This window comes from Myotis myotis, unplaced genomic scaffold (genome assembly GCF_014108235.1).
Source record: "Myotis myotis isolate mMyoMyo1 unplaced genomic scaffold, mMyoMyo1.p scaffold_m19_p_4, whole genome shotgun sequence".
NCBI classification, from domain to species: domain Eukaryota; kingdom Metazoa; phylum Chordata; class Mammalia; order Chiroptera; family Vespertilionidae; genus Myotis; species Myotis myotis.
Window position 1 is genome coordinate 100,606,356 of NW_023416346.1, and position 72,089 is coordinate 100,678,444.

Here is a 72,089-nt window from a genome sequence, read left to right on the forward strand (position 1 = left end):
GTGGGGGTCCCCACTGGGGTGCCTGGCCAGTCTGGGTGAGGGGTTGAGGGCTGTTTTCAGGCTGGCAGGTAACTGAAGCTCCCAACTGCTCCTTTTTTTCTTTTTTTTTTTATTCTGGGCCAGCTTTAGCTCTGGCTCCAGCTCTGAGGCCTCTGCTGCTGAAAGCAGGTATCTAGTTTGTTTGCGTTCTATAATCGAAACAATGTATAACTCCAGCTCTGAGATCCCAGCTGGCTGAAAGAAGGTTTCTGGGGTTTTGTTTAGCTTCTATATCTGTTACAATGTTTCAAACTGCAGGCTCAGAGGACGGCAAGGCAGGCGGGAAACATTGGAGTCCTCCATCATTGAAGCAAGCAAGCCTCATGTTAGTTTCAAGCTGCCTGGCTGCCTGGCTGCCGGCTGCCATCTTGGCTGGCAGTTAATTTGCATATCTCGCTGATTAGCCAATGGGAAGGGTAGCGGTCGTATGCTAATTACCATGTTTCTCTTTTATTAGATAGGATAGCAGATTGGCAGAAGGCCATTGTGGAAGAAAACACTCTACAACTAAAATCAATGCCATTAAAAAGGAGGTTGCCATTAAAAAGTGAAATAATCCAGACAGAGAAAGATATTTACAACTGCTTCATGTTGAATATTAGGAGAATGGGCACTCAATTATAAGATTTTTCATTTTTTTTTTTTTTTTATTTTGAGGGAGAGAGAGGATGGGCAAGAGAGAGAAAATCATCAATGTGAGACTAAAACATCAGTTGACTGCCTCCTGCATGCCCCATACCTGGGATGAAGCCCCCAACTTGGGCATGTGCCCTGATTGGGAATGGAACTGACAACCTTTCAGTGTATGGGACAATACCAAAGCAATTGAGCCTTATGGGCCAGGGCTAAGATTTTTTTCAATTTAAAGCAAGCATTTGGACAACAAAAATAGCATGGAAGCAACATCCTTTAAACAAAATGGAAAATTATTTAACAGATAGTCAAATGTTACCCACTAAACTATCTGGACAAAAGTTTGCTAGCCAAACCCATTAGCCATTCTAAAAGTACTGAGCTCTGAACCGCTGGAGAATTTTAATACAAGATGCTTATGACAATACCTAGAGCTACTGTGAAATTTTCTTTTATTTTTTTTTCTTTGTTGTTGCTGTTGTGAGGCTGTTGTCAGTTTTTTATTTGACATTTTAAGGGAAGAGAGGTCACTGTCCCGGAATAGTCAGGTATTGCATGTTTGTTTGTTTGTTAACATTTCTATTTATATTTTATTTTTTAAATCTTTATTGTGGAGAGTATTATAGATGTTCCCTTTTTCCCCCATTGTTCCCCTCCACTTGGTTCCCATGCTGCCCCAGTCCTTTACCACCTTATTGTCTGTGTCTATGGGCAATGCATATATGCATATAAATTCTTTGGTTAATCTCTTCCTACGCCCTACCCCATGACCCATTCCCTCCGAGATTCTACAGTCTGTTATATATTTCCATACCACTGGTTTCCCCCCCAAAAAAAATATTTATTTATTTTTTAAAATTTTTATTGTTGAAAGTATTACGTATGTCCCCTTTGTTCCCCCACTGACTCCTTCTAGCTTGCTCCCACCTCCAGCTCCAGGCCTTCACCACCCTATTGTTTGTGTCCAGGGGTTATGCATATATGCATACAAGTTCTTTGGTTGATCTCTTCCCACCCACCCACTCTTCCCTGCCTTCCCTCTGAGATTTAACAGTCTGTTCCATGTTTCTATGTCTCTGGATCTATTTTATTCATAAGTTTATTTTATTCATTAGATTCCACATATGAGTGAGATCATGTGATATTTGTCTTTCTCTAACTAGCTTATTTCCCTTAGGATAATAATCTCCAGGTCCCTCCCAGCAGAGAAACTGAATAGATACTTCTTCAAAGAGGACATACAAATGGTCAAGAGACACACAAAAATGCTCAACATCATTGATCATCAGAGTGATGCAAATTAAAACAACAATGAGGTATCACCTCACACCTGTCAGAATGGTTACCATTAATAAATCAACAAAAAACAATTGTTGATGAGGATGTGGGGAAAAAAGGAACCCTAGTATACTACTGGTGGGAATGCAGACTGTTGCAGCCACTATGGAAAACAGTGTGGAGTTTCCTCAAAATATTAAAAATGGAACTATTATTTGATCTAGTGATTCCAATTCTAGGAATATATCCTAAGGAGCACAAAACACCAACCAGAAAGTATATATGCACCCCTATGTTCATAGCAACGTTATTTACAATATCTAAGATCTGGAAACAGTCCAAGTGCCCATCAGTGGATCAGTGGATAAAAAATATGTAGTACATTTACACAACAGAATACTATGCAGGTGCAAAATATTTCTTGATAATATTATTTTTAAAAAGCACTAGACAGCAAAGTTTTAAATTCCACCATGTGGACAGTTAACATCTATCAAATAATTCTAGAGAATACCTACTCAAGCCCAGCCAGCATGGCTCCAGTGGTTGAGCATGGACCTAAGAACCAGGAGGTTGAGGTTAGATTCCCTAGGGCGCATGTCCAGTTGCAGGCTTGATCCACAGTAGGGGGTGTGTGCAGGAGGCAGATGATTGATGATTCTCTCTCATCATTGAAGTAAACCATTTTGAGCAAGTAAGATTATAATCTATACAAGAGTGTTGGGGAAATGACTAGCTCTACATTACTAATATGAAGATACTAGAGGCCCATTGCAGGAATATTCCTGCAAGAATAGCACTTCCTTGGGCCTATTCTTGCAAGAATAGGGCTTCCTGAGGCCAGAATGAAGCAGAGAAGGGAGTGAAGCCCTCCGAGGCAGGCTTCGCTCCCTTCTCCACTGCCTCACTCCCTCCCATCTCCACTGCCTCGCTCCCTCCTGTCTTTGCTGCCTGGATCCCTCCAGTCTCCGCTGCCTTGGCTCTGTTCCCTTCTCCTCCACTTCGCTCCCTTCTGCAGCGCTTGGCTTCCTTCTACACTGTCTTCAGTCTTCGTCTTCGTTGTGCCTATGTATGCAAATTAACCTCCATATTTGTTTGGTTAATTTGCATATCAATATGATTGGCTGGTGGACATAGCAGATGGATGGTCAATTTGCATGTTTCTCTTTTATTAGTGTAGATGGTGTTCCTTGATTATACTATCTAATAGTATAATGATTTGAAAACTGAGTTTCACTGTCCTGAGTTATATTGGTTTAGCCAGTTTATAATGTAAAACTACATTGAATTATCTTAAGGCTAACAACATATACTTGGTTAGTGGCACTGAATGGTTTAGTGATTTAGGATATTAATGGTCATTAAAAATAACACTCAGATAAAATTCTTTGAAAATTCATGAAAAATAAAATACTATACATCCTTTAGAAAAACTAAAAGATGAAATTTTGTTTGTGAAAGGTAGAGTGATTGAGGAACATATTTAACTTAGAAACATATGTGGCAATTCTTAAATTATATTTGGCCAAAATAAAAATAATGGTCCTAAGACTCACCAGTAAATTAAGAGAAACTGACACAAGAGAAACATAGGGTTGATTTAAAACAAAATTACATTTGGTTCACTAGCTATTAGCTCTCAAACAAAGCTGATAAAATAATTCTATGGCTATTTCATGTCATCATCATAAAATGCACTAAGAAAGAGCAATAACAACAAATCAATAAAGTCTGACCAAGACAAAGAATTTTACCATTAAGCAAACCCTCTAACATAGTGAAACATTCAGCTGTTGCTATTATGCTTACTATTTAAACTTTATATAGTACTTTCAAATTTACAAAGCCTTTCACAAACATTATCTCTGTAGTCATCACAACCACCTATTTGAGCTTGGTTTCCCATAGACTAAGTAGCACAAGTTCACAGCATTGGAGCCAGAACATGAAATCTGATCCTCAGATTTCAAGTTCCTCTCTGTTGTTCCATAATTGTCTCTCAATTGACACATTTTCACAAACAAATAATTAAGAATGTAGCATTGGTGAATGGAGACACAAATTTCCAGGCATCAGCATGGTAACTAGATAGGGTTGACCAATCCTGGTTATAGATCATGTGACAACTAATTATATATATATATATATATATATATATATATATATATATATATATATACCCAGTGACAACCTATGTCATTTATAGACACTATTTCAAGTTTTCAAAATATTTTGGGATATTTCTGGTCCTAAAGCAAATCATAGTAAGAATACTGAACAATTGATTTCATGTTATGAAGAATTTACACCAGATTAACAACAAATTAAGATCACCTCTTAGAAGATGACATCTTCTCAGGTGCTTGTATTTGGGTCCAGGTAAAGGTAAAGTCTTCCATTTTTATCATTAATAATTCAAGACCACCAGGGGCACCAACAACAATTCTGCCTTTTATAAATTTGTGACGCTGGACAGTGACTTAACATATGTAAGATTTAATTCTCTCAACTGTGAAATGGGGATTGTAGTGGGAAAGAATGGTTGTAACTTATATTATAATACATTCCATGTAATATGTCATTTTTATTAAACTAATTCTTAATTGGTTAATTCATTAATTTTGTAAATTTAATGCCTAGTTTGTGGATCAGAGAGAAATTCCCTCTTGAGCATAAACAAGTGGTATGAGGGGCAGAACTAATGTACTTACTCTCCTTCTGAACACAATGGGAATGAGTATAGTTGATCTTAAAATATGAAGTATCAGACCCTTATACAAGGGTCCCTGCTATGTATATCAATTATATCACAATGAAACCATTAAAAGTAAATTACTTAGGAAAAAAAGAAACTATGCAGAAATTATTAGGAAGCCAGCAGGATGGAGAATCAACAAGTACCAAATAGTTCTTTTGATTTAATGTTTTCCAAAATCAGCAACACATATTGTCTGCTCTCATAAAATGTTGGGACCCAAATTTTGAATTAAATTAACTTCACTTCCTACTTATCTAAAGTTTTTTCCCCCTATGACATGAATCTTTCCAATTACCTCCATATGCACATGTGAAAAATCTCCACAAGGCAATAAATTCTTATTTCCAATATGCATGACAGTATCATAATGTACTAAAAAAAAACAACAAAATTCCATACTCCTCAATATTATAAAGTTATTTGTACTCTCCAAAACCTAAAACCCCTTTTTAAAATATTTTTTTTAATTTTTCAATTACAGTTGACATACATTATTAATATATTAGTTTCAGATGTAAAACATAGTTATTAGACATTTATATAACATGACACTTGTGGAAATTTGTTCATACATCTTTATAACAAAACTAATTCTGTGATGGAAAGCATTAGAGAATTAAAGCTCTGGCAATCTGTTATAATAAGCTTCAGTAGGAAGAGTGGAATGGCAATAACTGTATAGGCCCTACTCACTCCAGAGAATAATATCTTACTCAACTGGAACTACTAAAAACAGTAAATGTTCAGCAAAATTTAATTTGCCAAATTAGACACTGGTCAAGAAAATGCCTCTAGGATTTTATCAGTTTGAAATGACTGAAAGAACATATTCTCTTCAACAGTCGAGTATTGCTTAGAAGTTTGGTATAGTAACTGCTCTGAGATGATTCACAATTAAACCTACATGAAGTAACCTATGCAGAATAATATACTTCCCAGAGTTTTTATTCTGCACATCTTATCTAATAAAAGAGAAACATGCAAATTGACTGCACCTCCGCTACATTCACCAGCCATGCCCACCAGCCAATCAGAGAGACTATATTTAAATTAACCCAACCAAGATGGCGGCTGGCAGCCACTGAGCTGGAGCAAGCAGGAGTCTTGGTTGCCCTGGTGATGAAGGAAGCCAAGCTTCCCACCTGCCCTGGCCAGCTGTGGCCTCTGCGCAAGGCAACAAAGTTTCAATTGTAGAAGATAAATAAATCCCAGATACCTGCTTCCAGCCAGCCTCGACTGAGAGCTTGGGTGGCTGGGGGCCGTGGCCTGCCTGCAAACAGCCATCAGCCCCTCACCCAAGCTGGCCAGGCACCCCAGCGGGGACCCCCATCCTGAAGGGGCTGTGGCCAGCCTGTAAACAGCCATCAGCCCCTCACCCTGGTTGAGCACACCCTCATGGGGTGAGGGTGCCTGCTGGGAAGCTTGGACAGCCTGAAAACAGCCATCAACCCCTCGCCCAGGCTGGCCAGGCACCCAAGGGGGGATCCTCACACAGAAGGGGCTGTGGCCAGACTGCAAACAGCCATCAGCCCCTCACCCAGGCTGGCCAGGCAACTCAGCAGGGACCCCTAACCTGAAAAGGCTGTAGCAAGCCTGAAAAGAGCCATCAGCCCCTCACCCAGGCTGGCCAGTCACCCCAGTAGGGCCCCACTCCCTGAAAGGGGTGTGGCCAGCCTGAAAATGGCCCTCAGCCCCTCAACCATGCTGGCCAGGCACCCCAGCGGGAACCCCACCCTGATCCGGGACACCTTTCAGGGCAAACCAGCCAGCCCCAACCCGTGCACCAGGCCTCTACCCTATATAATAAAAGGGTAATATGCAAATTGACCCTAACAGCAGAACGAGTGGGAATGACTGGTCACTATGACACACACTGACCACCAGGGGGGCAGACGCTCAATCCAGGAGCTGCCCTCTCGTGGTCAGTGCGCTCCCACAGGGGGAGCTTTGCTCAGCCACAAGCCAGGCTGATGGCTGCCAGCACAGTGGTGGCGGTGGGAGCCTCTCCCGCCTCCTCAGCAGTGCTAAGGATGTCTGACTGCAGCTTAGGCCTGCTCCCTGCTGGCAAGTGGACATCCCCCGAGGGCTCCTGGGCTGCCAGAGGGATGTCTGACTGTCAGCTTAGGCCCGATCCCCCAGGGAGCTGGCCTAAGCCAGCAGGTGGACATCCCCCGAGGGGTCCCAGACTGTGAGAGGGCACAGGCCGGGCTGAGGGACCCGCCCAAGTGCACAAATTTTTGTGGACTGGGCCTCTAGTATTACATAAATGTCAAGGAACAAAAAGTATGTAGATAAAGAGAACACAATTTAATCATGTGGGTGAGTACATCCATGAATTATACCCAGGCTCACTAACAATTTTTTAAAATATCTGATTGATGTGGCAGCTTAAAAACCAATTGTATCCTTATAGCTTTGAATTGCAAAACTCAATTTTGCAATGATATAACAGATTGCTTTGGCATGGGAGAAACAGAGTGATCAATGGTTATGTCAGCAGCCGCTTTGTCATACAGACCTAAAAGAATTGGCTATAATCAGTCTAAAGCAAGGAAAAGACAATGCTGCCAATATCATCATTGAGTGCTTAGTTTCTTTGGTGCTGAAATAATCTGGCAAAAACAAAAGGAAGAAGCTTCAGGACTTAAAATGGCTAGAAATGGATGATGTGTGTATTAAATATGATAGTAAATTGGTGCATAAAATGAGTACAGGAGATATTTATAGAATGAGCATTATTTATATTCTAAATACCATACAGAAGTGAATTGGAATTGTCATGGTAACTCAAAGGGAAATTCTAGAGCTCGTGGCTGGATAGTGGAGGGAGGAAGGGCAGAATTTACCAAGTGTATTTGTAATATATATAGGAAAGAATATCTGCATTGCCATCTATACATTCAATAAGTCCTTTGAATCAAGACTACTTGATATGAACCATTTCTGAAGGTCTTTGAAGAAGCTAATAATACAAGTCCATAATCATACAGGAACGAGAAATTTAGAACTTATTTTTATTCCTCTTTCTTTCCAAGAGGCAACTTTGTCACATTGCTCTGAATTTATAAGGAGCTTTTCTTCTAAGAATCTTAAGTCATGTCAGATGTTGATCATGTCACATTTCTTTCATCACTATAAAATAGCTGGAGGAAGGTGGGGAAAGGGGTAGGGAGGTTGGGTCTGATTATTTCTATAAACATAGCAAGCTTGTATAATTTGTAACAATTCATCCAGGTAATCATAGGAAGTTGGTAATAAGACATAGCCCAGAGTTCAACTCTGACTCCCAAGACAAGAAGAAAGAATCAGAGAGCATGCTCCCTTATGAGCATGTTTTGGTAAAGAGCAGTCACATTTCATTCACAGTATACTCATTTTTTTTTATAAAATACTTTTCTCAGATAAAGTGAAATTCTGAATATCTAATAAGAAAAAAATAAATATCTGAATATGAAATTATGAAGTACTGTGTTTTTTTTTAGTCTGCCAGATTAACTCTAACCTTATTTGATTATAAAAATTGGAAAGGTTTATGTGAGCTCTGAACTCCAAGGCCTAAAACTTAACTCTAAGTTCCAAGATAGAAAAAAAAATCCCAATCTGATTTCATCTGCTTAGAAACATTTGATTGCCTACCACAAGCAGGCATCATTAGAGAAGTTAAAAAAACACCACTCATGCCTGCTGGCCTTTAGGTAGCACATATTCTTAAATAGTAGCAATGAGACATGCATACATACAAAAAAAATGGGTAGATTAAATTGGGTCATGAGAAAGGAGGCAGTTTGGAAGCATTTACTGCCGTAACCCATGTTACAAAAACCAATTAAATCCTGAATTAGTGTAATGGCAGTAGAATTGGAAAGGGAGAGGCAGATATGGAAGATGTTTCTGAAATAATAGACTTGGAAACCAATTTTATGTGATAGAAGAGAGAAGGCAAAGAATGATTCCCAAGTTCCTAGTTTGAGTGATTAGGAGAATAATCGTAACATTGATAGATATAACAGCAAATCAATAGGACAGGTAAGTGGTATTTCACCCACAATATACTTATTTTCAGAATCATAGGGAAAACAGAGGCATTTGATTTCAGACATGATGAATTTCTAGCAAAAGTCCTCTGATCTTATTTTTATCACCCTCCAAACCAGTGCTCTCTTAATTTTACGCACCCAATCAATAAATTTAAGATGTGTGTCCCCAAAATTTGTAGATCAATTATATTAATGTATCAATCTATTTATATACATACAGGGTGTCCAAAAAAATGTATACACACTTTGAATAATTATAAAGGCAGTGTTTATTAAAATGCATTTCATTTTCAAAATGTAATAGATGTAATAAATGTAATAAAAAGCTTTTCCATTAAAAATATAATAAAACATTTTGTATTATAAATTTAAATGTTAAAATGTTAAAGTGTGTATACATTTTTGGGATACCCTATATATTATAAAATTTACACAAAAATTAGAAAATGTAAAAGAATGAGTTAAAAATAACTATAAATAGTTATACTAGTTTTCTTCCCTCACCCCAATAGCTTGTTTGCAAAATCCATATTGGAGATCACTTATCTAAACAATTTAGCTATACTTTGTTTTTGTTTTTTAATTTGCAAAATTGAAAAAAGTAATACTGACTTGTCTCACTCAAGTCAATGATAAGGATTTTAGGCTATAGGAAAAAATCATACTTTGCATTCCTAAGGTATAAAAATAGTAAATTGCTCACTATTAATAATGTTCTCTATTTTTCAAGCTTTGCAAGCAATTCAAAAGGCAGGGAGATTCCTATTTATTTGATCAGTTTCATGTCTGTATCTTACACTAAGAAAACTTTGCAAAATAGCAAGCTAAGAATCCTTGAAAAAGACAGTCCCCAAAAATAGAACAAGAAAGTGTATCCCTAATTTAGGACAGTTTCTCCTTTTATATTTTGTGAAGGGAAAATTTTAACGTTCACACCAACTTTATTAAACACCATTCATCTGGGGAGAAAAAATTAAAAGCCCAGAAACCAGTGCTACAAAGAATTAAATGATTTGCCCAAGGTCACATAGTTAATATGTGCTAGAGCTCAGATTTGAGTCCAAGTTTTGACCTCAAGTTGCTCTCTTTTAACTAAATCACAGTTGACTTAAGTAATTTTGTTTTCTTTTGTTTTTTAAGACTGTTTCAGTTCTCCTTATCAATACAGATTCTTTAAAATTTCCACCTGGTCTCTAATCCAAATGCAGAGAAGAAACAAGACTACTTAAAATGAGTTGGGGGGAGGGGATATTAACCAAATAATTTATATGCATATATGCATAACCTATGACACAAACAATAGTGTGGTGAAAGCCTGGTGGGGGGAGTGGGGAGGAGGGAGGTCAATGGGTGGGGGAAGGAGGGACATCTGTAATACTTTCAACAATAAAGATAATTTTTTAAATTTAAAAATTTATAATAAAAAGCTCTTGCATTAAAAAAATAAAATGAATAGAAAAAGTGAAAGACTACTATTTCTTTTGTTCATCTCTTTTCCTTTTCTAACAATGATTATATTCTTTCAATTTTCCAACTTTTATTTCTGTGTATCATACTTCTGGGTCATTTTTGTGTTAAAAATGGCTGCTTCTGAAACATGACCTCTGTCAATTGGAATCTGAGTTCCACTTCTGGGCTTGGTCAGGACAGCACAAGTGCTCTGTAATTTGTTCTTGTTAGAGCCAGATAACTTGAACTGGCAAGACAGAGACCATTTCATCCTCCATAAGATAGAATAGGTTCATGGAGAAGCCAGGCCAAATTAACTTCATTTCCTTTTTTAATAGTGTTAATAGCCTGAAAGATCAGATGATCACTTTATAGCCATCATATCTGAATTGAAAAAAAACAACAACATATCACCTCCCTTTTGTCAAGAAAGACAAAATGTGGCTTGAGGTAATAAGATTTACAGTTAGGTAACCAACCATTCCACCAAAGGTATTAATGCATTTTTTTACAATAGTAGGAGAACATTATAATGCTCCTCTATTTTATTCACATTGTTTCAGGGTCTCAAATTAAAATAGAAAAGGAATGCTTTTCAAATTGGCAGATGACAAAACTGGAAGGGAGAGGACATCATTCTGATGTCAATCTGAAAGAATGGGTAAAATCTAACCACGTGAAATGTAAGAAGTAATTAATACAAAATATCTTAACTTGGTTTATAAAATTAACTCTACAAGGAGACCTGCCTTAACAATAGTATGTATGAAGTGGTCACTGGAAAATTTGTTGTTGATCATAAGCACAATACACCAGTAGTGAAAGGTGGTTAGTGAAAAACAAAATGCAAAAACAGAAAAGGCCACCACCAGAAGACAAAGTTAATGCACTTTAATGCCATTTTAAACAGTACAGTGTCCAGATGAAACTCTTACACAGATCTCTGAATGGATCGAACAATTCCAGTGTGTAAACATTTTTTTGGGGGGTATATATTTGACAAAGGACATTGACAAATTTTATGAAAACGAAGGCAGAAAATCATCCTTCAGGAAGACAGTGGAGAGCTCAAAATGGGGGAAGGGAAATGTGCACCCACTAGCAATTTTCAAAAACTTTAAGGTCTGCTAAACATTGATTTTTTTCTTATGTTGATAAGGTAAATATCTAAATCAATTAAAAGCAATCTTTGTGTTTTAAGAACTGAAACATGAGACCCATGAGACGTAATATAAATCAGATTCCTCCAGAGTGTCACTACCTGATTATGTGAATGATGTACTTTTAAAATTTACCCTTACTCATATAGATATTATTATTGTATGCTGCCATTTAGTTTTAAACAAATAGTAACATATCTCAGGAGCTAGAGGAATTCAAAATTGGGACAGCTGCAAAATCGACTTCTATAGCCAGGGAGTTGCTTGATTCTGGAGAAAAGCTGAGCTATTTCTGTGGTTGTGGGAGATAGAAAGGCTATATCACAATTATAAAGTAACAAGAAAAATAGGTAGGTAGTTTATCCTGATATGTCTGTGCTCAATAACTTGCCTAAAGGTATAGTCAGGACATTGAGTGCCCTAGAGAAATCACACCTTATTCTCCCTCTCTCAACATGGGTTACATGGAATAATAACAAGAAGTCTGAGTGAAAGTGTAGTTACTTAGAGGTCAGCCTGAGGGTGCGTGTTTAAAAGAGAAAGGAGGGGAAAAGCCACCCCTGGCTGCTATACCTTGGAGCAGCAGGTGGGGGTAGTTGTAGAGATGGAAAGGGATGCTCAAGTGTTTGCATATGCATAGTTCAGTTCTTTTAGTATCAGTTGGTAAAACACCTTCCTCACTTTCCATCTACCCACCGGGGGACCTCAAAGTTACAGCTCCAGGGAGATAAGTACCATTTGTTATATTCTAGGAACAGTTATGCTCACTCTCTTGGGGAAAGAAAATGTCCATTTTTCAGCTCACCTTAACAACCAGAATAATGCTTGGAGATAATGACTTGAAGAGAGATTGTTGCTCAATCTATGAGTCACTCAGTTTCTGAATGCCAATATTGATGTCCTATTCTAGAAATAGCTATCACACTTGGAATGGCTGGCTGTGTTCAGAAGACAGCCTGCTGGTCTTCACAAGGGGTACAATATACCCGTTTGTTTCCAGTGCTCTGCAGGAAGAAAAGTCAATGCTTTTTTGGCAAGCTTATCAGCTTGAAAAGCAGAAATGGACCTTTTTCTTACTTAAGAAAGCAGTAATGCCTGGCTGGTGTGGCTCAGTGGCTAAGTGTCAACCTATGAACCAGCAGATCACGGTTCGGTTTCCAGTCAGGGCACATGCCCAGGTAGCAGGCTCAATCCTCAGTCCTGGGCATGCAGGAGGCAGCCAATCAATGATTCTCTCTCATCATTGATGCTTACATCACTCTCCCTTCTTCTCTGAAGGAAAACTGGACCTTGCTAGGAGAGACTAGAGCTGATATATATATGTATGTATATGTATATGTATATATATATATATATATGTATATATATATATATATATATATATATATATATATATATATATATATTAAAGAAAGCAGTAACTAGCAACTATCTGTTGGGAAAGAGGGAAGAGAATATCTGCTAAATAAAACAAAGTTGAATTCTGGAAATTTCTTCAAATGTATTGAGAAAAAGGAGCCCCAGCCCCCAAGAATAATCAGTGACAATTTAGTCTCTCACTCTGGGGCTTCCATGCCTGTTCCAAGAACACGTTTGAAAAACTACTCACCACAGAGAAGTTGGCCCTTCATATGCATCCAGAGGCAGCCAGCCTGCTCCTGTGGGAGGGCACCAGAGAGGGAAGCAGGAGCCTTGGTTTTTAGTTCCTTCTCTGCCACTGACTTGTTCTGTAACCTTGAGCAAGTTTCTTTGCCTCTAACACCAGATGGATCTAACCACCTCACAGAAGTGCTAGAAGAACCCACTGAAATCACAGATGTAAAAGCACTTTGCAAAGCATTAAAGCACTGTATAAGTGTGAAGGATTATATCCAAATAAAGTTCATTCCAACCCTTTTGATATCACTCTCAAGACCTCCTCAGGTTTGGCATAGGATTCCCAACTCTCTGGTTGCTCCCTTCAAGTCATACCTGGCTTTGGAACAGTACCTTTCACCCTCCTGTCTCTTGCCAGCTTCCTCCTTAATGAGGCCAGTTGAGTGTAGTTTAATCAGCTCTAGTCTCTCCTAGCAAGGTCCAGTTTTCCTCAGGAAAAGACTCCACCCATCTATAAAACACTAACAACTCTTCAGGCACAAACTACCTATTTTGTAGGTGTGAGGCTGGGGAGAATAAAAGCTGGAACAATCTACAGCTCCAGGGGAGAAATATGTGATTTGAGTGAAACTTCCTTGAGAAACTCTCAGTGCCCAGAATTCTCCCCATCCCCCCTCCCTCTCGATTTCAAAGAAAGTCTCAGGCTAGTCATACCATAGCAATCAGAAATCTTACCGGATTGCTGCTCTCGCTCTCTGCTCCTGAGTCTGTGCTGGCCACTCTGTTGTCTTCTGTCTACCACCTGTGAAGATTCTAATTCAGTGCTGCCCATTTATACACTCCCAACATTGGCAGGACTCCAGGAATCTCTATGCCCACCAATCATAAGTCAGAACTCCCAAATTTTTGACCTTGTCTGATTTAACCCTCTCTATGTAGACATTACATCAGTGTTGTCAGCTTCATAACTGAAGGCAGGACTTGGACTCAAAATCAAGAAGCTGTTATGTTGTGCCTGCTGTCCAAACCCTGTATCTGGGTTGCCCAATTATCAGAGACAATTCTGTGTGCCAGTAAGGCAGAGCAAGTCTCACTCATAAGCAACATGAAAAGAATAGGGGAGAAGTCAAGTCCTACAGAGCAAGGGCTCAAGTGTAAAATGGATCCAAAGGGAAAAACTAAGGTCAGAGAAACAGGTGTCATATTAAAACGGATGGAATAGGGTATGGACAGAGTTTTAAAAAGGCAGTGGGTATGCTTACAGATACAGGCTTGGCACAAGAGTACATACCAAAGCAGGGTCCTAACATTCAAGCAGAATTTGATAACTCAACATCCTAAGTGGCATGGACAGAAGTAGAGTCTAAAGATAAGACACAGGGGAAATGGTACAAACTAAGCCTAAGAATAGTGCCCTAAACTCTGATACACTCAAATACATCTCCACAGTACAGAATCCATAACATGTCTGAAATTATTAGGCTGAAAGTAACAATTTTGAGGGAACACCTCAACTGGTATAGGAAAAACAATAAGCTTATATAAGGAAGTATGGTTGTATAAGGGTTCAGAATTGAAGCTCAAGCAGGATACAAGTATTATATCCTGGGTATTATAATGAGTCTAAATAAATCTTGGGGCAAATGTTCTACCTAAATAGAATATAAAGATTGCCTTTCTGGTTTGAAGATTAGAGTATCCCAACTTGTATTCTGTCCTGAATGGCTTGTAGGCAAATTATTTCTCTCTCCTTCCCTTCATGCTCTCTACTGCTTCTTACTCATTTACCTCCATGCTTATTCCAAGTTCAGGCTAGCTTGACTCAACATATAATTCAGAACATGGGTAGCATGCTAAAGGAAAAAAAAAAGTCTGCTATGGTAAGTCTTCTAACTACATGTGAATGGCCACAGGGGACAAGAATAGCAAGGAAAATTGTATTAACCCTTTGCAGGACTTTTCTGAGCAAAACTGATCTATATCAGAAATATTATGGGACTGTAACTGATGTAAACCATGCTTCTCGTTCATTAAAAACAAATACAATCATATCTGGATTTCATGGAAATGGGAACAGATAAAAAATATTTGGCAGAGTAAGGTCCAGGTGATAGCAAGATACTGTGCCAAAAGCTAAATGTGTGAAATGGTGACCAGATGTTGGAATAGACTGTGTAAAGCAAATCAGAGGAAAAGAACTAAATCTGTTCTCAAGTGGCCCCATTTAAAATAATACCAACATGAAATTTCCTTGTAGAAACTGCATTGTACCTATTTAGCAGAGAGGTTGGCATGTGGTAAGTATTCAATAAGTGTTTGTGATTGAATTAATCATAAATTACACCCCCAAACAGCCAGGCAAAACTTTCCAAGCTCTCTAATTACAGCTGTTACAAAGATTTAAAGTTGTAATAAATTACTTCACATATTGAATCAGCTACTTTGAGAATTTTACAAAGCTGAAGTCTTATTTTTGCCCTCTCATGATTTAAAGGCTTCAGTTACGTACAATTAAACTATCTAAGATCCACTGATATCAGAGGGCAAAAGAGGAAAAAGGAAGGCAATCAACAAAAGTAGGTAGGAATCCAATCTTCTTAGCCTGGAAAAGAACTATCCCTCACCTTGTTAATGTGACTTTAAAAACTTCTTGTTCTTGTAGAAACAGATGGCATATATATATATCCAATGATTCCTAGTCAACAATTACTTCTCTAAACTCTCTTGATTCAATTCAATTTAACTCCTTTTCCAGTCAATAATAGCTTAATTCATTATTGCACCATGCCACATGAAGTAAAAGAAGATGGTAGACAAATATTCAGGCTGAAGTTAAGAAATATGCTGGTTCTGAAGGAAAGCAGAGCCCACGGGGTTTAGAAGTCTGCCAAGAGGATCAAAGATGTGCAAGGTCAATTAGTTTTTTATTATTTACCATTACTTTCAATTACAGTTGACATTCATTATTATTTAATATTAGAGGCCCGGTGCACAAAATTTGTGCACGGGAAGAGGGGGTCCCCTCAGCCCAGCCTGCACCCTTTCCAATCCGGGACGCCTTGGGGGGTGTCGGACTGCTGGTTTAAATTGGCAGTTAGATATCCCTCTCACAATCCGGGACCGCTGGCTCCTAACTGCTCATCTGCCTGCTTGCCTGATCGCCCCTACTGGCCCCCCTACCAACATGATCACCCCTAACTGCCTCTGCCTGCTGGCTTGGTTGCCCCCAACTGCCCCCTTCTGCCAGCCTGGTTGCCCCTCACTAACCCCCCTGCTGTCCTGGTCCCCCACTCAGCCTGTTAGGTCGTCTGGTTGTGATGGCCCCTGGCTCTTTATATATATAGATTAGCTTCAGGTGTATAGCATAGTGGTTAGACATTTATATAACTTACTAAGTGATTCTTCCAATAAACCTAGTACCCAGCTGGCACCATACATAGTCATAACCATATTATTGACTATATTCCCTATGCTGTATTTTACATCCCTGTGACTATTTTGTAACTACCGATTTGTACTTTTTAAGCCTTTCACCTTTTTCACCAAGCTCCCCTGCCCCCAACCCCATTTCTATCTGGCAATCATAATCTTGCTTTCTGTATCTCTGAGTCTGTTTCTATTTTGTTTGTTTGTTTTGTTTTGTTCTTTAGATTCCACTATAAGTAAAATCATATGTTATTTGTATTTCTCTGTCTGACTTATTTCACTTAGCTTAATATCCTCTAGGTCCATCCATGCTGTCACAAATGGTAAGATTTCATTTTTTATGGCCAAGTAATATTCCCTTGTATATATGTACTACATCTTCAAGTAGCTTTAATCTGAGAGTAACATCTGTTTGTTTTTGTTTGATTTCATCTATTTTCTGGATGTGGTTGTACAAGTATAGATATTAGCCAAAAGAAACCAAGAAGCCTGTAGGTGAATACTGTCCTTAACAGAAAGCCAAGGAGAAAGATGGTAGAATCATTTCTATATTTTTTTAAATATGATCTCTTTCCTAAAAATGAAGAAAGTGGTTACTCAGAAGTTTTCTCCTGCATACTAGTGCCAACATTTGTGGCCTATATCTTTGCTGAGCCAACTCTATTTGTATCCGCAAGACTGCTATATTTTCCATGCTTCATTCTTCTTCCACTGGCTATATTACTATATATCCCCTCTCTACCAAACCTTCTCCCTATATCTTGCCTTTTCCTTGGCTTGCTGAAATGTGTTGGTCTCACAAAGGTACTGCCAAACACTTTCCTTAAAGTCATTTTAAACCTGGATATTCCCGGATGACCTTGGTCCATAGTTCATTTCTAAACTCATAAATACCCAGTTGACAGTAAGGAATAGACAGAATAAAAGTCAAATCCAAATATTGGGGAAAATTTTGCATCATCTTATTTAGTATTTTTCTAGTTTGTTAATGATGTTTTTCTTTATTTGAATTGTAAACCACAAATATTTGAAAGGCTTCTCTTCTGTATTTTATGTACTATATGGTAAGAAACATCTACATTCAGAATGTTCTAAGTAATAATAACAAAAATACTATAATTCAATTGTGTTGGATAAGACTTGGAAATTCCTTGAAGACACTCTTAATTTTTAAAAAAATATATTTTAGTAATTTTTTACAGAGAGGAAGGGAGAGGGATAGAGAGTTAGAAACATTGATGAGAGAGAAACATCAATCAGCTGCCTCCTGCACACCCCCTACTGGGGATATGCCCGCAACCAAGGTACATGCCCTTGACCGGAATAGAACCTGGGACCCTTTAGTCTGCAGGCCCACACTCTATCCACTGAGCCAAACCGGGTAGAGCTTGAAGAAACTCTTGATAGAGAAACAGCTGATGTGGAGGAAATCACTGAACTAGGAGATGAGATACATATTCTAGTCCCAGATTCATCATTTAATTCCTATTAACTTTAGGGGAGTTACTCTCCTTCTCCAGGATAACAACAGTAATAATAATAATAATAATAATAATAATAATAATAATAATAATGCATGTAATTACATGTTTACCATGTTCAAAGCAATGAAAGAAGAGCATATATGCTCTATCCCATTTAATCTTCACACCCTACAAGAGAGAAACTCCTATAATTATCATTTAATAGATTAGGTAAGTGAAGATCAGAGAAGTTGACAAGATTGCCCAAAGTTGCACATGGCCAAAGAGCTCTCTGAGTTTCAAAATTGAAATTCAATCAGCTAGTAAGTATTAGAACCAGGATTCAATTCAGGTCCATCTGACTCCAGAGATCACACTTTTAACCAGCATGAAATGCTTCTCTTTTCAACATTCTATTGAACCTTAGTTTCTGCATTCATAAACATAAGGTGGTTGGAATAATTTTTAAGATCCCTTTTAGTGCAACAGGTTAGAATTATATCAAAGAAATATTTAACTCTCCAGTGGAAGCCGAATTAACAAATATGAGCCAAAACCCAGATTAAATTCTTTCCTTCACATCACATGTAAAGGGCCAGGTCATGCCAATGCTTTTCTTTGTGTTGTTGGGAAGGACGAATGTGTAGCATCAATAAGATTTTAAGTCATAGGTCAAAGGTAGATAAAAGCCTAGCATTTCCATCAGGTAACTGAAGAACTGAGAGAAATGTGTGAATTCTCTGTTTAGATCTAATATATTTGCCAAGGAAAAAATGAGCACTCTCTTCCAAGAGTGGAGAGCAGCCCTGCACAAATTGGTAACAAATAACAGTATAGCAAAAAGCCTCTGAATCTACTGAGAATTCAGTAAGGCTTGACTTTCAAGAAAGCAAAGCCTTGGTAAATTAATTTCAGAGTCTTAGATAACAAATTACTACCAGGGAGTAATATTCCAGAAGAGAAATGTATGCCTTTGGTTGACATACCAAAAAGGCATGGAGCACTAGTAAGGCCAAGAGTTATTTCGGGAGTTATTCTCCTTCTACATTCTCTTCATTTAAGATCTTGCCCCTAACGTGGCTTCAACTGTCACATCTATGTGGATGACTCCCAAATCTATATCTGCAGTCGTATCTTATCACACTAACTCCAAATCTGTATAACAGCTGCCTCCTGGACATTTTCACACCGACATTTTGACGCCACTTCAAACCATTAAATGTCAAACCAGATTCATCATCTTATGCTCCAAGACAGTTCCCAATAAAATGAGAAAAATGCTTTGACACATATAAGGACCAGTACAAATATAAAGTAGTTTTATTTTCGTAGTCAATGTTAATAACAACATTGTTTACCCAGGAACCTAGGCCTGAGACTTTGGAGACTTCTCCAAATAGACACTTACTAACTCTAGTAGATTCTTCTCTTATGAGATATGTTGTATCTGTTCTTTTCTTGCCACACACAACATCATCATCTCCAGACTGATGAATCCTAAATCTTTATATCTAATCTTATGTAAATAAATGTAAATGTGTAAAGTACCTGGCACACAGTGGTAACCAAACAGTGTTAGATGTACTTTCAACTACAAGATATATGCCACTTAGCTCTCTGGAAAATCAAACTTATGAACTGAATGAATTTCTTTCCCTGAACCATTTTCTCATGAGCTCCCAATATTAATTATTGTAACCATAGTTTATTCACTCAAGTAAAAAGCCTGGGAATGCGTTTTCTTTTGTATGTATGTATGTATGAATAAATAAATAAATAAATAAATAAATAAATAAATAAATAAATAAAGCCACTTTATAATGGAACTAGAGCTGCCATGCCAGAGGAACTGCCTTAAATGTCTTAGGCCTAAAATCTTTGTAATGTTAAAACAAGTTATAACAACCTTTAGACTGGACCTAAAGCATCATTGTACCCCCTGCACAAGAACTATTTGCAAAGATAACATGCAAGTAGAATTATGACTAGTGGACTGATGGCAACCAGCCTAAAAATTAAATATTCTTTAGAATTAGCATCACTATATTGTGTTATTTGCACCAATAGAAATGCCTTCCTTCCATTGATGTAATTGTTTTTGTTTTTTTTTTCCTTTCTCATAAATACCCACCCATTGTTTTTGCCTTCTAACAGGAGCATTATTTGGGCTTCTGTCTGGATCAGTTCTTCCAGAATAGCCACTATTGATCTCAAATACATGTTGGTTGCCTCCCATTTAAAAAAAAATGAGAGAGAGAGAGAGAGAGAGAGAGAGAGAGAGAGAGAGAGAGAGAGACAATTTGTTGTTTCGCTTATTTATGCATTTTTTGGTTGATTCTTGTATGTACACTAACTGGTAATTAAATCCAGAGCTTTGACATATCAGGACACTTTAAGCAACTGAGCACTCGGCCAGGGCTGTGGTGTTTATTTTTAGGTTAGCACTTTCAATTTTTTCACTCTCTTGATACCTGTAATTTCTCAAGTCTCTCTGGTATTTCTTTTCAATATATCTGTCCTCTATGTCATCATTGTCACCTGAGTAAAGAAAGGTCTTTTGACTCAGACATATGAAAGTCTAAATTTTGATAACTTCTTGTGGATCTTGGACAAATTATTTAACCTCCTTGAAAGTTTCTTCCTCTGTAAAATAGTGATGACTTTATCTAAATCATGGAGTTATTTTTTGGATTAAATTATATTATTATTATATGCACAGTCTCCTTATGTTTCCTTTCCCCCCCTTTTTTAATTGAATTTATTGACGTTGCATGAATTAACAAAATTATACAGGTTTCAGGTGTACAATACTATAATACACCAACTGTATATTGTATTGTGTTCACCACCCCAAGTAAAGCCTCCTTCCATTACCATTTATCCCCTGTGTACCCTCTTCTACCCACCTCCCCCTACACACACACACACACACACACACACACACACACACACACACACACACTTTCCCTCTCATAATCACAATACTGTTGCCTGTGTCCATGATTTGTTTGTGTGTTTTGTTTTCTGTTTGTTTGTTTTGCTTAATCCCATCTCCTTTTTCACCCAGCCCTATAACCCCCTCCCCTCTGACAGCTGTCAGTCTGCTCTATCTGTGAGTCTGTATATATTTTGTTTGTTAGCTTATTTCGTTCATTAGACTCCTCAAGAGTGAAATAATAGGTTATTTGTCTTTCTCTGACTTTCTTATTTCACTTAGCATAATGTTCTTCAGGTCCATCCATGCTGGCACAAAGGGTAAGAGGTCCTTCTCTTTTACAGCCACGTAGTATTGCACTGTGCAAATGTACCACAGGTTTTTTTATCAACTCGTATGGGCACTTGGACTGCTTTCAAATCTTTGCTATTGTAAGAAGCACTGCAATGAACATAGGGGAGCATATATTCTTTCAAATTAGTGCTTTGGTTATCTTTGGATATATTCCAAGAAGTGGAATTCCTGGGTCATAGTGGGGGTTTTTAAATGTTTTTTATGGATTTTAGAGAGAGAGAAAGGAAGGAAGGAAGAGGGAGAGAGAAACATCAATTGGTTACTTCCTATATGCCCCCTACTGGGAATCAAGCCCACAACCTGGACATATGCTCTGACCAGGAATCAAACAGGTGATTTCCTGGTGCATGGGAAGATGCTCATTAAACTGAGCCATGCCAGCCAGGGCCATTTTTTCGTTTTTGAGGTAACTCCATACTGCTTTCTACATTGGCTGCACCAATCTGCATTCCCACCAACAGTGCCTGAGGGTTCCCTTTTCTCCACATCTTTGCCAACATTTGCTCTTTGTTGATTTATTGGTGATATCCATTCTGAAAGGTTTAAGGTAATATCTGATTGTGGTTTTACTTTGCATTTCTCTGATGATTAGTGACATTGAGCATCTTCTCATTATCTATTGGCCATTTGTATGTCCTCTTTGGAGAAGTGTCTATTCATATTCAGGACCCTCACCCATTTTTTAATTGGGTTGTTGTTATTTGATGCTGAGTGTTATCAGTTCTTTATAAATTTGGGATATTAACTCTTATCAGATGTATTATTGGTGAATATGTTTTTCCATTCAGTGGGCTGTCTTTTCATTTTGTTGGTGGTTTCCTTTGCTATGCAAAAACATTTTGGTTTGATGTAGTCCCATTTGTTTATCCTTTTCTTTTTTTCCCTCGCTTGAGGGGATATATCAGAAAAAATATTTCTATGAGAAATGTATGAGATTTTACTGCCTATATTTTCTTCTATGGTTTTTATGGTTCTGAGACTAACATTTCAGTACTTAATCCATTTTGAATTATTCTTTTTTTTATTTTGTTTTATTGCTTAAAGTATTCAAAGAGTAGTGCATATGTCTCCTTTTTTTGCCCCTTGACCTTCGCCTGGCCTCCCCTACCTTGAGTTTATTCTTATACTAGAGACCCAATGCACGAAATTCTTGCAAGGAGCTCAGCCCTTGCAGCAGCTGTGGCGGCTTTCCTCCTCCAGCTTTGTCCAGCAGGTCATTTTGCTGTCTGGTCTAATTAGCATATTACCATTATGGTGTAAGAAAGTGGTACACTTGTATTTTTTATTGCACATATCTACCCAATTTTTCCAACACCATTTATTAAATAGACTATCTTTAACCATTGTATGTTATGTATCCTCTATCAAATATTAATTGACCATAAATGTGTGGGTTTATTTTGGGGTTCTCTATTCTGCTCTATTAATCTATATATCTGTTTTATGCCAGTACCATGCTGTTTTGATTACAATGACCTTGTAGTATGGTCTTTTATCAAGTAGTGTGATTCCTCCAACTTTGTTCTTTCCCTAGATTGCTGTGACTAATCAGTCTTTTGTGGTTCCATATAAATTTTTGGAATATTTGTTATAGTTCTGTGAAATATATCATTGATATCCTGATAGGGGTGGTATTAAATCCATAGATTACTTTGTGTACTCTAGACATTTTTATGATTTTAAGTTTTCCTATCCATGAACACAGTATATGCTTTCACTTATTTGTATCTTCAATTTTTTTCTTCATTGCCTTATAATTTTCTGAGTACAGGTCTTTTACATCCTTGGTTAAATTTATTCCTAGGTATTTATTTTTTGATGCAATTGTAAATAGGATTGTTTTCTTAGACTTTCTGATAGTTCATTACTAGTGTATAAAAATTAAACTGATTTCTGCATATTTATTTTGTATCCTGCTACTTTACTGAAGTCATTTATTGGTTCTAGTAGGTTTTTTGTAGAATCATTAGGATTCTCTGTAAACATTATCATGTCATATGAAAATAATGTCAGTTTAACTTCTTCCTCTCCAATTTGGATGCCTTTAATTTCTTCTTCTTTTCTGATATCTGTGGCTAGATCTTCTAGTACTATGTTTAATAAGAGTAGTAAAAGTAGACATTCCTGTCTTGTTTCCATTCTTAAGGGAAACACTTGTAGATTTGTCCATTGTATATGATATTGGCTGTGGGTTGGTAATATATGGCCTTCATTATATTGTGGTATGTCCCCTCTAATACCACTTTGCTGAGAGCTTTTATCATAAAAGAGAAGCCCAATGCACTAATTTGTGCACAGGTGGGTTCCCTCAGCCTGGCCAGCGAACGGGGACGATTAGGGTCAGCTGGCCAGGGGAGGGCAGGGAGAAACCACAGGAGGTTGGTTGACCGCGGGAAGTTGGCTGTGGGAGCACACTGACCACGAGGGGACAGCTCCTGCATTGAGTGTCTGCCCCCTGGTGGTCAGTGCGTGTCATAGTGACCGGTCAACCAGTTGTTCAGTCTACTGGTCATAAGGGCCACTTAGGCTTTTGTATATATGTAAATGGGTGCTGGATTTTATCAAATGCTTTTTCTGCCTCTATTGATATGATCATATGATTTTAACTTTCATTTGATTAATATGGTGTATCATGTTTATTGATTTGTGGATATTATACCAACATTGCTCCTCAGAATAAATCTCACTTGATTAAGGTATATGATCTTTTTAATATATTACTGGATATGATTTTATATTTTGTTGAAGATTTTAGCACCTATGTTCAACAGGGATAGTGGCCTATAATTTTCTTTCTTTGCTGTATCTTTATCTGGTTATGAAATTGGGTTTTCATCAGTTTATTTTGTTCATTAGATTCTACATATAAGTGAGATCATGTGATACTTGTCTTTTTCTGAATGGCTTATTTCACTTAACATAATACTCTCCAGATCCCTCAATCTTGTGTCAAAGGGTAAGAGATCCTTCTTTTTCATAACAGCAATAGTATTACACTATGTAAATGTACCACGGTTTTGTTTTTTTTTTTTTTACTCCACTCATCTACTCATGGGCACCAAACTGTTTCCAGATCATAGGTATTGTAAATTGCATTGCTATGCACAAAGGGGTGCATGTATTCTTTGTGATAGGTGTTTCAGGATAGTTAGGATATATTCCTAGAAGTGGGATCACTGGGTCAAATGGCAGTTCCATTTTTAATATTTTGAAAAAACTCCACAGTGTTTTCCCTAGTGCCTACACAAGTCTGCATTCCCACCAGCAGTATACTAGGGTTCCTTTTTCTCCATATCCTCACCAGCAATTATTGTTTGTTAATTTATTGATAGTAGCCATTCTGAGGTGTGAGGTGATACCCCATTTTCATTTTCATTTGTATCTCTCCGATTAGTGACATTGAGCATGTTTTCACATGCCTCTTGTCCATTTGTATGTCCTCATTAGAGAAGAGTCTATTTATGTCCTCTGTCCCTTTGTTAATTAGTATGTTTACCTTTCTTTTATTGAGCTGCATGAGTACTTTATATATTTTGGAAAGTAACTCCTTATCTGTTATATCATTGGCAAGTATGTTCTCCCATATAATGGGTTCCCTTTTCATTTTTTTTCATTCTTTTCCCTTTTCATTTTGATGTTGGTTTCTTTTGCTGTGTAGAAGCTTTCTATTTTGATGTAGTCCCATTTATTTTTACATTTGTCTCTCTTGCCCTAGGCATTGTATCGGTGAAAATTTTGCTGTGAGAGATATCTGAGATTTTGCTGCCTACATTTTCTTCAAGTATTTTTTTTTTTTTTTTTTTTAGTTTCATTACTTACATTTAAGATTTAGGTCTTTTATACATTTTGAGTTTATTTTTGTGTATGGTGTAAGTTGGTGTTTGGTGTTCTAGTTTCTTTTCTTTCTTTCTTTTTTTCTCTTTGCATGTCTGTGTCCACCAATCCCAACACCATTTATTGAAGGGACTGTCTTTACTACTTTGTACACTTTTGCCTCCTTGGTCAAATATTAATTGAGCATAATGGCTTGGATCAATTTCTGGGTTCCCTGCTCTGTGCCATTGATCTATATGCCTGTTCTTATGCCAGTACCAGGCTCTTTTAAGTACAGAGACTTTGTAGTATAGCTTGATATCTGGTATTGTGATCATTCCAACTTTGTTTTTCTTTCTCAAAATTGCTGCAGTTATACAGGGTCCCTTTTTGGCTATGTACATATTTTTGGAGTATTTGTTCTAGATCTGTGAAACATCTGTTGGTATTTTAATAAGGATTGCATTGAATCTATAGATTGGCTTGAATCATATGTATATTTTAATGATGTTAATTCCACCAATCCATGAATATGGTATATTATTCCACTTGTTTATATCTCATTCTATCTCTATTTCAATTTTCTGTGGTTTTGTGAGTACAGGTCTCTTACCTCCTTGGTTAAGCTTATTCCTAAGTATCTTAATTTTTTTGTTGCAATGGTAAATGAGATTGTTTTTTAATTTATCTTTTGGAAAGTTAATTATTGGTGTATAAAATGCCATCAATTTCTGGGTGTTAATTTTGTATCCTGCTACATTGCCAAATTCATTTATTAAATCTAATACTTTTTTGGTGGAGCCTTTAGGGTTTTCTATATACAATTTAACATTGTCTGTGAATAATGACAGTTTTACTTCCTCCTTTCCTATTTGGATACCTTTTATTTTTTTCTTCTAGTCTGATCATTGTTGCTAGGACATCCATTACTATGTTGAATGAAAGTGGTAAAAGCAGACATATCTTTCTTGTTCTTCTTCTCAGGGGAAATGTTTTTAGTTTTTACTCATTGAGTATGAAGTTGGCTATAGGTTTGTCATATATGGCTTTTATTATATTTAGGTATGATCCTTCTAATCCCACTCTGCTGAGAGTTTTTTCAAAAATGGGTGTTGGATTTTATCAAATGCTTTTTCTGCATCTATGGATATGATCATGGGATTTTTATTCTTCATTTTGTTTATATAGTATATCATGTTTATTGATTTGTGAATATTCTACCAGCCTTAAATCTCCAGAGAAATCCCACTTGGTCATGGTGTATCATCTTTTTAATATATTGCTGGATCTGATTTGTTAATATTTTGTTGAATATTTTAACATCTATGTTCATTGGGATATTGACCTATAATTCTCTTATTTTGTAGTGTCTTTATATGGTTTTGGAATTAGAGTAATGCTGGTCTCATTAAAAGAGCTTGAAAGTGTTTTTTCCTCTTGGGAATTTTTTTGGAATAATTTGAGAATGGTAGGTGTTAGTTCTTTGAATATTTGATAAAACTTCCCTGTGAAACAGTCCAACCCAGGGCTGTAGCTTGCTGGGAGGTTTATTTTTATTTAATTTTTTTAAAATTTTGTTTTATTGCTTAAAGTATTACAGAGAGTATTACATATGTCTCCTCTTTTCTTTTTTCCCTTGACCTTCCCCCGGCCTCCCCTATTTACTGCCTCAGTTTCATCAGTTGCATTGGAACATTCAGGTTTTCTTATACTTCCTAATTCAGTTTTGGTATATTCTAGTTTTCTAGGAATTTGTCCATGTCATCCAGGTTGTCCAGCTTTTTGGCATATAGTTGTTCATTGTATTTTCTTACAATCCTTTTTATTTAGGTGGTATCCATTGTTACCTCATCTCTTTCATTTCTGATTTTATTTATATCTGTACTTTCTTTCTTTCTTGAGGATGTTGGCTAAAGTTTCATCAATGTTGTTTATCTTTTCAAAGAACTAGGCCTTGGATTCTTTGTTGTTTTGTATTGATTTTTTTGCCTCTATATCATTTATTTCCAAGCTGATATTTATTATTTCCTTCCTTCTAGTAAAGAAGCAGCAATCCTAAATGATACACTAGATCAGATGAAACTAACTGACATCTTAAGAAAATTTCATATTTATTCTCAAGTGCATATGGAGCATTTTCAAAGATAGATAACATGTTAGGACACAAGCTAAGTCCCTACACATTCAAGAAGAATGAAATCATATCAAGCATCTTCTCAGACCATTATGTCATGAAATTAAAATTCAGCTACAATAAAAAGGCTGAAAAACAATCAAACACATGAAGGCTAAATAGCATGTTATTAAACAACTAGAGGCCTGGTGCACAAAAATTTGTGCACTCGGTGGCGGGGGGGGGGGGGGGCTCAGCTCAGCCTGTGCCCTCTCACAGTCTGGGACCCCTCGGGGGATGACCACTTGCTGGCTTAGGCCTGCTCCCCGGAGATTGGGCCTAAGATGGCAGTCAGACGTCCCTCTGGCAGCCCGGCAGCCCTTGGGGGATGTCCACTTGCCAGCGGGGAGCAGACCTAAGCTGCAGTCGGACATCCTTATCACTGCTGAGGAGGCAGGAGAGGTTCCCACCACCACAGCTGTACTGGCAGCCATTAGCTTGGCTTGTGGCTGAGCAGAGCTTCCCCTGTGAGAGTGCCCTGACCACCAGAGGGCAGCTCCTGCCTTGAGCGTCTGCCCCCTGGTAGTCAGTGTGAATCATAGTGACCAGTCATTCCTACTCCTTCTGCTGTTAGGGTCAGTTTGCATATTACACTTTTACTATATAGGATAGAGGCATGGTGCATGGGTGGGGGCCGGCTGGTGTGCCCTGAAGGGTGTCCTGGATTATGGTGGGGGTCCCGCTTGGGTGCCTGGCCAGCCTGGGTGAGGGGCTAATGGCTGTTTGCAGCTGGTCACACCCCCTTCAGGGTGGGGGTCCCCACTGGGTTGCCTGGCCAGTCTGGGTGAGGGGCTGAGGGCCATTTTCAGGCTGGTGGGCGACTGAAGCTCCCAGCCTTACCTTTTTTTTCTTTTTCTTTTTATTCTGGGATTTATTTACCTTCTATAGATATCACTGGATTTGAGAGCCGTCTCCAGCTCTGGGGCCCGGCTCCAGCTCTGAGGCCCGGCTGGCTGAAAGCAGGTATCTGGGATTTGTTTGGCTTCTATAATTGAAACATTGTTGCTTTTGGAGCTGTTACTTCAGGAGCCCAGAGCCTGGCCACTGCAGGCAGGGAACCTTGGCTTCCTCCTTCACTGGAGCAAGCAAACCTCCTGCTAGCTTCAGCTGCGTGGCTGCCAGTCGCCATCTTGGTTGGCAGTTAATTTGCATATTGCCCTGATTAGCCAATGGGAAGTGTAGCAGATATACGGTTAATTACCCTATTTGTCTATTATTAGATAGGATGAGTGGGTTACCAAAGAGAACAAAGAAGAAGAAAAAAAGGAAAAACCTCCTGAAAACATGAACATGAGCACACAAAAACCCAAAATCTCTGGGACATAGCAGTCCTTCATAGCACTACAAACCTACCTGAAAAAAAAATAATAAGAAAGAAAGAAAGAAAGAAAGAAAGAAAGAAAGAAAGAAAGAAAGAAAGAAAGAAAGAAAATAAAGAAAAACTGGTAATATGTTATCTAACACTACAACTTAAAGAATCAGAAAGAGAATAACAGGAAAATCCCAGAGTAAGTAGAAGGAAGGAAATAACAAAAATCTGGGCATGAATAAATGACATAGAGACCAAACAAACAAAAAAAAATACAAAAGATTAATAAAATCAAGAGCTGGTTCTTTGAAAGGATAAACATGATTGATGTATCTCTCTCCAAACTCACCAGAAAACAGAGAGGACCCAACTAAATAAAATCAGAAATGAAATAGATGAAGTAACAACTGTTCCATGGAAATACAAAGGATTGTAAAAAAAAAAAAATACTATAAGTGACTTTATTACAACAAATGGGACAAGCTAGACAAAATGGACATATTCCTGAAAAATACAACCTTCCAAAGTTCAATCAGGAAGAATCAGAAAACCTGAATAGACTGATAACTACAGATGAAATTGAAACAGAAAAAAAAAACACACACAAAAAAAACAAAAAACAACAACAAAAGAAACAAACAAACAAAAAAAAATAAAACGTCCAGCAAACAAAAGCCCTGGTTCAGATGGTTTCACAGGGGAGTTTTTACCAAATATTCAAAGAAGAACTAACACCTATCCTCCTCAAACTATTCCAAAAAATCCAAGAGGAAGGAACACTTCCAAGCTCTTTCTATGAGGTCAGCATTACTCTAATTCCAAAACCAGATAAAGACACTAAAAAGAAAGAGAACTACACACCAATATTCTTGATAAACATAAATGCCAAAATTTTCAACAAAATTTTAGCAAATAGGATCCAGATATATATTAAAAAGATCATACAACTTAACCAAGAGGGATTTATTCCAGGAATGGAAGGCTGGTACAATGTTCACAAATAAGTAAATGTGATACAGCAAATAAACAGATTGCAAAACAAAAATCACATTATCATATTAATAGATGCAGAAAAATCATTCGACCAAACCTAACACCCATTTTTGGTAAAACTTTCAACACAGTGAGAATAGAGAGATCATTCCTCAACATAATAAAGGCCATATATGACAAATCTATAGCCAACAGCATACTCAATGGGCAAAAACTAAAACAAATTTTCCTAAGAACAGGAACAACACAGGGATGCCTTTTTCAACACTCTTGTTCAACATAGTACTGGAAGTGCTAGCCATAGTGATCAGATAAGAAGAAGAAATAAAAGGCATCCAAATTGGAAAGAAGGAAGTAAAACTGTCATTATTCGCAGATGGCATGATACTTTACATAGAAAAGCCTAAATACCCCATCAAAAAACTACAAGATTTAATAATTGAATTCAGAAACATAGCAGGATACAAAATTAACACCCCAAAATCCATGGCATTTTTATACACCATTAATGAACTGTCAGAAAGAGAAACTAAAAAACAATAGAAAAAAAAGAAATCTCATTCACCATTGCAACAAAAAAGTTAAGATACCTAGGAATAAACTTAATGAAGGAAGTAAAGACCTGTACTCAGAAAACTACAGGACGTTGGAAAAAGAGATAGAGGAAGATATAAACAAGTGGAAGAATATACCATGTTCATGGATTGGTAGAAACAACATAAGTAAAATGTCCATACTACCCAAAACAATCTATAAATTCAACGCAATCCCCATTAAAATACCAATGGTATATTTCACAGACCTAGAACAAACTAAAAAGTTATTTGAAACCAAAAAAGACCCTGAATAACTACAACAATCTTGAGAAAGTAGAACCAAAAAAGACCCTGAATAGCTACAACAATCTTGAGAAAGTAGAACAAAGTTGGAGGAATCTCAGTACCAGATATCAAGTTATAGTACAAAGCCACTGTACTCAAAACAGGCTTGTACTGGCACAAGAACAGGCATCTGGATCAATGGAACAAAACAGAGAACCCAAAAATCAACCCAAGCCACTATGCTCAATTAATATTTTTCAAAGGAGACAATAGCTACAGTGGAGCAGAAACAGTCTCTTCAATAAGTGGGTTTGGGAAAAATTGAACAGATACATGCAAAAAATGAAACTAGATCAACAATTTATACAATACACAAGAATAAACTCAAAATGGATAAAAGACTTAAATGTAAGACATGAAACCATACAAATCCTAGAAGAAACCATAGGCAGCAAAGCATCAGACATCTCTTGTGGCAATATGTTTACCAATACAGCTCCTAAGACAATAGAAACTAAGGAATAAATAAAAAATAGGAGTACATTACAATAAAAAGATTCTGCACTGAAAAAGGAACCATCAACAAAATAGCAAGGGAGCCCACTACATGGGAAAAAATATTTGCCAATGATACATGCTATAAGGTGTTAATCTCCAAAATATATAGGGAACTCATTCAATTTAACAAAAGGAAGACAAACAATCCAAATAAAAAATGGACCTAAATAGACACTTCTCCAAAGTGGACATACAGAAAGCCAAGAGACATGAAATAATGCTCAAGGTACCACCTCACACCTGTCAGAATGCCTTTCATCAATAAATCAATAAAGGACAAGTGTTGGCGAGGTTGTGGAGAAAAGGGAACTGTAGTACACTGCTGGTGGGAATGCAGACTGGCGTAGCCATTATTGAAAACAGTATGGAGTTTCCTCAAAAAATTAAAAATCAAACTCCCATTTGAACCAGTGATCCTACTTTTAGGAATATACCCTAAGAATCCTGGACCACTCATCAGAAAGGATATATGCACCCCTATGTTCACAGCAATGCAATTTACAATAGCTAAGATTTGGAAACAGCCTAATGCCTATCAGCAGATGAGTAGATAAAAAACCTGTGGTCTATTTACACAATGGAATATTACACAGCAATAAAAAAAGAAGGAACTCTCACCATTTTCATGGATAGACCTGTAGAGTATTATGCTAAGTGAAGTAAGCCAGTCAGAGAAAGATAATTATCACATTACCTAATCCGTATGTGGAATCTAATGAACAAAATAAACGGATGAACAAAAATAGACCCAGAGACATAGAAGCATGGAACAGACTTTTAAACCTCAGAGGAAAAGTAGGGGAGGGTGGCAGAAAGAGATCAACCAATGAATTTTATGCATCTATGCATAACCCATGGACACAGACAATGGGGTTGCGAAGGCCTGGTGGCTGGAGGGAGCTGGGAGAGGTCAATGGGGGGAAAAGTCAGACTTATGTAATACTTTCAACACTAAAGACTTAAAAAAAAGAAACAGACTCATAGATACAGAGAACATTTTGATGGTTGCCAGATGGGAGTGGAGTTGGGAGGGTGGGTGAAAAAGGTGAAGAGATTTAGAAGTACAAATTAGTTGTAGCCCATGTACATAGACAATAGACAGGTGAAGGCCTGAGATGAGGTGGGAGATGGATGAATGGGGGGTAAATGGGAGAAATGGAGGACATCTGTAATACTCTTAACAATAAAATAAATTTAAAAGAATACCATGGGAAAATATCTATAATGTTCTAAAAGACAGTATGATCTGAGAATATTATCCAAGTTTTAGATCAAATGTAAATTTAAGAAACAAATATTCTAAAGCATAAAATAACTCAATATATAATGAGCATAAAAACTTTTTTGAGGGGAACTACTAAATGTTAAAATATTTTATTAAAAAAAACACTGAATGATCTATGGATGCCAACTGGAGGAAGAATGGAGAAGTTGTAGAAAAAGAACTAATACTGAACATTTATTTCATTTAATCATAGATATAGGAATAAATTGTGGGGTTATTGTTATAGAATAGATTGTAAGTGTCACAAAGTCTGGTTAAGTTATAAATGTCATATGCTCTGATTATTTTATATACAGTATATGCATGTAGTATAACTGTATAAATTGTATATATAATCAGAAAAATCAGGGAGTGGTGGAGGGGAGCATAGGAAATACATATATATGCTAAAAAGTCCCAGTTAAAATGCAAGCTATATTTACTGGGATGGTAATGCCTTAGTTCATTAGCATTTATTAACACCTTAGAGAGAGAGAGATTAATTATTAAGGAGCGAAGTGACCTTATGGACTGGGTCATAAGCACAGGACCAAGCAATATTGGTTAGGAAGGTAAAGGGAATAAACTAAGTTCTGAGAACAAGCTGTACTTGAATGTATATTGTGAGGAGGCCCTGAACATATGGAAGGCAGCAGAAGAGCAGCACAAGGCCCGTGTGGTGGTAAGAAAAAAGGGCACTGAGAGTTGGGGTGCCAGGCTAGGTCTTGGCTCCAAGTATAGTGATCTGAAGAGAGTTTCTGGCCCAGAAACAGCAGTCTTTTCTGCTAGCTGGAAATCATTCCATGAGAGATTTTATCTTTACGATCTGGAAAAGTATTTATTTTATGATACCTTGAGAACTCTAAGAAAACTCAAACACCTAATGAATTTTTATTGGGCTCTATTTTCTTCACTTTGCATAATATCCTTTTCACACCTGTTAAATGGGGATAATGCTTGTTTTGCCTAATTTATAAACTCTAGGGGAAAGAATTGGGGGGAGGGGTCAGATGAAATGATAGATGTTACAGAATTCTGTAAATGATAAAATGCAAGACCGGTATATGGAAAAGTGAGTATTATTACAGCTTTCCTTTTTCCCTACAGTACTAGGCAGAGAGCTGGGCATTCTCATATGTACTTACCAAACTAATATTTAATGAATTGCTGCAGTATTATATGGAGCTAAAAATCTCTAACAACAACAAAAAGACAAAAAAAGTCCTTCTTATAGAAAAGTAGTCTATGATCAAGGTAACATAGATTCCAGAAGATATATAGAAACTTGAAAGAGAGCAATTATTTACCTTTACTTTTTCTATAGCCTCTGCAAGATTTATCTCTAGACTGCTGATGTCCAAATTTGTTACAATCACCATTTTCTAATTAAATGCAGGGTTAGAATACTGCTCTATGCGATTTAACTTTTAAAAAACTATCTAGCACAATTCATTTATTGAAGCAATTTCTTGTTTTTTCATATAAGGCAATAGCTAATTATTTTGTTCTAAATGCTTTATATTAGTGGTTATGAAACAGAGGGTCCTCGTACTTCTGGTTTGATTTAAACTGTAGTTTTAAAAGAATAATTTTTTCCTTCTCTCTTTCCCAGCACAGTTCACTGACCTGACCTTATTCTCTCACCAAGATGATTTTTGACCTCCCCGCAGGCAACAGAGGACAATAGCCCTATTCTGACTAATGGTTACAAAGTTTAAGCACAAGCACGTCAGGCTAAAGATAACTAAATTATGTTTCAGCTCCAGAGCCTTAAGGCCTTGAGCCCCTTGGCTATCTCTCCTTGAAACAGGGTTTTGGGCTCTGGAACTGACCTCAGAATTGTCCTCAAGACCCTTATCTCATCACTGACCAATCAGTTTTTAACACAACCCCAACCCCTAGTCCAAGGTGTCTTGTGATTTTGCCCTACATAATCTGAATTACAGGCCATGGAGGAGTCAGGTCATTCAGAGCACAAGTTTGCTGTCTCTGGACTGGCAAATCCTAATAAATTAATTTCTTTCTTTACTGTAAACCTCTGCTCCTGAATTTTTGGCCAGAGTTCACAAGCAGATCAAACTTAATTTGGGGATTATGGTAATAGTTATTGGGCTCACCTTATCTAGATATATTCTTATTGAAGCCTTTTGAACATCCAAGACTTTATTTAAACTCAAAGGGGGAAATGTTAAAGTCTTTAAATGGAGGCATGCATTCTTCCGATCTTTAGTTCATGGTCTATCTTGTAGGGCCTAGGTCCAGGTATTTCAAAGCCCCTGAAGATCATTGTGGGACAATGGGTTTGAAATAGTTTTAGATATTCATTTTTCTTCTGATTCTCTGCTTCCTTAACTATATCCCAACCTGGCTGGACACACCTAACAGAAATGAATTCTATATTGATATATGTCAGTGAATGGATATACGTTTAAGGAAAAATATAACATTTACCTATGGAAAGCTCAGTTTTCAGAAGAGCAAATGATAAAATTTGAGTTAGCATATTTGAATTTATGTCCAGGGCCAGATATTTACTACCTTAGACAAGTCACTTTCTCATTTAGGACCATGGTTTCTCTATCTGTAAAATGAACTACTAGACTAGAGGGGATCTATCGTCCCTTCTACCTCCATCAACTGAATCTCCATGCCTAAGAATGTAAGGATACAATTCTGCCCATTGAACTAGGTGAGTAATGTCAAAAGACATGCATATGCATATGTGGTGGTGTCATGCCTAATTATTTATTCTCTCACCTTATTCTCTCACCAAGATGATTTTTGACCTCCCCGCAGGCAACAGAGGACAATAGCCCTATTCTGACTAATGGTTACAAAGTTTAAGCAAGTCAGGCTAAAGATAACTAAATTATGTTTCAGCTCCAGAGCCTTAAGGCCTTGAGCCCCTTGGCTATTTCTCCTTGAAACAGGGTTATTTGAGTCTCTTAGCAAAATATCATGGAACACCACTGTCTAAGTGCTGTCCTGGGTGTCAGCCTTAGGCACAGCACAAGGCCTTTCTGATGTAGATCATCACCCACACAGCAAGATCTCAAAAAGTGTAACCTGAGATCATCCTCATTAGAATCATTCGGAATGTATACTCCAGGGCTCCATTCCAACCTTCTGGATAAAAATTAACTGGTATATGAGGATTGGGAATGCTCACATTATCAAGTTCTTCAGCTGATTCTAATGTCCACTGAAGTTTGGTGATCATGGAATACAAGGTTAGAGTCATTCAAGTATATGTCAAATACTGGGAGAAACAGGAAAATTGTGCCTTGAATACAGTGCTTGTTGGAGTGGGAAGAGTGTGGGTGAGGAAGTAGTCAGGGCAGTCAGTATGAGAAAAGCAAATCTCTGCTTACAGAAGAAAATATTTAAAAACCATTGAAGCCCTAGCTGGTTTCGCTCAGTGGATAGAGCATCAGCCTGCAGACTGAAGGGTCCCAGGTTCGATTCTAGTCAAGTGCATATGCCTGGGTTTTGGGCTTGGTCTCCAGTGCAGAGCATACAGGAGGCAGCTGATCAATGATTCTCTCTCAACAATAATGTTTCTATCTCTCTCTCCCTCTCCCTTCGTCTTTGAAATCAATACAAATATATTTTTTTAAAAAGAAATAGTATATTTCTCTTAAAAAAAAATTGCAGAACAAAGCAGGTTTGAAACTAAGCCCAAGATTACATGAGAATGAATCCTCAGAGGATAAAACTGACAATGCAGATATTTGACATTTAAGGAATCACTTCTACATTAACAATATTACACTTATATAGAGTGCAGATAGTAACATCTATAAGGTGTCTTCATTTTATTAGCAGGACTACTTACTATTTCCCCCAGGACTATGGCACTGTCTTACTAGAGGTTTCAGAATTTTTAGTTTGCAAAGAGGATTTTCCTGGAGGCTTAAAAAGCCAAATCTTCAGGGGCTTCTCTGCACTACAATATTACTGAAAGGCCCTTAGTGGGTCTGCCTGCCTAGGGCTGGCTGGTAGTGTGTGGGTAATTGACTTTGTGCAGGAAAGGTTCCACAGTGTGAGTCAAGGTGATTTGTGAAAAATAAGTTTATTAAAGCTGGAGACAGTGAAACAAGGAAAGGCCTAGGATAGAAGAAGCAACAGGAGAGGGACTAGGTGGGAAAATGAACCTAGGCTGAGCTGCTTTGGCTCACCAAGAAGAGAGAGAAAAGGGGCCTTGGGGACAGGGAGTTTGAGCTGATGAACTTTTACTACCCATTGCTGCCCCGGTTGCAAGCCTCCTGGGGTCCCTTAGAGTTTAGGAGATGCATGCCTATGGGGAAGAGTGGGGGAGGGAGGGGAAAGGTGTGGCCATGCTCCCTGGAGGGAGAGTGCATGCTGCAATATCCCTTAGCATTGAGGGTTTCAAAGGCTGAGCACTTAGGGGGGATCTTAGGGGAGGATCTCAATAGAACATTCATTAGTTTTATGCTGATGTGCCAAATGAGATTTATTCCCATAACTTCATCCGTCCTTGGGTATGGTTGGCAAATGGCATTAATTGCATTTCTGCTGTCTATCTCCCTGAGTAGGGTAATTTTAGCTATTTACCCTCTAGTTGGGGAGAAGTGCAAACCATTTATTCTTTTTTAAAATTTTTGTCTTTATTGTTGGTAAAAATATTACAGATATCCCTTTTCCCCCTTTGACTCCCTTCATTCCACCCCCACCTCTCAGGCCTATTCCACTGTTGCCTGTACCTATGGATTATGCATATATGCATATAAATTCTTTGGTTAATGCATTCCTGACCCCTTTCCCCCCTTCCCTTTGAGATTTATCAGTCTGTTCCATGCTTCTATGTCTCTGTTTCTATTTTCATCAGTTTATTTTGTTCATTAGATTCTACATATAAGTGAGATCATGTGATATCCATCTTTCTCTGACTGGCTTATTTCACTTAGCATAATACTCCACAGGTCCCTCCACGTTGTCTCAAAGGGTAGGAGATCCTTCTTTTTTACAGTGGCATAGTATTCCATTGTGTAAATGTACCACAGCTTTTAAAAATATATTTATTTTGTTGATTTCAGAGAGGAAGAGAGAGGAGAGAGAGATAAAAACATCAATGATTTCCACAGCTTTTTTTTTATCCACTCATCTACTGATGGGCACTTGGGCTATTTCCAGAGTTTAGCTATTATCAACTGTGTTGCTATGAACATAGGGGTGCATATATTCTTTCTGATTGGTGTTTCAGGATCCTTAGAATATATTCCTAGAAGTGAGATCATTGGGTCAAATGGAAGTTACATTCTTAATTTTTTGAGGAAACTCCATACTGTTTTCCATAGTGGCCTCATTAGTCTGCAAACCATTTACTCTTAAGTGTCCTTGGTTTAGGAAAGATAGGATTTACTAGATAGCAGCAAACTGCTGTTTAAATATCTGTCTCAGTTTCCCTATTCTGCTTGTCCTGGCTTACTAGCCTGACTCAAAAGCTGGCAGGAGAAATAATGGAAAGAGAGCAAGAGGAAAAGGAAAATGTGAGAAAGAATATGGAAAATGACAGATGAATCAAGGGAAGGAACTAATCTGAAAGAGGGAGGAGAGAGAGAGAGAGAGAGAGAGAGAGAGAGAGAGAGAGAGAGAGAGAGATTATAGGAAATAAAGAGAAGGTAAAACTAAGACGTGTAAAATAGCACAGAAACTGGGAGACAAAGCTGGGCATGAGAAAGAAGAAAACTAAGTAAATAATTTACTAAGTAGAACTGATTTGTCACATGAAAGGAAAATTTGTTTGATTCTGTATCTAACCTGCAGTAGGGTCCATTGAAGGTCTTTGTGCCCCACATAAATGACTTCCTCCTTGAAGTTGTGAACAGGTTGCAAGGTTGTTCCTACCTTTAAACATCTTTAAAGAGCAGTTTTCCTTTTCAAAAAGAGAAACATTCAAATCTCTTTGCACATAGTTGTATACAAATTTTCCAGACAGATCCTTAGAGGTGGATAACAATGTTAGCCTGAGGTACAGTGATAAAGTCTCTACCTTGTGACTTGAGGTTAAAGAGTTCCAGCTCAGTACCTTATTCCCCACTAGGTTGGTCTGAAATTCTCAGGAAAGAGTCACTGGAGTTCTTTGTCTCAATAGCCTCTTTTAAAATGTAAATATAATTCCTGGAAGAGGTAACACATTAACCAGTTCACACCATTAACATTCATTTGTTTCTCAGATTAGCAAGTTTACTTAGAGCAAGACCCTGAGGGGATGGGATAAATCCCCAGAAGTTTAGATATTTCTGGTGGAAAGGTAGTCAGGAGGGCATGATTTTACTGAAAAACAAAACAAAACAAAACAAAACAAAACAAAAGACAACCCCCACAGCAAGGCGCTGCTAGGATTCTGATTCCATTTAAAGTTGACCTTGGAACTTGGAAGAGGTGATGAGGGCCAGGAGAAATGTAGGAGAAGGTATGAGATGGTTCCTTAGAAGCCAGTATTCATGGACTGAACATCTAGGGTGGAAGAAAGTGTTGGGAAAAGATATAGACATAAGATATTTGGGGATAGGAAGACAGTGTGGAGAGAGGAAAAGCTCTGAAGACCAAATTCTTCAATAACCCTTAGTATGATCTCTCTAAAGCTCAGTTTTCTCATCTTTTAACATAAGGGGAAAGGACTAGATAATATCAAAACTACTTCAGGGGCTAAAATTCTGGGATTTTTTGCTTCACGGTGTTATGATCAAGGGTCTTTAGTTCCTGTGAAAGTTGAATTCTTAGTGTACTTACTATTAGCAAGCACTCTGCTTGGGAGTGTGAGACAAGGGAAATAATTAGATAATAACTTGCTGTCTGTCCTATCTGCTGGTGAAAGTCCAATAAATCACACATCGTTTTGAATTAGAGAATGAACTGCATTTTCAGAAGGTCTAAATACCTATATATAGGGTTGAATAGCTAAAAAGAAAGTATAAAGAGTATTTGCTGTTTCAACTTTCTTTCAGAGAATGGTATTGATGAGCAGTAATGTCTCTCCCTGGACAAGAAAAGAAAAGAAAAGATTCACACATTTTTAGTCTGTTGGTGATTCACCGAGATTCATTAAACTTAGAAGAAATGGCTTGGTCATTATATGAAAGAGGTATCATAGGATAGATAACGTACTCTAGTGTGCAGTAGATCCCTCCCAACTCTTAAGGTAACTTATCTAAAAACAATGTGTTTTTAATATTTAATGGTACTTAAATAAAATGTTCTTCATTGAGTTCTTAGTTAAGCAGAAGTTTGGTAACCTCAATTCTCTGTTTCAGTATGGAAGCAAAGACTTATTGCACAGAGAGATGATAAAATCCCCAAAGTTGGAAGGTTACCAGACATCATTTAGCCCAACCCTCTCATTTTGAAGATGTCAAGGGAACTTAGTGAGGGTACCACAGTGATTTATGACAAAATCTAGATGCAAAGAAAGTCTACTTACTTCCCATAGAGGCAGTGTGCCATCATGGTAAAATGTGAACTTTAGAACTTCAAGTATGTGTTAAAACATGAAAATACCACTCCATACCTATATAACTTTAAATTAGTTACTAAAGCTATCTAAGCCTTGTTTTTGTCATATGTAAAATGGGGATTAAAATATCTACCTTTTGGAGCTTTCATGAGGATAATTATATATATAATCTCTAATTCAAATGTCAAGAAACAGTACAACACTGTGGTTAAGAGCATATGTTTTGGAGCCAGATTGTCTTTGTTTGATTTATGGCCTCTCTATTTCACATGGAGAGCCAGGTCTCAGTAACAACAATAGCCTCATAGAGATTTCAGAAGGGGAAGAAAGAAATAGAGAGAGAGAGAATGCACTTGAAGAAATAATGGCAGAAAACTTCCCTAACCTGGTGAAGGAAAAAGCCACATAAGTTCAGGAGGCACAGAAACACCCAAGAAAGAAGAACCCAAAGAGGCCCACATCTAGACAAAGAATAATTAAAATGCCAAAAATTAAGACCAAAGAATCTTAAAGGCAGTCAGAGAAACGCAATTTGTTATCTACAAAGGAGCTCCCATAAGGCTGTCAGCATATTTCTCATCAAAAATTCTACAGGCCAGAAGTATTCAAGGTAATGAAAAACAAGGATCTGAAACCAAGATTATTTTATCCAGCAAGACTATCATTCAAAATGATGGTTAAATAAAGAGCTTCCCAGACAAAGTAAGTAAGTAAGTAAGTAAATAAATAAATAAATAAATACAGAATAAATAAATAAATAAATAAATAAATAAATAAATAAATAAATGGCAAAAGAAGTTTATCAACACCAAACCAGCACTGCAAGCAATGGTAATGAGACTGCTGTGATGAGTAGAAGAAATACAGAGAGAAATATAGGCATAAAGAATTAAAATGGCAATAAATAAGTACCTATGAATAATAACCTTAAATGTAAATGCATTAAATGCTCCAATGAAAATACATATGGTAGTTGAATGGATACAAAAACATGACCCAATTATATGCTGTCTATAAGAGACAAGTTTCAGGACAAAAGACTCACATAGGATGAGAGTGAAGGGATGGAAAAAAATTTTCCATGCAAATGGGAGCAAAACAAACAAACAAACACCTGGGGTAGCAATACTCATATCTGACAAAATTCACTGCAAAATGAATGCCATCACAAGAGACAATAAGGTCACTACATAATTCTAAAGGGATAGATCCTACACCAGGATATAACCCTGGTAAATATATATGCACCCAAATATAGGGACATCTAAATATACAAAAGACTTCTACAGGACTTTAAGGGAGAGATTGACAGCAATATAGTCATATTAGGGGACGTTAAAACCCTGCTGATTTCACTTGATAGATTTTCCAGGCAAAAAATTAACAAGGAAACAGTGACTGTAAATGACCCACTGGATCAGATGGATTTAATTTAATTTATAGAACATTTCACCACACTACTGGTGGGAATGCAGACTGGTGCAGCCATTATTGAAAACAGTATGGAGTTTCCACACAAAAATTAAATATGGACCTGACATTTGACCCGGTAACCCCACTTCTAGGAATATATCCTAAGAGACCTGGGACACCAGTCAGAAAGAATGTGTGCACCTCTATGTTCATAATAGTGCAATTTACAATAGCTAAGATCTAGAAACAGCCTAATGGTGCATCAGTAGATGTGTGGATACAAAAGCTGTGGTACATTGTGACCATGGAATACTATGCAACAGTAAAAAAAGAAGGATCTCCTACCCTTTGATGCAGCATAGAGCGACCTGGAGAGTATTATGCTAAGGGAAATAAGCCTGTCAGAGAAAGACAAGTATCACATAATCACACTCATAAGAAAATAAACTAATGAACAAAATAGATCCAGAGACTTAGAAGCATGGGACAGACTGTGGTATCCCATTTGGAATGCTGGAGAGGGTGGGTGGGAAGAGATCAACCTAAGAACTTTTATGCATATATGCATAACCCATGGACACAGACAATACGGTGGTGAAGGCCTGGGGCAGTAGGGTGAATGTGAACTAGAAGAGGTCAATGGAGGGGAAAAAGGGGGACATATTTAATACTTTTAACAATAAAGGTTTTAAAAAAATGTGGGTTATATAGATTGCCACTTTTACCACTTCTACTAGCCCAGGGGTGTGAAATGTCTGGCCCTCATGCTGTATAGGCCCATGAAATCATTTGTTCTGTCCCTGCCGAGGCAACCGCAGGTGGGACTCAAAATTTAATAAATCTATGAGCTTTTGTCATAGCCATGTAGATTTATATTAAGTGAATTATATTAAGGGAATAATGTTATAAATATCTAAATGGCCCTTGGCAGAAAAAAAGTTCCCCACCCCTGCCCTAGCCAATTCGTGCTGCTTCTATTATTTATTTTATTTTTTGTAAATCCTCACCAGAGAATATTTTTCCATTGATCTTTCTTAGAGAGAGTAGAAGAGAGAGGAAAAGACAGAGAGAAACATTAATGTGAGAGAAGCACATTGATTGGTTGCCTCCTGCACATGCCCCGACCAAGGCCTGTGCCGGGGAGGAGCCTGCAACCAAGGTATGTGCTCTTGACCAGAATCAAATCGGGGATCCTTTGGTCCTCAGGCTGACACTGTATCCACTGAGCCAAACTGGCTAGGACTCATGCTGCTTTTAATATCAAGTATCCTCTGGACATTAGCAAAACAATACTCATATGGTCTTGGTGGCTTAATGTGTTGCTCTTCCAAGGAGTATAAACATAACTTTTGAAAAAAACAAATCATATTCTCTAAGTTTAAAAAAAAAACCAAAAGGACCTTGGTACTACCTCAAAATGAATTAGAATAAGTCAACTGGAATTCTCTGGAAAATCTAGGTAGGGGTAGTACTAAAAGTCAGGGGGAGTTCTAACCTCCAGTTTGTCTAATTCTGAGGTAGAAATGGAAGCTGAGTAGACGAAGCACCACCACCAGGAAGTAGAGTATAGGGCAAACCACTTGGGGAAAGAGAGAACATGCCTGTGGGCCTCAAGCCAGTTATTTGGGCAGGAACTCTTTTTTTTTTTTTTTATACTTTATTGATTTTTTACAGAGAGGAAGGGAGAGGGATAGAGAGTTAGAAACATCAATGAGAGAGAAACATGGATCGGCTGCCTCCTGCACAACCCCTACTGGGAATGTGCCCGCAACCAAGGTACATGCCCTTGACCGGAATTGAACCTGGGACCCTTCAGTCTGCAGGCCGACGCTCTATCTACTGAGCCAAACCAGTCAGGGCTTTTTCTGTTTTTTGGGGGGGAGCAGGAACTCTTAATTGAAATGAGATTCCCTCTGGGATTTCCATGTTCTATAAGACACCTTTTTTCTTCCTTGGCATGAAGTTGCTGATTTGTAAGTAAGTTATTAGAATTTTTTTTTTTCGTTTTTAGAGATAACAATATTCCCATAAAAAAGAATGGACCTTCCCTGAATCTTTCAAATGATATCACTTACACTGTATGGATTGCATACAGATGTGGAAGAATACTGCATAGAACATTTCTTCACCTGATCAGCCAAATATTTAACCTAAAGTATTAAACTATAAGATTCTCCCTTCCAACTCCTCCAAAGAGAGCAACAGTCATTTTGAGAAGTGTTTGTGCTTGCAGATTCAAGGTGGCTCACATTCAACCATTTCATTTGTTTTCAAATGGCTTACCTTAAAATGGCTCTTTGAACAAAAGAAAATATATCAAGGGTACTCATATCCCCCCTCCATTATGATGTGTTAGTCACTGGTTTCCAATTGCTAGTTCCCAAGGCACCCCAAGTCTGTTTGCCTCTCTCGCTGCTTTACTCATTATAGCAAGGTGTGACTTCCCTTGAGAGTTAGAAATTACAGTTCCTGGTATAACTGTCAGATTTGTCAGATGGATTTGTATCACAAGTCTTTCCCTGTCCTGATTCAGGCTGGCACAACAATAAACTAGGCCAGTGGAATGGACCCTCCAGCAAATGGACTTTGAGACAATGAAAAAGTACCAATATCTATTTAATATGTCATCATTCTTTCAAAATAAGTTTGATTTTTGCATCTGACCCAAGAACCAAAACCAGCAATGTATCCTTTCCCTCCACAAAACCATCTGTCATCTAGTCTGTGGTCTGAAAGGAAACTAACCATTGGAAATTAAAAATTAAATTAAGGAAACTTAAATCCATTTAGGGTTCTTCTAATTTTAGGAACTGTACTAATACAAAGTAGAACTGCACTAATACTAATACATATAATGTGATTTCAAGGTACAGTGGGAAAGCACCATTTACCCCAAAACATCTTCCACTATTAAACTGCTAATACCTCAATATCTGGCATTCATTCATTAAATACACACTTACAGTGTCTACCATGTGCCAAGCAACAAAAATAAGGTGTAGGGAATCTTCAGATGGGCAAAGAGAGGCAATGCAAAAAGCACTTGGAAGCTGACCTGTAGGTAATGTGGGGAGGGAGAGAAAAAGGGATAATCACCAAGAGAATAAAAAAGTTAAGAAAGGGGAGATAGACAAATTTTTCTGATTTCTTAATTGTCGTCCCAAGGTCACTTCAATTGGTTCAATTGGTGATCATAGCTTTTAACCAGCTAGTACCCTTCTTAGTTGTGAGAGACAATGATCTGGCAAAAAAGTTATACATTTAGATTTTCTTTATTTATGTTTAGTGTTTTGAAATGATTGTTTAATAGTCAATTTATTAATTTAACTAATCTAAGATAAAATTTAATTAAGTAATTAAATATTCACCCATGTTGTTTGCATGTTACTGATTCAGGATTCTTGTTTTGGTCATGAAAGAATAGGTAAGTATTTTGGAATAGCTTATTTAGAGGTTTCTCTCCTTAGTGTCATTTGTTTCTAAATCCAAACATTGCTCTAGTGCAGTGATGGCGAACCTATGACACGCGTGTCAGAGGTGACACGCAAACTCATTTTTTTGGTTGATTTTTCTTTGTTAAATGGCATTTAAATATATAAAATAAATACCAAAAATATAAGTCTTTGTTTTACTATGGTTGCAAATATCAAAAAATTTCTATATGTGACATGGCACCAGAGTTAAGTTAGGGTTTTTCAAAATGCTGACACGCAGAGCTCAAAAGGTTCCCCATCACTGCTCTAGTGTATATTTTTTTGTGAACCAATTTTGAATATGTTCAGAGATCACTGCTTACACATTGTTGGCATTGAGAGTCTGCCACAAGTACAAACATTGGTTTACCAGAATTTTTTTATGTGATTCCTGAGACCAGTAGGCAATGATAGCAATAATATTCCTGGGCCATGTCAGTAAATAAGACCTACTCTGCAGCAGAAATCTCACAGCTTGAGATGGCTGACATTCAAAGATTAGAAATTTCCTTCTCAGTCATGACTCTCAACTTAAGTAGACAATCGATTTTGTCTCCTTAAACATAAACAATTCATCCCTTAGATCTGATACCATAAAAACACAACAAATATTAAAAGCATAATCACACAAAAAATTCCTCTAGATTGCAAAATAATTCCTTGGTTTATGTGCAGTGTACTATTGACACTTAACATAACATCAAAATCCTAGTGGTGGTTCATTTTACTTTATTTTATCCCTCCCCCAAATGGTGGTTCATTTTATATTAATTTTCAGTGATGTAAAATTTATAAATTTCTATACAAGAAAAATATTCTTGGGGCCAGATCAACTTATTAGACTAAGTTTTAGTCTTTAGAGTTCTCAATCAGTAGTTCTTCAAAATAACTACCTGTTGAAATAATATGTCATTGAAAACGTTTATACTGTGTAAGGGAAGAAATCTGTTTAATTACTGAATTTTAAATGAAGAATACATAGGGAACTAAGCAAATGGTTTTGATTTCTATTGAATGTGTGGGTTTTTTTAGTGAAACTAAGAAATTAACATGGATACAATATTATTCACTAATTTATTAACCTTAGTTTAACTTCACCCGTTTTCAAAGGAATACACATTTTTCTTCCCCAGGATCCCACATCCCTTTTAATTACCATGTATTCTGTGTCTCCTCTGGTCTGTGACAGTTCCTAAGTCTTACCTTGTTTTTCCTGGCATGGTTATGATTAAATTGAGAGTCTATATTTTTGTATGAATACCACAGAAGTAACATATTCTTATCATTTCATCATATATAGGTCTTAGCACTGACTTTGTTTGATTAAAGTGGGGTAAACAGATTTCGACACTGTACAGTAACCATTTCGCCCTTTGTAATTAATGCATATCTTGTGGAATACTTTAAACTAATGCAAATATCTGATTTCTCACCACATTTTTGCTTACTAATTTTAATATCAATATGATTCTTGCTTGCAACAATTATTACTGTGGTGTCTGCCTAATGACAATTTTCTATTTCCCTCGTTTCTTCTACATGTATTCACTAAAATTCTTCTGAAAGAAAGAGTTGTTTCTTATTTCTCATTTATTTATTTATCCAATCATTTATTTATATAAGTATGGACAGAGGAATATTTATGATATTCTATAGGTTATAATCCATTACTATAATTATTTATGCTGTTGCTAACATTGTCCGGGTTTTGGTCTTTGGAATCTCCTTCAGGCTGGCTTCTCTGTCTCTTTAACGTGTCTTCTTTTTAGCACTTCATTTAGCACTTTCTGATTGAATAAGATATTCTAGGCTCATCTTTTTTGTTTGCTTGTTAGTTAATCCTCACCTAAAGATATTTTTCCATTGATTTTTATGGCGAGTGGAAGAGAGGGTGAAAGACAGAGAGAAACATTGATGTGAGAGAAAACATCGATTGGTTGCCTCCTGCATGAGCCCTGACCAGGGCATGGGCCAGGGAGAAGCCTGCAACCAAGATACGTGCCCCTGAATGGAATCGAACCCAGGACCCTTTGATCCGCAGGCTGCCACTCTATCCACTGAGCCAAACTGGCAAGGGAAAGGCTCATATTTTATATTCTCTGTCCCGGGACAAAAATTAGTTATTTCTCCATGGAGTCTTGGTTCCTTTTATGGAAGAACAGTTATTATTAACCAAGATTTGGAAACTAGGTGTACACATTGTTACTGGGGCTTACTGCTTCTAAGCTCTCTTTGTGGACAGAAATAGAAAGTATATGTATATGTGCTATCTCACATATATGAACACAAATCTATTATTATTTCTGTATCCATTCATCTGCATATATACTAAACAAACATAAATTCATACTGATGTCTCTGACTTTCATCTCCAATTCTAATCCAATGCAATGGGGTTCATTCTAGCCCTCCCATTTTTACTATTTGTAATTTCTTTCTCTTACAGTGAGAAACCTGGCTGTCATTATCCATAATCCTATATACACATAAAGTTGTTTCAGTTTATTTATGGACTTTCTATTTTATTGTGTAGATTATTTTTAAAATTGATAACATAAGAAAAGGAATGATTTACTTTAGGATAAAATTAGTGTAGGGAAATAAGATTGAGAGTAAAGCTTCCATCTTGAGTGCTTGAATGACATAGACATATACCCCACGTGCTATGGACTCTATTCTCTCATTTAGATGCGGTGGGACAATTGTTAAGTCTCTTTCTGGGTTCACAGGAAGACAGTATGTGGGGTTTCCTTGATCTTCTACTCATCTACATGGTAATCAGCCTACCAGCGAGATTGAGGATAAATAATTGTAATAATAGCAATAACAACTAACAAATAAACACATGATAGATTTTCCATGCAAGGCACTATGCTGATATGTATTAGCTAATTTAATCTTCACAGCAGTTCACAGTAACACAAGATTATACGTCCTTTCTGATTTCTTCACAAAGACAGTGAGACTCAGTTAATGTGCTCAAGGTCACACAGCAGGAATGACCACACAGATCATTTTGATTCCACTGTCAACACTCAACCACTATTTTACATTGTCTCACTACAGTAAAGCATACTGGCTAGAAAAAGTTCAGCAGCAATGGAGAGGATGTTACTTATGGCAAACAAACTTTCCATAGACCAATTGCAAGGTTGTCAATAGCTTTAGCTAGCATTTTGCATACTGTTGTTTAAGGACCACTTGTACCAGAATAACCCAAGATATTTATTAAAAAAAAAAATTCCTGGGCCCCCACACCAGAACCCCCACACCAGTATGTCAGTAGTGGTGCCTGTAAATTAGTAGTTTACTAAATATTTCAAGTGATTTTTCAGTTTGAGAACCACTGGTTTAAACTACGTGCTCCTTGGTAGCTTGAGTGTATTTGGACATAGTCTGGTCACACACATACACACTTATTATTTCTGTATCCATTAATCTACATATATACTAAACAAACAAAATTTCTAGAGTGTAACTTTGCACCCTTTAGTTTCTTAAATATATAAAAATATCTAGTTCACAGGTTTATCAACCCATATCTACAAACCAGGCAGAATCAGATTATATAAGAAATACCCATTGCCTCTCATAAAGTAATTAAAAGTCTAGTCACTTATTTTTCCCAAGCTCTTGCAACATTTAAATGAAGTAAAATAAAATGCTCTTGCACCTATTATTTTATAAGGGCTGTGAGTAGCTGAAAAAATGCTAACAATCGGTTAAAATTAATAGAGGAGTTTATACCCTAACTTTTAGAATTTTTCCAAAAAGCTTATAAAGGATTTTCACTGACAGGTGTTTTAGAGGAGCACAAAACCTCAGGCATATAAAGACAGAAAGAGATGATTTGTCAGGGTTAAGGTTCAGAAATTTGACTTGCACAATTATCTTAACTTTTTAGTTCCATTTATGAATAGAATCTTAGATTACTTTTTAATATAGAGATGATATTGTTTTATGTAATTATTTTATAATAGCCCACCATTCTGAACTCTTACTAGCTCCATATTTTTTCAATTTAACTTTTTGGATTTTCCAGACTGACAATAACATCATTTGCAATCATTGTGGTTTTTTTTTTTTTTTCTTATTGCATAGGTTAGTAGTTTTAAAACAGTTATTTAGCTAAGAGTGCCTCAAACATTTCACCATTAAGTATATTATTAGTAGTTAGGTTCAGATATAGTTACTTTTTCTGTTAAAAAAACACTTCTTGATGTCTTACTAAGAATATATATGTGTGTGTGTATATATATATATTCAAATCAGGAATGAATGCTGAACTTAGCCTTTAGGAATTTTAATCTATTGAAATATTAATATTTTTCATCTTTACCTCTTTGTATAATTAATTATTTTTAAAATGCTCAATACCAATCTATCCTTTTGTTTAAATTGTTTCATTGTTTAAAGTATTACAAAGGGAATCCTACCTGTTCATGGCAAAAAGAATTGTGAGATGCAATTCTTTGTTGTTAAATATTCGCATAGCTAATTCCATAAACTCACAAACCACAGAGCTGTATATTTGTTAGTGCACCTTTAAATATAATACATTCATATCATTTACTTATCCACCTTTTTCTCATCCACCACTCTTTAAACAAGGGAAATCTGCCACACATATCATTGGAGCAGTAGTTTCCACAGTGTAGTAAGCTTTTACAAAAGCCATTCAGTAGTCCTGTAATCCCAACAGAAACAATATAGCCTCTTCTCAGCATCTCTAGATTTGGTTACAACTATGACAATCAAGCCTATAGCTTTGCAGCAGGCTTGAATAGTTATTAGAGTCTCATATCAGGTTGGTCTTGTAGTCCATGTTATGGATTCCACCAAAGGCAGATAGATTTACTGTGCAGTTAATAAAGTTGAAGCTTCAGGGGCTTCACTTGCATAAATTCCTTCCAAGGCTCTCTAGAGGCATACTAGCAATGTATTCACATGCTCACATGCTTGTGTAAAATTTGAAAAAGTGAACTGTTTATATTATTTTTTCTTAAATAGGGTATGCCATATTATACATACCCTAGGCTCTACAAAACCTAGATCCAGTTGCGTTTCTACCATATCACAAGCATTTTCTAGTTGCTAAGTAGTTAGGACCTTATGGACTAGGTTCCTAATAGACACATATTCTTTACCATATTTTGCTTAGAGTGAATAACTTTACCTGAAGTGCGACTCCCAAGCTTGTAGTTCTAAGATCAGCCAGAATATACAGAAAAGACGCTATCTTCTTCCTTCTTTTAATGAATGATTTTCTTCACTCTCTTCTTTGAAGGCGACTGTGGGTTGTTTTCTGCCCTTTGGAGTCACAGAGAGAGAATTACCTCATGCAAACGGCACTCACTCTGTTTCACCATACTCCCTATTTCTAAGCTCCCTTCCTACAAAGAGTAAGGGTCATGACCCTGGCCCAAGCTCTGTTTTCTTTTCTGTCCTAGTTATCAGTATTTAATCAGGATCTACATTGCATTTAGTAGCCTTCAAGGCTGAATTTAACACAGTTACACACACCGGTGTTCCAGTCTCATTTTATAATGATGCCATCATTATTTACCTTCTAGATCTGTGTGCAGTGCCTCTAGACAGTTTTTACATGCAAAGAACTTGATTCAGTTCTCAATATGACTCACAGAATGGTGACTGAACAGAATTATTTATAATAAATAGAAGTTTGGGCTTTCATTCTGTAAAGGCTTCAGAGCTACCTGCTTCAGTAAGAAAAAATACAGAGCTACCTGCTTCAGTAAGACAAAAACATTTCTTGAATATTAACTGGATAAATGGTATGATACTAAGTGATCACAAGATTTGATGCTGTTTAGGGGGAAATGGGCCTCCTGTTCTTTGGGTAGTTCTAATTCAGAGTGAAGAATCACATAGCTACTCCTATGTCAGAAAACAGAACAGAAAAAATCAGAATTAAAATTTCTAATTTAAAAGTTGGCTAAAGCAAAATAAAAAAATGAAGGTGTTGAATTATAACCACTTGTATATATATGAAACAATAATTTATCAGCCCATATTGATATAAAAATATTGAATAAGTGAAAAATGGGAAAGAAATTCATAAATTATAATAGAATTTCAGCTGGTAAATGCAGAAAGATGATAGAAATAGAAAACCACTATTTGTCAAACACCACAATAATAATATACTCTCAGAGTTTCTCCCCCCACACACACAAGATAAGTATTAATTAGTAATGGGACAAATCTACATCAGATTGTTACTGGACGGGAACCTGCCAGGAACAGGGCTGGCCGGTAGTCTGTGAGTTCTTGACTTTATGCAGGAAAGATTTCACAATACAAGTCCAGGTGATTTTGAGATACATTTATTAAAATCGAGGACAGTGAAATAAGCAAGGGCTTAGTTAGGATAGAAGCGGCAACAGAAGAAAGCCAAGGTATGGCTGCCTTTGGCTTAATGATAAGTTAGAGAAAAGGGGGCCTTGGTGACAGGTTCAGGGGACAAGCTGCTGCTGCCTATTGCTCCCCTGGTTGCAAGTCTGCTGAAGTCTCTTAGAGTTTGGGATAAAGAAAACTCACTGCAAAAGGAGATTCAAGTGGGTGTGCCCCAAGGAGGGTGCACACTGGCTTCTTTGTCTTCAAGGTTTTAGAGGTTAGGAGTTTAGGGAAGATCTTAGGGGAGGATCTCAATAGAATAGTCATCAGCTTTATGCTGATGTGCCTAAATGAGATTTAGTTCCTTAACTTCATTCATCCTTGGGTATGTTTGGAACAAATGGCACTAATTGGATTTCTACTATCTATTTCCCATGAGTAGGATGATTGAAGTTATTTATCCCTTGGTTGGGGAGTAAAATATAAACCATTTACTCTTAAGTGTTCTTGGTTAAGGAAGGTGGAATTTTGTGATTTACTAAATGGCTATAAACTGCTTGGCCATTTTAACCATCTGTCTCAGCTTCCCCATTCCACTTTTTTCGCTTACTGGCTTGTCTTAATATCATTCCTGACATTAGCAGATGAATGGATTAGAAAACTGTGGTACATCTACACGATGGAATACTATGCTGCTGTAAAAAAGAAGGAATTCTTACCATTTGCAACAGCATGCTAAGTGAAATAAGCCAGTCAATGAAAGAAAATTACCACATGATCTCACTCATTTATGGATAATTAAGACCATTATAAACTGATGAACAAAAATAGATACAGAGGCAGAGCAATTTGCTCTTTGTTGTAAAACCCTTCCCCTTATTATTCTCAATATACTAGTATCATTCTCTTATTTGTATGGATGTAGGCAAAATTTAAGAACATAGCATGGACAATTGTGAGAGGGAGATAAGGGGGGACTTTGGCATTTTCTCACCTCACTGCTTACTAGGCCTGCAGGGTCAACAAGAGGTTTAGAGACCTTTTTGGAATTCTAAGCAGCTTTCAGGTAAATCTTAAGATGCAAATTTGAGTGGAACTAGCCCCTGACATGCCCAAAAACAAGTTTAAATCCATTTAAATCTAAACCCAAGTAACCAGGCTGGCCATGAATAACAATTAGAAAAGCACAAAACACAAAAAGAAGATACGGGTGAAAGCAAACTTTGTGGCTGCTCAGAGGAAGAAACACTGAGGTTTTCATTGTTAATAGGTTATTAAATGAAGAAAAAAAGTAGCTAGCTTTGTAACTCTCCCATTTAGGAACAGCTGCTCTTATGATCAGGCTCACAGCCAGAGAATAAGAAAGTCCTGACTTCTAGGCTGATGTGCATGTATATCTAACATTAGTATGTTGGGGACTGATATGGTGAAGGAGGTTAAGATTAAAGTCTTATGTTATCTTTCTTGGTTTGAACAAATCTCCAAATTTTCCATTCCCCCTACTTCAGTTCTTCCTTATTGGTAGAAATGCCAATTAAAAATACTATTTTTTTAAAAAAAAATATATATGTTTTTTAATGGATTTTAGAGAGAAGAGATGGGAGTGGGAGAGAGGGGGAGAGAAACATCTATGTGAGAAACATCTATCAGCTGCCTCCTGCATGCCCCCTACTGGGGATGGAGCCCACAACCTGCGCATGTATGTGCCTTCACCAGGAATTGAACTGGCAACCTTTTAGTGAATGGGACCATGCCCAATCAACTGAGCCTCACCGACCAGGGCAAGAAAAATACTCTTGTTTTTAATATTATCTCCCTACTTACCACTATTGTCTGTTCTTTCTTCTCCTAAAATTTGCCTTATCTCTGTCCTATTTATAAGCCCTTATATTTATTTATTTCTGACTTAGTGGAAAATCAGGACAACCTTGTCATCTGTTTGATTTTTAGAACCCTGATCAAGTAAGAACTAGTAGAGATGGTTGAAAATGATGATTGTAATATGTTCTCCATTTCAGATAACATTTATATGATAATAATAAGGGTGACCCTTTGGTGATTGGATGCCTTTTATTACTCTTCGTATTACTCCATGGAGCCAGCCATCTACTTCATCCTATGGATATGTCTGGCATAGTATAGTAAAGAGCTATCTGGATAGTGCTAGCAGCAAAGACTCTACAACCAGTTTCCTAATTCTATATTATGCGGGTATATTCCTAATGAGTTAATAGTATATGGTATAAACATATCAAACTGAGGTTGTAATACGTGGCTAAATTCAGTTAAGAGAAGAGTTACTAATTTGAGTTTTTCTTGAATTCTCCCCATCAATCCCATCCGTATATCTCCCTTCTATCTCCCCTAGGTCAACTCAAATAACTTACAGTATAGCATTTATTATTAGTTTGTTAAATCCATACAAATCTGAACTATGTTAGTTAGCTGCCTTTATGTATGCACACCATCTGAGAATTATATAATGAGAAGAATCATGACGTATATGACTTTTAATCTTTATTTTATGAAGCTGCTTTGTAACTTGTTCTAGCTATTCTAAGACAAAGAAAGTTTTCATAATTCAGATACTATCATAAGAATAGAATTTTCTTTATATATTGGCTACAGAACAGTTTACAATATAGTAAATCAGAAATTGGAAACCACTTCAAATAAATTAAACAGCATCATAGTTAATATGTTCTTCATCACATTCCACTGTTCCTGTGATAGGTTCAAAAGCACAGAGTTAGATGGATCAACCATGGGGAAGCAAATTATCTCCAGGGGCAGCATGACATTCTCCAAAAGGAAATTATCTTTAACTCTTTACTGAAAGAAAAAAAATATAACCCAGAGAAGCATTTTCAGAAAACAGGTGAGGTCTTGAATGCAATAAAATCAAACAGTTGACAAAGTTTTCCTGATTCCTCCAAATCAGAAATAAATATAGGAGTGTATATACAAAGTGTACAACTAGTAAGAAAGCTGAGAACACAGTATTCTCACCTAAGCTTGATACACCAGTTTTAGTCAAAAGCTGCATTGAAATATATGTTTTACATAGTCCCCTAAAGACAAAGTCCCAGGCTAAAAAAGTCCTTTTTTTGAGCAGAAAATTCTAAAGGCAGATGAGCTATTTTGACTCAAGAAACTAGTGAGGCACTGCTGCACAAACACAACTAGATTTTTTTGCCCTGAGAAAGTGCAGAACTAGCAAAGTGCTGCAATGTGCGTGCACATGGGACTGCCCTGTCTGGAGAAAGTGTGGAATTAGTAGGGCGATGCAGTACCTACACAGGTCAGGCTGCCCCACCCCAACATTTTTCTTGCCTTGGACAACCATAAAAATGGGAGTCTAGTGCACAAGCATGAACATATGGCTGCCCAGTCTATACCCCACTTCTTGTCAGGTGCCACGCCAGGCACTGCACAAGCTGGCCCTAACTACAGCCATCCTGCCAAAACCAAATAGTGGCAAATAGTCTACACAGGGTCCACTTTTTCAAAATCAAGAGAGATATCTATATAATCTAACATATAGAACAAACACAGAAAGTCAAGCAAAATGAGGAGAAAGAAGAATGTTTGACAAATGAAGACACAAAGAAAACTCCCAGAGAAAAACTCCAATGAAATAGAAATAAGTAATTTGCCCAATAAAAATTCAAATAAACAGACTGTCAAATTATAGTAGGAAGGCTGGGGACTGTTGGGGAGGCGGGGAGGTAAGAGATCAACCGAAGGACTTGTATGCATGCATAACCAATGGACACAAGACACTGAGGGGGGGCGGGGGGTGAGGGCATGTGCAGGGGGTAAGAGAGGCTGGGGGAAGGGCAATGGGGGGAGAAAAAGGAGACATATGCACTACTATCTGTAATACTTTAAACAAGAAAATAAAATTTAAAAAATAAATAAATAAAAATAAAACTATTATGATGACAAAAAATTCAAATAAACAGTCATAAAGATGTTCAAAAACAGGAAAATAAAATAGACGAACTCAAAGAATTTCAAAAGAGTAAGACAAATGGTAAACAAATAAAAATGAAGAGTATAATAACTGACATGAAAAATACATTAGAAAGAATCAATGTCAAATGAGTTAATACAGAAAAACTGATTAGCAACCTGGAAGATAGTATAGTTGAAGTCACCCAATCAGAAATGCAGAGAGAAAAAGAAAATATTTTTAAAAAATTATGGTAAGTGAAATAAGCCAGTCAAAGAGAGGCAAATATCACATGATCTCAGTTATATGTGGAATCTAATGAACAAAATAAACTGATGAACAAAATAGGTCCAGAGGCATGGATGTACGGAACAGACTGACAGATCTCAGATAGGAGGGGTGGGTAAGGACATGAAGAGATTAACTAAAGAACTTATATACCTACAAGTGGCCCAGTGAATGAAATTTGTGCACATTAAAAGGGAATTAATTAGAGGAAATATTTTAATATTGCTATTTGCCCTTTCTCTATAAAAGAAGTGTCAGAGATGAAAGAAAATTAGTAAAATGTATATAAAAATCTTCTTCCTGTCAGAGTCTGGAGCACGCTGCAGGACCCAAGGTCAAGTTGCCGCCCACTGTGTGCACCTCAAAATTGGGCGAGACCCAGACCTGGCTGGCTCCACCCCCATTGGGTGAGATCCAGACCCAGCCGGCCCCACCCCTGTCAAGCCCCACTGGGTGGGGAGCACAGCCTCAGGTCCCCCATCTAACCCCGCTGGGTGCGGGGAGCAGCCTCAGGTCCCCTGGCCCAATGCTAGGGCGGGGGCTGCAGCCAGAGGTCTGCCAGACCAGTGCTAAGGCAGGGGCATTGCCTGAGGTCTTCCATGAAGCCCCACTGGGTGGGAGGCACAGCCTCAGGTCCCTGTTGATCTCTCATTACGGCTCTTTACAGGAACCCGCTCATTATGGCTCATTACAGGAACCCCACCTCCACTGTAGGAGCAGCCATTTTGTGACGGCATGACAGAATGAGGGTCAATTTGCATATTACCTCTTTTTTATATAGGATATGCACAGCCCAGGGACACAGACAATAATGTGGTAAAGACCTGGGATGGAGCACAGGAAGGGTGGAGTGGGGCAAAGAGGAGGTAAGGGGGATATCTGTAATACTATCAATAATGAAAATATATATATATTTTAAAATGAGTATTGTATAAGGGCCCTCAGGGATAACTGCAAAGATTCAAACAGTCATTATATGGGGATTCCATAAGGAGAAGAGAGAGAAAGAGAAAGGTGCTAAAAGTATATTTGAAGAAATAATGGCTGAAAAATTTCTCAGTCTAGGAGAGGAAATAGATATCCAGGTTCAGGAAGCACAGAGAGATATAAACAAATAGAGCCCAAATAGGCCCACACCAAAACATATTGTAATGAAATGACAAAAGTTAAAGAGGCAATCTCCAAGGCAGAAAAAGGAACACAAGTCACATACAGGAAAAACTCCATAAGGTTATCAGCTGATTTCTCAGCAGAAACTCTTTAAAAAAGAAGGGAGTGGCAGATATTTAATGTGCTGAAAGAAAAAAGCCTACAACTTAGAATATTATACCCAGAAAAGTTATTCATATTTGAAAAAAAAAATCAAGAGTTTCCCTGACAAAAACTAAAAGAGTTCAGCACCAGTAAACTGGCTTTATAAGAAATATCAAAGGGTCTTCTTTATGCAGAAAAGTAAAATCCATAACTAGAAAAAAGAAAGTATAGAAAAGAAAAAAATATCTCTGGTAAAGGCAAATATATAATAAGCACAGTGAATCAACCAATTAAAAAGCAAATATGATGGTTAAAAAGAAAAATAGCAAAATTAATTATCTACACTAATAAAAGAGAAACATGCAAATTGGTGTCACTCCACTATGCTCACCAGCCAATTGGATGAGTATGCAAATTAACCCAACAAAGATGGCGGTTAATTTGCATACATAGGTGCCCAGTGGCCTGGGTCCCGGGAACATCATCGGCACTCAGGTCACTCTGAGGTAGGCCCCATGTGGGCCCTGAGCAGTGTAGAAAGGGCCTGTGCCAGGGAGCTCCTGGGCAGGGGAGTAGCCAGCCATTGGAGCTGTGGGGGGCCCCTGCCCAAGCCTAAAGCCTCTTCCAGAGGCATTAGGCCTCGGTGGGGGGAAGATCTGGCCATCGGGAATTGATGGGGGTCCCCTGCCCAGGCCTGAAGCCTGGACCAGAAGCGTCAAGCCTGGGAAGGGGGTAGAGCCAGCGATCAGAGGGGTCTAGGCCTCGGCCAGAGGTGTCAGGCCTGGGCAAGGGGCCGATCCGGCGATCAGAGGGTGATGGGGGTCGACGCCTCTGGCCTGGGCAGGGGGCCAAGCTGGAGATAGGTGTGAACTACAGAGGAAACTCCTTTTCTGACCACTCATTGGCTAAGCTCCCTGTATGCCACTGGTAATATTCTTAGTAACTTGGGTAATAAGAATCCAAAAAGGTGATCTAGAGTTTTTCACCACACCCCTAGCGAAAAAAACCAAGGTCGGCTGCTGGAGGGCTAAGAAATGTCATATCCTGCCCTAGCTGGTTTATCTCAGTAGATAATGCCTCAGCCTGCCGACCTCAGGGTCTGGGCTCAATTCTGACCAAGGGCATATACCAAGGTTGCAGGCTCCTCCCTGGACGGAGCCCAGGTCAGGGCACATGCAGGAGTCAACCAATCAAAATGTTCCTCTCACTTTGATGTTTCTCTCTGCCTTTCCCTTTCTCTCTTCCACATTCTCTAAAAATCAATGGAAACATATCCTCAGGTGAAGATAAAAAAAAATAATAAAGAAATGTCATATACTATGAAGGACACATCTTGAAAATGCCTAAAGAAAGTTGTCATTTTTTCATGGTGAAGTGACTGGTGTCTGTGTTGATGAAAAACCTTGGTGGCTATGCTGACTGGCAGTGGCTGCAGCAGCGGGGTGATGAGGCTGGTGCCTTCCCCTGATCAGCCCGGTCGCCTCCCACAAAGGGAGGCCAGACTATGGCTTAGGCCCTCTCCCCAAGGGGAGCAGGGAGCGAGTTTAAGCCTTCGGTAGAACATTCCCTGAGGGATCCCAGTATGTGAGAGGGGCAAGGCTGGGCTGAGGGACCCCCTGGTGCATGAATTGCGTACACTGGGCCCCTAGACCTATATAATAAAAAGGTAATATGCAAATTGACCCTAACAGCAGAACAACTGGGAATGACTGGTCACTATGACACACACTGACCACCAGGGGGTATATGCTCAATGCAGGAGCTCCCCCCTGGTGGTCAGTGCACTCCCACAGGGGGAGCTCTGCTCAGCCACTAGGCAGGCTGAAGGCTGCCAGCACAGTGGTGTTGGTGGGAGCCTCTCCTGCCTCCTCAGCAGTGCTAAGGATGTCTGACTGCAGCTTAGGCCCACTTCCCACTGGCAAGAGGACATCTCCCAAGGGCTCCCTGGCTGCCAGAGGGATATCTGACTGCCAGTTTAGGCCCAATCCCCTAGAGAGCGGGCCTAAGCCAGCAGGTGGACATCCCCCAGACTGCGAGAGGGCACAGGCTGGGCTGAAGGACCCCCGCCAAGTGTACAAATTTTTGTGCACCTGGCCTCTAGTTTACACTAATAAAAGAGACACATGCAAATTGGTGTCACTCCGCTACGCCCACCAGCCAATCAGAGCGACTATGCAAATTAACCCAACAAAGGTGATGGTTAATTTGCATATACAGGTGAGGAGCGAAGACTGAAGGCTCTGGTCAGAGTGAAGACTGAAGACTGAAGACTGGGAAGGAAGGCCTACTGCGCAAATCTTTGTGCAATGGGCTTCTAGTAACTGCAATAAATAGCCAAGGGCCCAGCTAGTATAGCTTAGAGGTTGAACATTGTCCCAGGAATCAAGAGGTCACTGGTTTGATTCTTGGGTAGGGCACATGCCCAGGTTGCAGGTTAGATTCCCAATAGGAAAAATACAGGAGGAAGCCAATCAATAATGTTCCTCTCTCATCAATGTTTGTTTCTCTCTAGTCCTCTTTCTTTAAAAATCAATAAAACATATTACAAAATAAAATAGTCAAGAGATGCACAAAACAAAATATATAAAACATAACATCAAAAACATAAAGTATGGTGGGAAGCATAAAAATGTAGTGCACTTAGAATGCATTTGAGCACTGGCTGGTGTGGCTCAGTTCTAGAGCGTCTTTCTATGCATTGAAAGGTCCCCTGTTAGATTCCCCAGTTATAGGCTCAATCCCCAGTAGGGAATGTGCAGGAGGCAGCCAAAAAGATGTTTATTTTTTATGGATGTTTCTCTCCCTCTCTCCCTCTTCCTTCTCTTTTCTCTAAAATATCAACTACAAAAACATAAACAATAATGCATTTAAAGTTAAATGCATGTCAGCTTAAGAACCTCATAGTAACCACAAACCAAAAATCTACAGAGCATACAAAAAATAAAGATAAAGGAATGCAAACAAAACAGTAAATAAAACCTACTAATTTGAAGGAAAAAGATCTAGAGAAGAATAAAGGAACAGAAAACTAGAAAAAATAATCAAGAAATAATGAACAAAACACCAATAAGTACATACCTATCAATAATTATTTTAAATATAAATGAACTAAATGCTTCAATCAAAAAACAGGGTGGTTGAAAAGATTAAAAAGAAAAAGACCCATCTATATGCTGCCTACAAGAGACTCACTTTACTTTTTAAAATATATTTTTATTGATTTCAGAGAGGAAGGGGGTAGGAGAGAGAGATAAAAACATCAATGAAAATAGAGAATCATTGATTGGTTGCCTCCTGCATGCCCTTCCTCCCCAAGAGATGGAGCTCACAACCAGGCATGTGCCCTGACCAGGAATCGAACTGTGACCTTTTGGCTCATAGGTCAATGCTCAACAACTAAGCCACATCAGCCTAACAAGAGGCTCAATTTAGATAAAAAGACACATACAGACTGAAATTGAATGGATGTAAAAGATATTGCATGCAAATAGAAACAAAAATAAAGTTCAGACAACAATACACACATCAGACAAATTAGACTTTAAAACAAAGAATGCAAAAATAATAAAGTTCATCACAGAATGACAAAGGGGAAATCCAAGAAGAAGACATAACAATTATAATATCTATACACCCAATATAGGAGCACTTAATATTAATGAACATAAAGGTAGAAATTAGTAGTAATACAATAATTGTTGGGAACTTTAATACCCTACTGACTTCAATAGATAGATCATCCAGACAGAAAATTAATAAGGAAATACTGGCCTTAAATATCACATTAGACCAGATTGCCTTAATAGAAATTTATACAACATTTTATCACAAACTTTAGAATATACATTTTTAAAAGTGAACATGGAATGTTTTCTAGGGTAGATTACATTTTAATCCACAAAATAGGCCTCAACAAATTCAAGATCATTGAAATTATATCAATCACATTTTCCAACCTCAATGGCATGAAACAAAAAATAAATTACAAAGAAAACTGAAAATAAGCAAACAAACAAATGTGGAGGCTAAACAACATTCTAAGAAAACATCAATGGATCAAAGAGGAAATAAAACAAGAAGTCAAAATTCTTATTGTGACAAAAATAAAATGAAAACACAACTTCCTGAAATTTATGAGGTACAGCAAAAGCAGTTCTAAAAAGGAATTTCATAGCCATACGACATACCTCAAGAAACAGGAAAAACAACAAATACACAATATCACTTTATACTTACAGGTACTAGGAAAAGAACACAAAACCCCAAAGTAAGCAGAAGGAAGAAGTTAATAAAAATCCTAGCAGAAAACAATAGCTAGTCTATAAAATAAAAGATCAATGTGACTAAAAACTGCTTATTTAAAAGGATAATAAAATTGAGAAACCTTTAACCACACTCTCAAAGTAAAAAAAAAAAAAAAAAAAAGAGCCCCAATAAAATCAGAAAAGAAAGAGGAGAGATTATACCAGACACCACAAATATACAAAGGATCATTAAAGAATACTATGACAAATTGTTTGCCAACAAATTGGAATATCTAGAATATATAGATAAGTTATTTAAAACATATAACATTCCAAGACTAAACCAGGAAAAGAAAATCTGAACAGACTGATTATCAGCAATGAAATTGAAGCAGTAATGAAAAATCCTTCCAACAGACAAGTCTTGGACCAGATGACTTCACAGGTGAATTATACCAAACATTTAAATAAGTGATACCTATTCTTTTCAAACTGTTGCAAAAAATTGGAAAGGAAGGGACACTTCCAATCTCATAATATGAGGTCAGACTTAACCTGATACCAAAACCAGCAAAGTGACTACAAAAGAAGAAAATTACAGGCCAATATTCCTGATGAACATAGATGTAAAAATTCTTGGCAAAACATTAGCAAACTGTATTCAATAATGCAGTAAAAAGATTATACATCATGACAAAGTGCAATTTACCAGGGATCCAAAAATTGTTCAATATTTGCAAAACAATGAAAGATCACATCAACAAAATCGAGGATAAAAATCATCTCAATAGGTGCAGAAAAATCATTTGTCAAAATTCAACATCCATTTATGATTTTAAAAAATTCTCAAGAAAGTGGACATAGAAGGTATAAAAGAAACTTACATCAGAATGACAAAGGCATTATTATATGACAAGCCCACAGGTAACATCATACACATTAGAAAAAAAAACACAAAAAAACCCTGAAATATTTTACTCTAAAATCAGTGTCAAGACAAGGATGCTAACTCTCACCACTATTTTTAATGTAGTATTCAAAAGTCCTAGCCACAGAAATTAGATGAGAAAAAGAAAACACATCCAAATTGGAAATGAATGCATACAACTATCACTGGGAAAATAGCTCTTGACATTAATTGAATTTGGTTTTATGAACAATTCAGCTTGTCTTTATATTTCTTGTGGAAAATTCTCATAGATTAAACAAGTCTCATATTTGGTAATTAATTGACTGGATGCTCTTAAAAAGTCACATCTAACACTAATATTTTATTCAGAGGGACCATTTAAAACTTTAAAAATAACTAATTGATAATATAATACATTAGACTTCATTGGGTCTTCATAACATTTACCAGTATTATTAATTCAAGTAACTTATGACAATATTGAGAAAACTTCAAACCAATTTTTTATTCTCCCTTCCAAATTCTAGCAGATCCCTTTCTTTTTGTTCACCCAAAGCTTATTCTGTCATGCCTTCTCACTAATTCTTGATAATGCTTTATATCATTAAAACTTTAGTGTTTCCATTCAGGCAAGGATGTTGACCAGTCTGTTTAAGTGAAGCTCCTTAAATATGCAGATCGTGGGTCAAAGGTAAGGGTGGAGGGTAGTCTGTTTAAGGCTTGATTCACAAAGTTACTTGGGTGAATGTCTGTCAATATATTATCACAACAGTATAAGTAAGAGGCTGAAAAAAAACCTCTATTAAATTTAAATATTAGAGTAAAGATCTACTTTCTTTTGTGATTTCTACAATATCTTACTGCACAAAGTATTTTTTCATAGGAAGTTAGCACTAACAGTCAATGTGGTCTTGCTCCTAATTCTTCCTTACATGAACCTCCTGTTTTGGCAAAATTGACATCTTAATGTTGCACATGCTTTCATTCTTGGCTGATGCCATACCTTCTCTTTGGAAAGCACCATATCCCATCAGTTTCCATCTCTGTCAATTAGAATTTGATTAATTTTTCTATGTCTATCTTAATATCCATCCTTTCCATGAAGCCTCTCTTAATTCCTCCTAAATGCATATGATAGCCTCCTTCTTTGAGTCTCCATAATATTCTTCCATGGTATTTCTCTTACATTCCTTAGTATTATAATTGTTGGTGTCTTTGACTTAATCACTCTACTTATCCAAAAGTGCCCTGAAGACAGAGACTATGTCCTATTTATTTACTAGAGGCTCGGTGCATGAAATTTGTGCACAGGGGGCGTGTGTCCCTCAGCCCAGCCTGTACCCTCTCCAATCTGGGACCCCTCGAGGGATGAGACCTAAACGGGCAGTCGAACATCCCTCTCACAATCCAGGACTGCTGGCTCCCAACCACTCTCCTGCCTGCCTGCCTGATTGCCCCAAACCACTTCTGCCTGCCAGTCTGATCACCCCCTAACCACTGCCGTGCCAGCCTGATCAACGCCTAACTGCTCCCCTGCCTGCCCAATTGTCCCTAACTGCCCTCCTATGCTGGCCTGGTCACTCCTAACTGCCCTCCCCTGCAGGCCGGGTTCCCCCCAACTGTGCTCCCTTGTTTGCCTGATCACGCCCAACTGCCCTCCCCTGCAGGCCTGATCCCTCCCAACTGCTCTCCTTTGCAGGCCTGGTTCCCCCCAACTGCCCTCCCTCACAGGCCTGGTCCTTCCCAACTCCCCTCCCCTGCTGGCCATCTTGTGTCCACATGGGGGTGGCCATCCTGTGTGTTGGAGTGATAGTCAATTTGCATATTACTCTTTTATTAGATAGGATTTATTTATTTATTTATTTATTTATTTATTTATTTATTTATTACCCAGAGCACCAGGCTTCATACATACAGAAAAAGAAATTATTTATGAATTGATTCTTGAGCTGAATTCAGGAAAAAGATAGGCCATTTGTGGCAAATGTATATTTCATTAGAGCTAAACCAGTTTGGGGGTCATGACTTATTGGAACCACAAAGGTAACAATGGCTTTATATAAATCAGTATGTCATCCCAAAAGCTTAGTTGCTTTATATCATCTAATCTAATAAGAGAAACATGCAAATTGACCATACCTCTACTACACCCACAAGCCACTCCCACAAGCCATGCCCACAAGCCAATCAGGAGCAAATATGCAACTTAACCCAACTAAAATGGCAGTGGCCACAGAGCTGGAGTGAGCAGGAGGCTTAGGTTACCCCGGGCAATGGAGAAAGCCAAGCTTTCCGCCTGCCCTGCTGGCCCTGAGCTCTGCTCAAGGCTACAAAGTTTCAATTATAAAAGATAAATAAATCCAAGATACCTGCTTCCAGCTGCCGTGACCTCCGCTCAAGGAGGGCCTGGAAGCCTTGACTTGCCAGAGGCAACACAGGCTTTCAGGGCTTGGGCTTTACTCAAGGCTACAAAGTTTCAATTATAGGAATTAAATAAATCCCAGATACCTGCTTCCAGCCCGGGGCCATGGCCAGCCTGAAAACGGCCATCAGCCCCTCACCCAGGCTGGCCAGGTACCCCAGTAGGGCCCCCCACCCTGAAGGGGCTGTGGGCAGCCTGAAAACGACCCTCAGCCCCTCACCCAGGCTGGCCAGGCACCCCAGTGGGACCCCCCCCCCAAACCCTGAAGGGGCTGTGGCCAGCCTGAAAACAGCCATCAGCCCCTCACCTAGGCTGGCCAAACCCCCATGGAGTGAGGTTCCCCGCTGGGGGGCTTGGTCAGCCTGCAAACAGCCATTATCCCCTCATCCAGACTGGACAGGCACCCCAGAGGGACCTCCACCCTGATTCAGGACACCCTCCAGGGCAAACCAGCTGGCCCCCACCCATGCACCACGCCTCTATCCTATATAATAAAGGGTAATATGCAAATTGACCCTAACAGCAGAACAACTGGGAATGGCTGGTCACTATGACACACACTGACCACCAGGGGGCAGACGCTCAATGCAGGAGCTCCCCCCAGTGGTCAGTGTGCTCCCACAGGGGGAGCTCTGCTCAGCCACAAGGCAGGCTGAAGGCTGCCAGCACAGTGGTGTTGGTGGGAGCCTCTCCCGCCTCCTCAGCAGCACTAAGGATGTCTGACTGCAGCTTAGGCCTGCTCCCCGCTGGCAAGTGGACATCCCCCAAGGGTTCCTGGGCTGACAGAGGACCTCTAGTATGTAATAGAGACAGAACACATGTCTGAATACTTTTACCAAGATAGCCTGTCTGGCATGCCAGCTAACTAAGGTTTCTTAATATGTTCCTGGAAAATAAATATTACAGCACAGCTTCAAGCCCAATCATCCTATATTGAAGTGATTACACCTTTGCCAAATAAGGAATAATATTGATTTCCTCAAGTGTTACACTGGCTGACTGGGTCGAGCAGGTTACTGATAATAAACTACTTGAGGGGATTATCTTCATTTCTGACAATCCCTTAACAACAGATAGTGCTTTGCAAGGTTCTTCACATCATGGCACCCATAGAAATACTCTGTATAGAATAATGGAGTAAATAGATGAGGCTGAGAGGGGTCAGTGGTAACCTTGACTCAGGATATCCAGTTACCATGGGCTGTGCTTGGCCACACCAAGGACTGAGGGAAAATCAATATATCAGCACACTTGAAACCTATTCCCAGTTATGTGTGGCTTGGTATAACAGTTGAGAAACTCTCTCACACAACATAGAATGGTGGCATGGAGACAGTATCCAGCTTGAATTTGGTAAACCAAGTTGTCGACTTCTTGGAGATGCTGGTTCTAGGAAGTGGTATATGATGAAGGAGGGAGGTTGAAGGTGCAACTAGGGAAAAGGTCTGGTGATGAATAAAATTTCTAGTGAGTTTCTAAATCCCAAGGAGTCATGTGAGCTTCTATGGCTACCTCTCTCAAATGCATACAGGGTTAAAACCAGTAAAATTGATTGATGAGACACAATTCCTGTTCAGGCCATTGCAAACATTCCAGGTGGATAGTGAAATAAGTAATCTAAGAAAGCCAAAGGATATGAAAGAGTGAGTGAAGAAGCAAAATGAACCCTAGAGTTATCAGGAGTTATCTGTACCCAATAAAAATCCAAACCAAGTTCTTTAGTTTACCACAATAACATTACATTATAAGTCATACAATCATCATGAGGGGACAGAAATAAAAATGGAGTACAAATTTCTTGTCATAAAGAGAATAGTCAGCAATGAGAAAGCTAAGGCTGTGATTGTTGGTTGTGTGTTTCACCTTTCCATAGCAGTAAATTATTAGTTCAAATACCAGTACGAGAAGTCTGACCATGAGAAATTGCCTCTGCTTGGACCTTCTCTGAGCCCTCCCATCCTGTCCACACTATAACCTTACTTTTAAGAAAATGCAATTTTCTAAGAGTTCTCAGAAAGTCAGATCATCTTTGCACAGAAGGTCAGGATGAAAGTCATCCTAAAAATGTGCTTGATCTTTTCACACCTAGCTCAATTGCAAGTAGAAATTTTACATGTCCATGAAGTGAAATCCCAGAGCAAGTTTTAAGACACATGACCTTGAATGTTTATGAACTCTTGAGAAGCAATGTGAGTACATCTGTATTGCTCTGCTGCCCCCTTGTAGTGAATACAGATAAGAAAGCTGCTTAAGGAGAACAGCTGTACCATCTCTTTCATTTCACAAATATCAAGCCTCATCCAATGCGTGAGATGAATGGGATGTAAGAATCCAGGCTTCCAAAAATAGAACAGTGATCAATTACTCACCATCATCTTGCTGGCCTTTTTAAAGGTTGCAGGTACATGGGGCTCTCATTGGCAACTTTGCCTAAGTTGATTGATCAATTGAATCATACAGCCAACTAGTTTGACAGATTCTTTTCGTCTAGCTGACAGAATTGATTGATTATTTTTATATCAAGTAGGCTCAGCCTCAATATATTCAGGGAATCATTCTAGTGGGCATCTTGCAGATAAATTATTTCATTATAGGCAGAGAAAAAACATTTTTTATTTTGTCATATTCGTTTTTTATTAATAAATCATTACAAATATAGTTGGTACTATCTACATAGTCCTTTTTGGGGGGTAGAAGAATGGAAAGGGGGATAAATAATGATGGAAGGAGACTTGACTTGGGGTGATAAACACAGAATACAATGTACAAGATGATGCATTATAGAATCATATACTTAAAACCTACATAATTTTATTAAGCAATGTCACCACAATAAATTCAATAAAAAAGAGACAAAAATCTTTTAGAGAATTAATAGCTGCTGTTTATATCATGGAATTAGGTATATATATATATATATATATATATATATATATATATATATATATACATAGATTTCATAGAGGAAAGGAGAGGGAGAGATAGAAATATCAATGAGAGAATCATTGATAGGCTGCCTCCTGCACGCCGCCCCCACACTGGGGATCAAGCCCGCAACCTGGGCATGTTCCCTGACTGGGAATCGGACTGTAACCTCCTGGTTTATAGGTCAAGGCTCAACCACTGAAGCAAGGCAGGAAGTTCCACTTTTATTCCAAGTGCAGCTTTTCTTTGTTGTTGTTGTTGTTGTTGTGGTTAACTCACTGGAGAATATTTTTTCCCATTGAGTTTTAGAAAGAAGTTTAGAGGATATTTTTAGAAAGAATGGAAGGAGAGAGAGAGAGAGAGAGAGAGAAAGAGAGAGAGAGAGAGATGAGAGAGACACATTGATGTGAGAGAAACATATTGAACTGGGGCTGGGGTTCAAACCTGCAACCCAGGTACATGCCCTTGACCAGGAATTGAACCTGTGACCCTTTGGTGCATGAGCCAACTCTGAAACACCAGCCAGGGCCAGTGAAACACCAGCCAGGGCCAGCTTTCAATTTTTAACATAACCTTGAGTAAGTCATATAACCTCTTAGAGGCTTTAATATTCTTCATTTACAAAATATAAAATCATATAAGTACCTTAATATGATGTCAAATGATATTCTATGGTTGCATTTTTCAATATCTGCTAAGTATCCATAACAATTCAAGCATCAAATCTTTAAAATGGTCACTTGCAACTAGGCCAATGATTCCCTGAGATTATACTATTAAAGTAGCTGGTGATCTATACTAATAAAAGCCTAGGTGGTCCTCGCACCCTCTTGAACGGCATCGTCACAAGATGGCTGCCACAAGATGGCTGCCACAAGATGGCCGCATGCACAGTGGAGGCAGCCAATCCACAGAGTGAAGCCTGGGGTTCCCATGGCTCTGTGCAGTGTGGAGGAAGCTGGTCTCAGTGGAGGAGGCAGGTCACAGCAGGGGAGGGCAGTTGGGGGTGATCAGGCCAGCAGGGGAGGGCAGTTTCGGGCAATCAGGCTGGCAGGGGAGCAGTTAGGAGGCTATCAGGTAGGCAGGCAGGTAAGAGGTTAGGAGCCAGTGGTCCCAGATTGCTGGTTTTGGCCCGGGCTAAAACAGGCAGTCAGACATTTCCTGAGGGGTCCCAGATTAGAAAGGATGCAGGACAGGCTAAGAGAACCTCTCCCGCCATGCACGAATTTCATGCACCAGGCCTCTAGGCTACACTAATAAAAGAGAAACATGCAAATTGACCGTCCCTCCGCTATGCCCACCAGCCAATCAGAGTGATATGCAAATTAAACCAACAAAGATGATGGTTAATTTGCATACACAGGCCCGGAGAGAAGACTGAAGGCAGCATAGAAGGAAGCCAAGCGCTACAGAAGGGAGTGAAGCAGCAGAGAAGGGAATGGAGCCAAGGGAGCGGAGAAGGGAGCGGACCTGAGGCAGCGGACATGGGAGGGAGTGAGGCAGCAGAGAAGGGAGGGAGTGAGGCAGCAGAGATGGGAGGGAACAAGGCAGCGAAGAAGAGAGGAAGCGAAGAGGAGGAGATGGGAGGGAATGAGGCGGCGAAGACGGGAGGGAGCGAGATGGTGGAGAAGGGAGGGAGAGAGGTGGCGGAGACAGGAGGGAACAAGGCAGTGGAGACGTGAGTGAAGCCCACTTCGGCAGGCTCCGCTCCATTCTCTGCTTTGCTCTGGCCTCAGGAAGCCCTATTCTTGCAGGAATAGGCCCGAAGAAGCCCTATTCTTGCAGGAATCTTCCTGCATTGGGCCTCTAGTCCTATCTAATAAAAGAGAAACATGGTAATTAGCCATACCTCTGCTACCCTTCCCATTGGCTAATCAGGGCGATATGCAAATTAACTGCCAGCCAAGATGGTGGCCAGCAGCCAGGCAGCTTGAAGCTAACATGAGGCTTGCTTGCTTCACTGACGGAGGAAGCCAACGTTCCCTGCCTGCCACTGCCAGACTCTGAGCTGCAAATCTAAGCAACTGTGTTACAAATATAGAAGCTAAACAAAACCCCAGAAAACTGCTTTAGTGTCCAGGCTTCAGCCAGCTGGATCGCAACATTGTTTCAAATACAGAAGGTAAACAAAGGCCAGAAACCTGCTTTCAGCAGCAGAGGCATAAGAGCTGGAGCCAAGCCTCTAAGCTAAAGCTGGCCCAGAATTAAAAAAAAGAAGAAAAAAAGGAGCGGTTGGGAGCTTCAGTCACCCGCCAGCCTGAAAACAGCCCTCAGCCCCTCACCCAGACTGGCCAGGCACCCCAGTGGGGACCCCCACCCTGAAGGGTGTGTGACCAGCTGCAAACAGCCATCAGCCCCTCACCCAGGCTGGCCAGGCACCCAAGCAGGACCCCCACCCTGATCCAGGACACCCTTCAGGGCAAACCAGCCAGCCCCCACCCATGCACCAGGCCTCTATCCTATATAGTAAAAGGGTAATATGCCTCCCAGCACCAGGATCAGTGGAGCCGCAAGGCCTCCCGGCACCGGGATCAGCGTAACAGGGGGCAGCTCCCAAACTCCCTGATAACCCTGCGGCTCTGTGTGTGACAGGGGGCGGGGCCACAACCTCCCTATCGGCCTTGCTCTGTTCATGACAGGGGAAGGTGCCCCAACCCCCTGATCAGCCGTGCTCTGTGCCTGATAGGGGGGAGCTCCCCAACCCCCTGATCGCCCTGCAGCTCTGTGTGTGACAGGGTGCAGCGCCCTATCCTGCCCCCCCCATGGGCCCTGCTCTGTGTGTGGTGGGGTAGAGCCATAACCTCCCCATCGGCCCTGCCCAGAGTGTGACAGGGTGCAGCGCCCCAACCCCCTGATCCACCTTGCTCTGTGTGTGACAGGAGGCGGTGCCCCAACTCCCCTATCGGCCCTACTCTGTGAGTGACAGGGTGGAGCTCCTCAACCCCCTGATTGGCCCTGCTCTGTGCGTGACAGGGGGCAGCGCCCCAAACCCCTGATTGGACCTGCTCTGTGTGTGACAGGGGTTGGCTTTGCAACCTCCCCATCGACCCTGCCTTGAGTGTGACAGGGTGCGGTGACCCAATCCCCCAATCGGCCCTACCCTGAGCGTGACTGAGGGTGGCATCACAACCACCTGATCCGCCCTGCTCTGTGCATGACAGGGGGCAGCGCCCCAACTCCCCAATCAGCCCTGCTCTGAGCCCGTCCAGGGGCTGCACCTAGGGATTGGGTCTGCCCTCTGCCACCCGGGAGCAGGCCTAAGCCAGCAGGTCGTTATCTCCCGAGGGGTCCCAGACTGCGAGAGGGCACAGGCCGGGCTGAGGGCCCCCCTCCCCACCGAGTGCACAAATTTTTGTGCACCGGGCCTCTAGTATATATATAAAAAAACATCAATTGGTTGCCTCCTGCACTCACCCCAACCGAGGATCAAACCTGAAATGTAGGTATGTTCCCTGACAGGGAATAGAACCCACACCTTCTAGTGCATGGACAATACCCAACCAACTGAACCACACCAGCCATGGATAGATTGTCTTCTTAAGGAGTGATGTGCCCATCACCAGAAGAGTTCAACTAGATGCTGGAGGGGTATGTATCAGTGATATTTGAAAGAATTTCTTTGTTGGCCTGCAAACAGCCATCAGCCCCTCACCCAGGATGGCCACACCAGCATAAGGAGAGGGTCCTCGCTGGCAGGCTTGGCCAGCCTGCAAACAGCCATCAGCCCCTCACCCAGGATGGCCACACCAGCATAAGGTGAGGGTCCTCGCTGGCAGGCTTGGCCAGCCTGAAAACAGCCATCAGCCCCTCACCCAAGTTGGCCAGGCACCCCAGGGGGACCCTCACTCTGAAGGGGCTGTGGCCAGACTGCAAACAGCCATTGGCCCCTCACCCAGGCTGGCCAGGCACTCCTATACAGTAAAAGGGTAATATGCAAACTGACCCTAACAGCAGAAGGACTGGGAATGACTGGTCACTATGACACACACTGACCACCAGGGGCAGATGCTCAATGCAGGAGCTGCCCTCTGGTGGTCAGTCGCTCTCACAGCAGGGAGCTCTGCTCAGCCACAAGCCAGGCTGATGGCAGCCAGTACAGCGGTGGTGGTGGGAGCCTCTCCCGCCTCCTCAGCAGAGCTAAGGATGTCCCACTGCAGCTTAGGCCTGCGCCCCGCTGGCAAGAGGACATCCCCAAAGGCTCCCGGGCAGCCAGAGGGATGTCTGACTGCCAGCTTAGGCCCAATCCCCCAGGGAGCGGGCCTAAGCCAGCAGATGGTCATCCCCTGAGGGGTCCCAGACTGCGAGAGGACACAGGCTGGGCTGAGGGACCTCCCCACCCCACCCCTCAAGTGCACAAATTTTTGTGCACTGGGCCTCTAGTAAATTTAATAAATATTAATTATGTGAATGCAGACAGAAACTGTAAACATGTTTACCAGGAACTAAATAGGTTCTTAGGTGATTGATATGCAATGGGCAATGCATTAAGGAAAGCTAGGAAAATATTTGGTAGATATATTTAAACCTGTGATTTAAAAATATATTATTTCATATATTTTTCCACACACCATCTCTTGATGGCTTCAGGGGTGAATACTTGGCTGGATTCAACCAACTTAAACTTATTCTTTTACACAAAATTTCTTTTGACAACTAATCTTTATTTAGGTCCCCTCTGAGCAACTCTCCACCAACCTCTTAACAACAACACCATAACATTTAACACTCAATTATATGTTGTCTTGTAGGTTACATGTAATCTGTTTAAGCCTAATTTTTCAAAGTACACAAAGCTCCTGGAAGCCAGGGAAAATACTCCTTCCCAAATATCTCCCAGAGTGTAAATAGTGTTGAACACATAGGCAATCAATACGTACTTTATAAACTGGATGTTAAACTTTTGCATGTCTGTAGTGCTTTGTAAGTTGTAAAGTGCTTTTATAACTAGTTATTTTTATTCTCACAAACACTGTGAGAAGCAATCAGAGCAGGTATTGTTATTTCTATTTCCTTGATGGAGAAACTGAGCTTAAAGAATTCACAGCTTGAGCAAAATCACATAGCCAGCGCTCCTTCTTCCGACCACACTACATTGTATCTTACTGAGGAAAGGGAAGGCTGAGAAATAGATTTTAGGACAAAGAGACTTTTCATGTCAAGAATTTCAGCTCTTCAGGTCCTGGCAGGTTGGCTCAGTTTGTTAGAGCTTCATCCCTATAAACCAAGGCACTTTAAAAAAAAAAAGAAAAAAAGAAAAAATGAATTTTAGCCCCTTTAAATAAAAATGTTTGTACTGGAAAAAGCCAAAAGAA